The 72,089-nt window shown below is 37.8% G+C and overlaps 1 non-coding gene across 1 annotated transcript; it reads right to left on the bottom strand.

Moving 5' to 3' along the window:
- Nucleotides 1-32,773: 32,773 nt before the first annotated feature.
- On the bottom strand, nucleotides 32,774-32,856 carry TRNAL-CAG. Its single transcript has one exon. It is a non-coding gene; the product is annotated as a tRNA-Leu (tRNA).
- Between the last annotated feature and the right edge of the window lie 39,233 nt (nucleotides 32,857-72,089).

The following is a 72,089-nucleotide window of genomic DNA, read 5'->3' as shown; positions in this document are numbered from 1 at the left end:
CTCCTGTCAGTGGTGCAGGGGTACAGGGAATGGGGGTCATGGTTAGTTTATCACAAATTGTCTCTGGCGCACCTTCCTTCTCAGGAGGACTCCTCATATTCTTATTCTGTTCCAGCATGGGGTCTTTTCCATGGGAGATAGTCCTTCATGAACTTCTCCAGCATAAGCCCTTCCCACAGGCTGCAGCTTTTCATAGATGGCTCCAGCATGGGTCCCTTCCGTGGGGTGCTGTCCTTCAGGAACAGACTGCTCCAGTATGAGTTCCCCACAGGATCACAAACCCTGTCAGAAAACCTGCTCCAGTGTGGGCTCATCACTCCACAGGACCACAGGTCCTGTCAGGAGCCAGCTCCATTACTAGCTTCCCATAGGGCCACAAACTCCTTTGGGCATCCACCTGTTCAATGAGTTTCAGGTGGATCTCTGCTCTGGTACCTGTAACACCTTGTCCCCCTTCTTCTTCACTGACCTTGACACTTTGCAGAGCTGTTTCTCCCACATACTCTCACTCCTCTCTCTGACTTCTGTTGCAGAGGTTTTTTCCCCCACTTCTTAAATACACTAACCCCGAGGTGCTACTCACCATTTCTGATGGGTTTGATCTTGAGCTGACTGGCCTTGACTCTATTGGAATGGTGGAAGCTTCTGGCAGCCTCTAATAGAAGCCACCACTGTAGTCCTGCTACTAGCAAAACCCAGCCACGCAAACCCAATACAGGCATAGAATCTTGCAGGACCTTTAAGTAACAGAAAAAAGCATAAGAGCATAGCTGCACAGGTTGCAGTATAAAGACCTCAGTTAGATGTTTTCCTATAAGATTTGCTTCTAAATATTATAACAAACTGTAAAGTTTAGAAGATGTGTTTTTAATGCAAAGGTCTCCTAAAAGCAGAGAAGAATCCATGTGGAGAGGATACTACAGAATTACTTGGTGTCTTACTGGGGAAAGACACTGTTAGCTGTGTTTCTTCTGGGCCTGTATGGCTTGACTCAGTAGAAGTTTAATGGGCATAGAAATGCATCACACAGCAAGGTGTTAGAGCTGTTTCAGACATATGAAATGGCCTGACTAGGTTTTTGGGAACAGAAGCACTATGTTCTGTTCAAAAGGAAAAATGTGAACAAAGAGGTGAACAAAACAACGATGAACTGGCTTGCTTGGAATGATAGTTTTTCTTTTTTTTAAAAGCAACATATGGGAGGTTAGCAACAGAGGAAGGTTTGGAGGAAAAAAAAGTCACATTTGGTAAGGTGAAGGGATTTAGTCAATACTACGTGTGACTCACAGACTGTCTTATTCTAGAAAAACATTGCTTTAGGTATACTAAGTGAGTATAGGGAGGATGCAGTGCTATTTGTACTAAAGAAGCTTTAAGGTTTATTACTCAAGGCTTTTTTGCACCTTAATTCACTTCAACCCTTTAAAAACTCTCAGGGCATTTAACAGAATGCAACTAAAGTTGTAAGGTGCAGTTGCATAAACTGCCTCCTGGAAGTATTGACAAGCCTTCTGAAATCAAAATTCTTCATCAAATCTCATCTTCTTCCCAGTATTTCATGCTATAATCAGATAAAAGTATTGGAAATATTTAAGGGTTGAGACTTCTTGCTTTTTAAAAAAGTAATGTAAAATTAAGCATGAAAGGAATAGGAAGGGAGCCTGAGGACTGAAGAGAATTCCATGACTTAAGATAAGGAAAACCACTCAAAAATAATGCGTGCAGCTAGTGGCGCATTGCCTTTCAGTTATGGACATGTTATAGATTAGAAAAAAATATCTCAGTCTTACCAACACCAATATCTAGATCTCTGTTTTTCTCCCCTTCACAGATCCTCCTCAAGACCTTATTCTGGTATAGAGAAAACTCCTTGGACAAGAGTTTCAGAAAGGAGACAACTTCCACAGATCCTTAGTTGATATACCTTAGCTGGGCTGTATTTTGGACACAACCACTCACTCAACACTTTCTACAATTACAGTTCCCTTACCTATCTTAGTCTTGAAATTCTAGATTAATGTACTTCCAATTACTAGTCCATTTTAAAAAAACATTGTAAAAGCAGTGACAGGTGCTGTAAATAAAAATTTCCCTCCAAACTCCATGAAAAACCTCCTCAGAGATAAAGGCGCCAACTGGACTGAAATTTCAGAATTCTGTTTATATAGAGTGATTTGATGATGCAAAAATGTGTGTACACATCTGAAACCCTTTTGAAAGCTTTTGAATTAGTTTAATGGTATTTTCTGATTTTAACAGACTAACAATTTATCAATGTGCATGGCACTTGCACTATTTTATATAGAACTGATGTCTCAGTCCATTAATGTCATACATTTATATCTCATAGGTTTGCTACAACTTGTTCCAAACCTCAGGTTGTTACTCTTGAACCATTTTTGAATCTTCTTTCCCCAATGTTTTAATGACTTCATCTACTCATGTGAGGTCTTTCATCAGCTGTTGAAACTCTCCAAGTGTCTGATGTCTTGTCCTTATTCCTCCTTTTCCCCACCTGAATTCCCAATCTGTCAGAGTTAACAGTTTCAACTTAAAATGATAAACCAGAAGTGATTTCTAAACCCACAAAGAAGTGACAGACCAGGAAACACATCTCTACTGTACCTTCTTACTAGTAAGACTGAGGAGCTTAATGCCCTCTCCCCACTGTGCGCCTTTTTCCCCCTTCCTTCTGAACAACTGGCATATTCTTAATGTCCACTCCCCTGCACATGCCCCCAGATATTACCTTCTGTTTCATCACTGAACTGTTATATTCAGGCTTGTGCCTATCTTCCAGGAGCCACTACAGTGTACTGTCAAACAGTGTGTTTCCAGCTTTTTGGACTGAACTGGGTACTTTCTAAGGAAGTACCTTTCACCCACAGATGATATTTTGTCTCTGTCTGGGCTCCTAAAATGATCTCTCCATGCACTAAATCTTCATGCTTGCTCCTTTATATCCTAATTTTTTTATTGTTGCTCTTTTTGTTCTCTCATCCATCTACATTGCAAATTTCTTGCAACTTCGTATGTTTAAAAGCCAGCCAGATGAAAAGAGGCATATGTAAGAGCAAACACAGCACAGGCATGTGTGCTGATAAGATTAATTCCTTGTCATCCGCTATAATGTTAAATCTAATTTGAATTGCAGCCCTTGGGACCTGCAATTACAGTTGTCCATCTGTCAATGAACTGCCATTTTGAGTTGTACTGTAGTTAATTGCAGTTAATATACAAAGCCTTTCCCTTGTTGTTCTTCCATCCCCCCCACATCACCTCTGCTTTTATTTTCAAGGTATAATTAAAGCCAAGTAAAGAGGAACAACACCGAGTTAGTAAGTTATTTATTTAAGAAAAAGTTGAAGGGTCAAGACAGATATTATCTTCTCAAGTCTAGGAAAAAAACACCAAATCTCTTTAAATAGAGAAAAACCAAGGAATAGGTATAAATAAAACAAAACTATGGGAAACTAATAAACTAGAATGTGTAAGAGACAATGCTTTCCTAATACTTGCTCTTTGTTTCTAATGATTTACTATTGGTGCATGAAAATGTTCACTCTGAATATTCAGATTGGAATCTGTTCCTTGTTAGGATCTAGGATAATCTCTGACCCAGATAATGAGTTATGGATAGCCCCAGTGTCCATTTCAATTCCACCCAAAGGATGGTGTGAGCCTCATTTAAATCTGCTTTTCTTAGCTTAGCCATAGCTATGCTTGTACTGGTCTTATGCACTCTAAAAAGCCTTGTAAAAATTCTTAATTGTCTATGGAGGATGGAAAGAAATTCCAGTTTTTATTTTTGGGAACACTTGCTGCCTTCAAATTCCCCAAGTTTTTCTAGAAAATGTCTGGTGGATGCTAACACCTTGAAATAAGTTGGAAACTTAGAGATTTCTTGTGGCAGTGCCTGAAATACCAGATATAAGCACTGATATACGAGGGAGTCAGGCTACCATCCAGAGGAATCTCTACAGGTTGGAGAAATGTGCCAATGGGTATCATATCTGGGATGTTGCATTTCGAGTGCAAGATATGTGGACATAGTGGAGATGGTCTGCTGAGGTGATCACAGAAGGCTGAGAGAGCTGGGACTCTTTAACCTGGAAAAGAGAAGGCTCAGAGAGGATCTCGTCGATGTGTATAAATATTGATGGAGGGCAGTAAAGAACCCAAAGCTGTGCTCTTCTCAGTGGTATTCAGTGACAGAGGTAATGGATACTGTTTGAAATACAGCTAATTCCATTTAAACATGAAGAAGGACTTTTACTTTAAGGATGATCAAACACTGGAACAGGTTGTCAGAGAGGCTGTGGGCATCCTTAGAGAATCTGAAAACCTGACTGCACATGGTCTTAGGCAGCCTGTGGGGCGTTGGATTAGATGGTCTCCAGAGGTGACCTCCAGCCTCAACCGTTCTGTGGCTTTGCAATTGCCTTGGTGAACAAAATGTCCCCTTGGCAAAGGGCTTTCTGTTTGTTTTTTGAAATTGCCTTTTTGTTCTCTGTGGGCCCAGAAACTGATTCAAGGGATTTTGCTCTGGTGTCTTCCTAGTGACTGAGGTGAGGCTGAGCAGCCAACAGTTCACCTGGCTCTTTTTCCATGTTTTTCAATCATATGTATTTAGTTAGCTTTTTTCCAGCTGTCAGTGACTTCTCTGTCACCTAAAAAGGCCCCAAAACTACAGAGAGAAGCACTTTAATCACGGTGGTAATTATTTTCAGCCCCATGGTTGAATTCCATGCAGTCCCATTGATCTGAATTCACTCAGTTTATCTAAGATGCCTGTAAATAGTTGCTTACCGTAGTCTTACCCAACTAAACAGGTATGGTCAGAGGTCCAGAAACAGGCTTTGCTTGTGAAGTATGAAGTAAAAATATATTCCCGTATGGTCCTTTTTCTCTTTTACTTATAGAGAAGCTCCATAACAAAGCTAGGCTTTTGCCAAAGCTCCCACTTGTATTGTACAGTAAATTTCTGCTCCCCATCTCTTCTTCTTCGCAGTGGTAGTCCTAATTGAAAGACCTGAATATCTGGCCCTGGTGGTAGCTGTTCCTTCTACTCTGTGACTGAGGCTCTGACACTATTCCTTAGCAGAAGAACTGCAGCGAGAAGGAAGCCAGCTGCCCACAAACACCTGCTTTCAGCAGTCACCCCTCCTAGGGGATCTGCATCCTCACGATGTTCCTCCTCTACTTCCATAAACACTCCACACCACTGACATCGCTTGGTCGGAGCTTAGGCTTTTGTTTTGCAGAGGCTCTGTGATGGTCCTCACAACTCTGTTCACCCTCAGCCCTGGTGGAGCGAAGCTGTTTGCCCCTTCCTCTAGCTCCCATGCCTGATGCTGCAGGTTCCCCTCCAACTGCTGAGGCCATCCTCACCATTGCTGGCCCAGGAGCACCAGGAGCACACTGTGGTATGAGAACTCCATGGTGGTGTCCACTCTGAGGAGCTGCACGCGGACAACAGCGGCTGCCCTGCAGGGGATGGCTGCACCACCTGAGTGAGGTGTCATCTTCGGGGCTCCTTCTCTCCTCCAGAAGGAGAAGAAGGCTGGAGTCTTCTTTGTGGGCAGAAGGCTCCTGTGCACCAACTTACCCTGCAAAAACCAGCTCTGCCACGAGCTGCTGCTTTGCGTGGTGACCGACAGTCACTTCAGATCTGTATTAGATGAATGATGAAAAACTTTACTACTCCATGCTAAGTAGGTAATTTGAAGGGAGGTAAGGCGGGCCTGCATCTTCAATATTGTCAGACTAAAGTGGGATTTGAATGTGCAACAGAGCTCTTGAAAATCTGTTGTTGAAAATCTCACTAGAGAGCTTTCTTATACTCTAATATTGGTAGCAGGTTATTTTGAACAGGATGACTTAATTTAGACATCCATGTTTGAAAATCTCGTCCAGAGTTCATCTGCAGTTCAATGTTTTGTTATATTTATCGTGTCTTAAATTTTACTTACAAAAATGAATACATAGTATCATACAAGTGGTACTTTTCATTTATAAATTTCAATGCAAGCAAATTAAAATAAATGGAAATTCTGTTTAGTACAGTGATGAGTAAATATCCTGGTTATCTTTCCAGGATTGTCTTCAGGCAGACACTTAAATTAATGTATTCAAAATAACATTTCAGTCAGCATCTTAAATCACATAATTGTACAACTCTCTGAATTTACAGCAGCAAAGAGGCTTTAATTTTGAATTATTTTCAATTGCCTTAATTTGTTTTATTTCGGTTTATTTTGGAAGTGAGATAAGTTAGCTGTAACAAAGTAATTTTAATTCAGAATAAGAGTGTTCCTAGAGGGATTTAGTGCTGTTTAATGACTTGGTAATACCCTCCCTTTGTATTTTCATGTAGTTAAGCCTCAAGCACTAAACAAAATGTGCATAGCTTGTTAATTCTGAAGAAAAGTCAGAAGTGTTTTCAGGTTGAAGAGGTTCTTTTAAGATCAGTTGGATAATAATGCTGAGATGCTTTGCATAAATAGGTTAAACCATTCATTTTAAAAGGTTGACTACCCATTTTAATAGTTCTATGCACAGAAACATCTTAATGAATCATATTACGTAGCTGAATTTATTGTGAAATACCATATGGAAGATCCTTTTAACAGCTGTGAAAGATCCCAAATGTTCTAGCTTGACAAAAAAAATGAAGGCTCTTCTGAAATATCCGAAGGTGTATTTGAAACTGATGGGTTGTATAAACTTATCATATAAAACTTTATATGATTTTGCACACAAGCTTCGTTCTTCAACATTTACATAAAAATTCTCCTGCAATGAATTTTTTTTTTTTCACAGAAAAGAAGTATTTGATGCAGATTACATTAATGTTTTCCTTTCTGTATTTAAGAACCAATATCCAGGACAATTCTGTTTACCCTGGTGTTTGTCCTATCTTGCTTTAGTAGTGGTAACTGTATAGCAGCGGCGTTGGCAGCTGGAAACACCTCTGCCAAGGGTAAGCTGACTATGCACACTGGGTAAGAAGTGAATAAGGGTGAAGCCTAAGCTAACATGGCTTGGAAAAGGTTTGGAAGATTTGGCATGGTGGAGATATGTTATAACTGCGTAGTAATGACATCTACCTCAATTCCTGCCAAGTTTGAAATATAACAAAACATTTGTTTCTCAGATGGCTACGGCAGAGCGATGCATCTTCTCCATCACTGGTTGTCAAACAAGGTCTACAGGGTGGAGAGGGCCCAATGAAGAGGAGGAACTGGACTAACCTCAGGACAAGTAGAGGTGTGTCAGATCATGCTTTACTTCAGCTACTTGATTATCCTGAGACATACAGTTTATGGACATGGCATAACTATATTGTCACAGCAATATAGTTGTAATGACACTAAGTCCTAAGCCTGCTCCTGGCCTTGCACCTCAATGTGGCTGTAGCAGCCTACCCAGAGCTGGGGAGGGGGTGGATTCTCTTATTTGCTCAGGTGTGGATAATCTGGAAGAAAACACATGGGTGAGGAAGCTGACTAAGGGAACAAGAGGTTTCCATTTAAGGGCTGCTAAATAATCACAAAAGCCCTTGCAGTAAAAGATCTAAGAAATCGCTTACCTTCTCTTGCTTAGAGAGAGATTATATCAATCTCTGCTGAGGAATAGAAAAGTAAAAACAAAACTGATGATAAAGCCAAGAATACAAGTCTGACCTCTTCAGTTCCAGTGTCATACCATGAATACGGAAGTTCTTTAAATTAAAAAGCTATAGAGAAAGTGTTTGACCTCAAATAGACAGTGATAACAAAACAGACAACATTGGATTTTCCTTTGCTTTTTATGCATAGAATGTTTTGTGCTGCCACTGTAAAGAGTCAAAACTCCAGTTTCATACAAAAGCAAACACATTGTCAAATGTGCTTAGACAAGAAAACAATGGAGAGAAACAGTAGCTTGCAAGAAGGTCTGAAAGAGGGACTACTAAATTTTGATTTAAAATAACTTTACAGAAGAAATAAATGGTTTGATAAGCAGAAAAGAGTACAGGGAAAACAGTAACTATTGTTATGAAAAGCAAGGACTGAGCAAAAAAAAAAAATCAAAAGAAAGGGTCTTTTCAACCCATAGTTTTACCATTTCTGTACTAATATTGGACCTCTATAATACTAATATTTGTGTGTTTACTTCCACACCTCACTGTGTACCAGACCTGAGTGAAACGTGAGGACAAATCTGAGTGAAATGTGAAGACTTCCACCCTGTTTGTGAATGACTGACATGCAAATTTAGTTTGATCTGTTTATTGTTTGGCCTATTCTACATCAGCCTTTTCTTGAAGAACTTGGCTCTAGCTGCTTTGCTCTGTTGGGACTTTTATTATTTGATGAATTGTGTTCAATTGGAAAAGGGAAATATACAGTGCTTTTGAAACAGGGACATAGGCAAACCTTAAGACAATTCTGTTAGACCTTAGTAATTTAAGGAGAAATGTAATTGGTTAATTCAGCCTATTTTTCCAGTGTCTGTACGCAGAGATATAGTCCTGTTGAGTCAGTAATTTTCTTGCATATTCTCCCTTTTTCCATATACTGAATTGAAACTGCTTTTGTTAAATACAAATACTTGATACTCAAGCTCTTCTGTATAGGTTGAATTTTTGTATTGTAGACTAACTTGCATGATTAGCAATATGTTCACATGAAAAGAAAGAGTGATTTCACTGATACAAAGTGCAGTATGAATGCAAATTTACAGGAAAACTAAGCCCGAGAAGCTATAAAACTAAAGAGAAGGATGGGAGAAGATACAAAGAGATGGAAAGGTGATCAGAACAATACAAATTATAAGATTTAGCGTGGAATAGCTGAGCTCTTTCACACAGGTTCCTTAGTACTGTCTCTGCTATGACTAACAACCCCGGCAGCTGCAAATACCACAGCAACTGAATTTTGCATGAGAGCAGTTACAGGAGACTTTCATTAACTTTTGAGTCAGTGAGACTCAGCTGCTTAAATTGTCACTGCGAGCAAGTTCAAGAGGAAATGATCACTCAGCTCATGTAGCTGCCTGGGGATTTTTCCCATTGCCCAGAACCTTGTTAATATTTCTGTTGGCAAAGTTAGATCAGCCCCTCAGTCCCCACCCCAGATGCCAGTTTGGCAAACCAGAGTGTTTAATTCCTTGGAGAATGAAAATTTTTCTACCTCAGATCATGAAAATATCTGAACAGTGATCTTTTTTGTTTGGTTGTTTTTTGTTGTTTGGTGGTTTCTTTTTTTTTAATTGGGATGAATACATTCTTAAGGATCAATCATACCAAACTTAAAAAATACATCATGTAAAGAGAAACTTATTCAAACACAGAATGCATTGCACAGTGACAAAGAATCCTTTTCTTAATATTTGGTACTAATGCCTATGCATACTAATGTGTTTGTAACTGAGAATCAGACCTTGCAAGCTCATGTATATGCCATTAAAAGGATGAGAGCAGAGAGGAAGCAACAACTAGAAAGAAGGGTAATAAAGACGTTCCCTCAGTTGGCGGTATAAGAAGGCTAACTGTATTTTTTCTAAGGATTCTGATTATTTGAGAATGGTGCTTGAAAATGCAAGTTTTAAAAAGCTAAATTCTATCTTTTTATGTCTTTACATTTTTGTATATTATGTGTTCCAACCCCACTGGCTTAACTGGTATTTTCATTGCTGCAATCAATCATGCATCCTTCTGAAAGACTTAGCTATAGGTGCATGTGAAAGTCCAATGCATACGTGATGGAATTAACCACATGGCAGAAAAGAAAATCATGTTCTAGTGCACTTAGTGTAGGAGCCTTTTCATGTTGCCACCTTTCTGCTTTTCTGTTAGTATGGTTCTGCTTGCATTATAAATAAGAGCTCTGCTCCTGCTCTTACATTTTCCCTTCAGTGAGTAACTAAATACAGCATATTTTTACTTCAATTTATTCTTCATTTATCTGTTCCTGGACTTGGTGCACATTCCAGACGGCTCCCTGATGGCTGGGTGTGCTTGTGGTGAGACTGGACTGTCCCTACCATATTCTTAGAGTCCAACAGTTGAAGCTATTTCTGTGGTCCCTTCTTGCATGGGGAACGTTTTCACTAATTACTGCAGCTCTGATTCAGAAAAGACCTGGATTTCAACATTGGCTTCCACAAGGATAGAAGTCTTTAGAAATTTCCTGAAGCGAAACCTCTTTTCCTCCAAGCAAATAGCCAGGTGCAGAACACTGTGCTATAAAATTAAGTGACTTGAGAACTAATTTTTGCTTATGATTTGAAAATATCACAAAGGATGTGACTCAGAGGCTGAAATACATACTGGGACTAGATATTTGCTGTTTAAATAATGTAATAATAATATTTTGCTTTGCTGTTCAAAACTCATTAGCAGAGCATGACTACTAAGAAGAAGAAGAAATATGGGTGGATTTTTGAGCAGTCACTGTTATGTGGCTGTGCTTTACTGAGCCACCTGGAAGCTGCCTTGACTCATTTCAAAAGACAGAACATTCATTCCCCACCTCACTCCTCACATTTGAGACAGTGATGGTGTAAGCATAAACTCTTTGATAGAGCCCTTGTTGTACTGTAATAAGTGTTCTGGAGCTGTTCTTATGATAACTTCAGAATTTATATAGTCAGTTTTTAAAAATCAGGTTTTAAAACTGTGAAGGACTAAGTACGAAGATGCATTGTGAAAGAATTTAATCTCCGAAGCTGATTGAAGACTTCTGATTCCATAAACTTACTCATACAGAAAAAAAATTGAGCAGGACTGGAATGAGTTCCCAAACTCATAAATTTCTGAAAATAGAAAGGACTCCTAATTATTATCTAAAAAATTTATTATAAATTCAAATTTTACTTATTAATGTTAAAAACTGAATTGAACTCCATTTGTTTCAAGAACCACCTGTCCTAGAAATACCTTTGTGCTCATATATGAATTATGGAGCTATGACTTTTATGCTTTCAGATTCATTAGACGACTGGCACGTATTTTATTATTATGTTTTTGGTTAAGTTTCATGGAATGAAATCCTAATTTGAATTAGAATACAAAGATGGAATTGAAATATTCAGATCAACATGCAGAAGATCTTTTAAATCTGCTCTTCAAAAACCTACTCTCAGGATGAAGTATGTCACACGTAAAATTCAGACTGGGTTATTTTGCAGTTGTTTGAATAAATTTTTTCATTTAGAGTCTTAAAAATATCCACTGGAAGTGATTGCATTACTTACTCTTCAACAGAGTTAGCTGTTCAGTAACTAGAGTATAATTGATTTAGTGACTGTGACCTAGAAACCCTAGTTCATTGTGGTAATCAGTATCAGTAAACTCATCACCTGGATGGATTCTTTTGTAAGTTTTGGTCACTAAACTTCCATTATGTGCTAGTTCTAGGGCAATTTTACATCTCAGAGGAAAAATACTCTTGACCTGCCACTGCCCTGACCTCTTGTGAAATACAGAGGAGCCAAGAGCACTGCAGGATTGTGCTCTTACCCAGGCACCCCTCAGGTGTTGTGACACTGCAACCTCAACAGTTGGTGGAAAGCTTAAGGATAACAAAAGCTGGTAAAATAAATAATGAGTGAAAAGCCATCAACCTCAGAATCAAGATTGAAACATATAATTTCAGGATATATATGGCTGTTAATGTAGTATGTGAGTTTCTATAAGAATTTCAGAAATTTCAGAGATTAAATTCCATCCTCTCTGTGCCTTCTTCAGTTTGTGATGTTTTGCTGTTTTCCTCAGGTATATATTTGAAGTGTGTAACTGACATCAGTTAGGGGGTGCAAGACAAGGGAGATGTAATTCTACTTATTATTTATTTTTACTGTTTGATTGCTATGATTTTAGTGAAGTTAGCTGAATAAATACATGGAAGATCTGTTATGTAAAGCTGTTCACTCACCATAGCTTTGGAAAGAATATCACTGTGGTATAAATTAACTCATGTTAGAATTGCCTTAAGAGATGTTGGTAATGAAGTCTAATTGTTATCTTGAGAATGAGTAACCATTAATTAGATTAAGCTTCTTTAAATTCCAAAAGACACATATGGAAGGACAAATGTATGAAAGAGAAGAATAAAGAAAAGGAAAGTAAGTGACAAGATGGGAAAAAAACTAGGGAAAAGGTTGCCTGTGGCCAAAGTTAAGTTTCTTGAAAGGTCTCTGATGGCTGTTACAGAAGAAAGAGCCATTAAGCTCAGAGAATTCTTGAAACATCTATTTGGGAAAAAAAGATTTCTTAGCATTCATCTCGTACAGGACCATGTTGAAGAAGATGGCATGCTTTGGATGATACACAAATAGTTCAGTTTTGCCCAATGGGTTTAAAAATACAAGGTGCTTCTAAGGGGTGAATCATGCTACCTAATGTTAAAACACAATTGGGAGTCCTACTTTACATAAGACAACATGACTTATCAATTCTGTTTTCAGTGCTTTTGAATTCCTTAAAATTTTATTTTATTCTAACTTAACTGTTGTGATGGTTGGATGCAACACATCGTGGAAATTTTCACCATTTTCTCACTTGCATTACGGAGTTTCAATAATGTGCTGTCAGATCTCTAACAAGGGTCTGCCACAACAACTGTTTGAACCACAAGTAGGTGGTTAGAGATGAAGAGTGAAAGATTGTGAAAATGGACTGTTTGAATAAAAATAGCTTTCCTTTAGCTGTAATCAAGGATGAAAGAAGTGCTATTTGTCTAACATGCATAGTTGTTTGGGTTTATGTTTTGTTCTTCTCCTTGACAAAAAGGTAGGTGACAGTACTGACAGTCTGTGGTTTGATAATAGAGGCTGAAAGATGAAAAGCCTCTCCTAAGGTTTTCTTCCCAGTACTCTTGAAAGTACTGGCCATTTGGTGCAATCTTACCCATTTTTAAAGAAAAAAAATACAGTTCAGAAAAAAAAAAGAAGCAATGTCTAGTGAGGACAATTTAGAAGGGAAATTATCTCATTTCATCCTCTAACTTGAGATGGAATTTGAACAAAGAGCTCTTGAAGTGCTGTGATGCTTTCCAACCCCTCACCAAAAGAACATGTCTGTTAATTTAGCCAGTCCTTCTTGCATCCAAAGCAAGTTGGAAAGATATTCTTCTTTTCCCTTCAGTCTTTTGGCTGTTCTAATTGAGACCAGTGACCTACTTTGCTCTTCTTGTGGAAGACACTTTAAAAAATGGGTTCCAGCTTGTGCTTTTTAAAAGGCTATTCAACTTTAAATGCTCTTGTCACAAGATGGTGTCATTTTAGTTACTCCAACATATTCATCACTTAATGTGAGATCTTTAAACAAGGGAGAAGTCTTATATATTTTGTCTGACTAATAGATACCTCTGCCATGGAAAAGAATATGTGAGTCAGATATTTTAGTAGGCTTGATAGGCATATATATAAAAGACATTCTGAGGAAAAAACACCCCAAACCTTATTATTATTTAGTGTTTACAATGCAAAAGAGACCTCTGACCCTCATATCGCTCAAAGGATTACATCGAGAAAGAAAACCATGATAGATGCATTAGATTGTAGGAGACATTTCTTACCAAAACCAGATATCACTTAAGATTGAAGCTATACACATTTCTTGTAGGGTCAGGAAAGAACTTGTGTGAGTTTGCTCCTTTGACAAACACTGACAATCCTTTGCTAATTTGAGAGAGGAATGGAAAATAAAATGTCATACAGGCATCTATAATGCGCTTTGGAAAAGAAGGAAAGATGATTCAACTGACTGCAGTGAAATGTCAGAGATGTGACTGTCTTTGTGCTGTTTTCATACTAGTTCCAGCAGAAGACTTTGGGTGTACAGGTTAGGTGTTGCAAATAAAATTTGTGACTACTGACACAGAATTCAAAACCCAGTTTGGCAGTCTATCTGCTAAATGAGAAGAGCTAGGTGTCTGAGGAAAATGGTTAAAGAAATATTAAAAGGCAATCAAGGGAAAGACACTGAAAACAGGAGTGTGTCTGAAATCCTACTTCTATCTAGACTTAAGGCATCTGTCTTATCTATCCAAAGACCAGGGGTCTCTCTGACTATTTTTGGCATTGTTAACTATTAATTTTCTAACAGTTAGTAGTTTGTGCATTATAAACCACAAAGAATTTAATCATATCTTCCATGACTAACTTGAGCAAACTATGATGCAGAATACAGGCTCCCCAGGGAAGTGGTCACACTAAGCCTGACAGAGTCCAAGAAGTGTTTGGACAACACATTCGGGTACTTGGTGTGATCCTATGCAAGGCTAGGAGTTGGACTTAATGATCCTTGTGAGTCCCTTCCAACTCAGAATATTTATTCTGTTATATGGTGATTCTGTGAATTAAGGGTTTGGCTCTAGGATATACAAGAAAGTTAACATATAAATTGAAAGATTTCTTATTTCTGAAAAGTTCTTGATATTTTGGTATTTTTTGAAAGTTTTCCCACTGCTTATAAGCAGAAGGTACTTCTGTTTACTGGGCTAAAGGTTTGCAGTAGTAACTGAATGTCTAAAGACACAGAGCTGATTACACAGCTATTATTGACTACATTTTTATCACCTCAAATAAAGTAATAATAGAAAAGAGTTCATGATGTCCTTATCTCTGTACCCTCCAGGAAGTTTTGCCTGGTGACAAGTGCTAAGAAGTCATTCAACCCCAAACAAGCAGTGTAACTTCTCCTCGAGAGCACTAGTCACTTGGTATGGGTCCATGAGGGGACTGAGAACTGCCTCTATGGCTCCAGATGTGATAATTATTTTGCATGTATGTGTTTTGTTCAACAGGCATAACCTGAAGCCAAGCGAGGGCTGTATCACAGCATGATGGAGTAATAGGTGCTCTTATAACATTATATCTAGGCAGTGTTTCAGGGTCTGGGCTTCGAGGATGCAGGAGAGCAATGGCTCTCCTGCAAGGCTGTTAGAGGAGTGTGAGAACTTGAGGGAACCCAGCCTGGCCTGGACTTGTGTATTGGGAACCTTGTGGAAGACGTGTTTGAGGAATTAGTAGAATCTTGGGCAGACCATGTCTGCTCCACTGGGCCTCATACTTAGCAACGGAGAAGCCCATATGTTATTAATGTAGTCTGTAATTTATCTGTGCTCATCAGCTGGAATGAGCAAAAGGGAGAGCTTTTCTCCACAGACAGGATTTGCTCTGTGCAGTAGGTTACGTGAATCGAGAATGCCTGGCATCTGAGGGCAGGTAAGGTTTACTTACTGTCTATATGCCTTTTCTTATCCTGTCTCATTGAAGCAGTTATCTTATTAAGCTGTTTGCTGGGTCTTTCTTATTGCAATTCAGAAAAAACCCTTCACTCCCTCTCACTCCCAGGAAAGAACAAGTTTTCAATATGCAGCAGTCCTGGGATAAATTATCTCAAAGGCAGCTAGTTTGGCCCATTATGGCTAAAATCATATGAGGTGTAGATAATCAGGGGGTGGGATCTTGGAATTATTCATGGGGCTAAGTTATTTAACAGTATAAGTATACTCATTGTGTAATACATAGCCATAACCTATTTCAAAACAATTTTTAATTTATAGGAGGAAATTTGAGACCAAATTGCATTAGATGATTTTAGTGTAACATTTTCTCTGCTGCAGCAATGTATTTCACAGCATCAAACCCCCTTGTTTTCCTCCTACTATGTCTAGAAACTTTCATCTCATATGGGAGGATATTTTATAGACAAAATGTACAGAAATAAAAACAGAAAGCAATTTACCTCAGTTTACCTCATATTTAGACCTGAAGAAGTCATATAACCTTTTTATACAAGTCAGATTAGCACTGGTCAGGGTTATGTTTGATGTCTTTTTAAATGCATTGCTTCTGACATACAAATACTAATTCCCATGCAAGTTAAAATTCTCCAAAGATTTACAACATGGATTTAATGAAAAACAAAAATGATTTCCACTTCAGCAAACCCTCTGTTTAGTTCTGATTTTATGTGTCTTAAAAGAATTCTTCTAAAAAACCAATCTATTTGTCCACATGATAAAATTGCTCAATTGCACAGCTGAGACTGGGGCTTATCGCATGAATTACAGAGAGAAGGCAAGTCTCAACAGCATTGCTTATTGGAGTGTGGATGCTTAGAAACCCAGTCAAAGTGTTTGAAATATAGTAATTTCCATGGCTTGTTATTACAGATTCCAAAAGGGATGGTTCAAGTGTCTAAAAATTGGAAGTGTAAAATGAGAGGCTATTGATCATCACTAAATGTGAGCTAAGGAGAATTAGTTTACCTTGAGGGCTCCTCTGTAACATGGGTGTTGTAATTCTACAACTAATATGACAAATTTGCCCATTCACCCAGAAGATGCAGAGAAGGTCATTTTTCCTATCTGGTATTCAGAATTACACAGGTAGAGAATGAATTGTAAGTTAGATGTACAGTTATGAAAAATCCCAATTACCACACAACATCTGGTATCTTCTTTCCTCACAGATGCTGTTAATATTATCTCTTTGGAGTATTGTGTATATGAATGTGATAAGGAAATGCTGATCATTCTTAAGACCTATGACCTAGGAGATGTTTCTGACATTTTTCACTAAACTTTTCCACATCATGAACTTCTGATACTCTAATACAATTGGCCAACAGTAGCTATAACAAAAGTTAACCGTTGTTTTGTTGGTACAACAAATGACTCTTCCCTTTTTATTCAATGCATCATTGCATTTCAGAAAATGAAACAGGATTTTCAAAAAACCCAAAAATTTTTAGTCTTTATCAGAATGGAAGCTTTCCCCTATCTTATCACCCTACCAAAGAACATGTACTGCGTTACAGATTCATAAGTTTTTTGGCTGGCACAGCAGCATTTTGCTGGTACATCTTGTCTCAGAGAAAGACTGCATCTAACATAAGCACTCACCAGCTAACAGAAAGGATTGTTATGATTATACAAGGAGATCTCAAGCCAGCCAACATTAAGTGCTATTGTATTCTGACAAGCTGAAGAGGAGAGTAGTGTATTTGAGGGTGAAGGGAAGTAGTTTCCAGGAATTTAGAACTTGACAATTACTTTTGCAATTTCAGTTCCAAATATTAGTATACCTGTGATAATTAGGGTCAAAATTAGCCAGCCTGAACTTTCTTCTGCAGTCTGAGATCAATGACACAATGAAACAAATCAGAATTGTTAATACAAGGGAAAAATTTCCAAAGATTGCATGAAGCAAGAAGGCATAATTAACTTTTTCACACCTTACCATTTCATTAGGATTTTTTGTTAGAAGTGCCCAAAAAGAATAGAAATGTATTTTTAAAAACTTCTTGTAAAAGTAAGGCAGGACTGATAATAGATTTGTTTACTCTTCTTGCATCATTATTTTAGTATGAGCAGTCCTTCAAAGGCCGCAGTATGGATTGTATTTTCCGAAATGTGTTCACTGGCAAATGCTGTCCCCGGCCTGAAGAGTTTCAAGACCACAGCTTCAGTCTAGTGAATTCAACAAAATGTAGGGCAGGATACCTGAAAGTATTGCAGCCTTGGTTTAGATGCCAATGCATATTGAGGGCCCTGAGTCATTTGGAAGTATGTTGTTCTATTACAAATAAACAGTATCTGCTACCCCAGCTACTGTTTGTTTAGCCTGCTTTAAGTGGGTTTTATCACCTGTCAGCTCTTCTCAACAGCTATGATTTTATAATTCCCACTGTCCCTTTCTCTGCTTTCCTGTAAAGATAGGCTGACAGAGTAGGGGTTGTTCAGCCTGGAGAGGGGAAGGCTCTAGGGGACACCTTAGAGAAGCCTTCCAGTACCTAAAGGGAGCCTAAAAGAGAGCTGGAGAGGGAATTTTCACAAAAGCATGTAGGACCAGGAGTTAAACTGACAGAGTGTAGGTCCAGACTGGATATTAAAAAGAAATTCTTTACTGTGAGGGTCATGAGGCACTGGAACAGGAGAAGCTGTGGATGCCCCATCTCTGGAAGTTCAATGTCCTGTCCCAAAGCCACCTTTGAGCTTCGAGCCACCTCGTCTAGTGGAAGGTCTAGTGGAAGGTGTTCCTTGTCTATGGAAGGGGGTTGGAGCTAGGTTTTTTAAGGTTCTTTTCAAGTCAAACCATTTTATGATCCTTTGTCTGTACAGACAGGAGAATTTGGGTCTGACCGACTCCTAAGGACATTCTTTCCCAAATTTCCTTCCAGGGCTCCACAAACAGAACTGCTCTCATCCTTCCCATGCTATTTTTCCCTTTATTCCATGTTGCAGCTTTTTCATCAGTTTTACATACATCTTCTGGTAAAAGAACAAGTTTTTAATTTTTTTTGGTCAAAAATCAGTTTCACTAAATAGAATTTTATCATTATTAATATGTTTATTTTGAAAGCTCAGGAAGCAGACATCTAGCACTACATACATTTGAAACTTGCTCTATCCTTATATTCTCCAAATAAAAACTTTCACTGCACCTTTACTTCATTAACTGGGCCAAACTGACCACTTTGCTCTTGCATTCAGTGGGTAAAATTGACCTTTTCTTGTTCTGGTTTGAGTTTGTGTGGGTAAAATTTGCTTGACCCTGTCAAAGATGTTATTTACATGTCAAATGTGCCTCTCAGACCAGCAAAAGAAATTGCTGAAGCTATTCCAAACCCTTTATTTAAGATTTTGCCTTCTTGACTCCTCTATAACTTAGCAAATTACCCCTTCATGCATGCAAACTTCATCCAAAAGTCAATGCATGAGCTTCTCTCCCCATTTGCTCAGTCTTGGTCTGAAGCAAAATTATGCAACACCCGTATGACTAATCTGTTGTGAATAAAGCCCAGAGTTATAATTTCTGCCTGTTCTCTGAAAGTGGACTTTTGAGGATACTCCTTGAATACTTTATGCCAAACATGACTGTTTGGATATTCATGCAATTAAAAGAGGGGCCTCCAGTGCTTTTGGCAGCTCTGTTTATAAGTCCAGCTGCATTTGGCTTCATTAATGTTGCAACCTCATTTTTCCTCTGATTTCTTTTCCTCTTTCTTTTAAAACCTAATGAAATGACTGACTGAGACAATTTAAATGATCTATGCATTTGTCAGTAATTACACCTATCTCTCCAATTAATTTGCTTTTAAATCTCACATCAAGTAATGTCAATTTTGCCACTGACCTTAAACTCAACATTTTAAATTCACCACCACTGGTAAATAGTGCAAGGTAACTCTGCTTAATGGCATGATATTATCCTGTATTGACAAAAGAAAGCAATTTTAAAACACTCTGGCACATTCCAGCAATAAGTCAGTAAAACAAAGGGAAACAAAGGAACCGTTGTTTGTGTGTGAATTGTGAAGATCTCATATAAGGAATCTGGCTCTTGTTTCAGTGAGATTTTTTTGGTGTAAGGTTTTTTTGTGTCTCTTGCGTACATGATTTTACACGCATTCTGTTCCACAGCACTAGCATTAACAAGGCTGATTTATAATAGCTGTTTTCTTTAACCTAGACTTCACTAGAATGCACAGCCCCAGGCATGCTCACCTCTGCCCCAGGGGAGCAGCCGTGAGTTGCCTTTGCACATGTACTGCGGGGTCCCACTCCCTGGGAGCGTACAGCTTAGCCTTTCCACACACTTGATGTTCAGCAGTTCTTCCCTGGATCAGTCCCATGGCATGCTTGCAGGGAATCTGGAGCTTCCAGGAATTGCTGGACTTCCAAGGCTTGTGAAGTAGGTTTGGTTATGGGTAGTGGTTATGGGTATTGTTGGATGTTTGTTGTGCAACCTATGACAAACAAAATTCTCATGGAATACGATGATAGAAAGTGGGACATGGATTCACCCTAGAACAGTGCTGACAGCCTTATAGTATTGGATTTGTCTGTCTGCTGCTCTAGGATAAGCATTTGAGGTCCGTTTCACAAAGTTCTCCCCCAGTTCTCAATCTAGATTAAAATTCCAGGTCTTCCTGGAAGAAGGTCTTCCAGATTCACTTGATTCCCAGCATGCTACTTACTGTTGTATTTAACCCTACACACTACTGTGACATTTAGTCAGAAAACTGTACTATTCATACTGATACCCTCCTTTCCACCCTCTCCATCTTCATTTTAGATATGAAAAATGGATCTGCTTTCAGGTGTTTGGGTAGAACTCTTTTAAAATGGCCATGTGTCCGTCTGAGGATTATTGAAGGCCTTTTTTTTTTCTATCATAACACATAACAGTTCTTGTTCCCTGTCTCTGCTTGACGATTTCCCCCCTTTTTTTCCTGCCATTTAAATAGGGTAGGGACAGGGACAGCCTTACGTGCAAATTGACCTTCACTCTTCTTTACACTGCCAATATATTTATTTACTCTTCACTATTTTCTTTAACTGTCTGGAAAAGGGATGAATAATGAGTTTGCAAAGTTTGTGATGATAAGTCAGTCAGGGTAGACTGGGGCAGACTGTGGAATTACGGGTGTATTTTATAACAATGAACACCCGGGTAGGTAAAATGAAATTCACTGTGGCTAAATAATAAAGTGGCAAGATGGCAAACAAAATTTCAACTTCACTAATACAGTGATGTGTTCTGAGCTGACGGTTGTTACTGAGAATGCAACCTGAAAGATTTTTCTATCACAGTGTTGTCACTGGTCACTAGCAGTCAAAAAAGTATTTAAAGCTTTAGGAATGATTTGAAAGGTAATAGAAAACCAGCAAAAAAAATTATGCCAATGAATAAGTCTGCCATGTTTTTTCTAGTACATAATATAGAAAATACTTTGCTAAAGGGAGCAGGAGATAACATAGCAAACTAAAGAAAACACGGGAAAAAAAGAAGGAAGAAGGATGAACCTGCGTCACTCCTTTTTCATGAACACAAATATACATGTGGCAATGGTTCAAAGGTCCACTGGGAAAGTTTAGTCTGGACATTAGGAAGTAAGAGGGTAGTCAGACACTGGAACAAGTTTCCTATAGAGGTTGCCAATACCTCAAACCTGTCAATGTGTAGGAGGCTTTAGGACAATGCCCTTAATAATGTGCTTGAACTTTTGGCCAGCCCTGAAGTAGTCAGACAGCTGGACTAGGTGATCGCTGTAGGTCCCTTTAAACTGAAATAATCTATCCTATACACACATGCACACACACACAAAAGTTAGAGCAGGCACTGCGGTGTCAAAATTATGTCTATTTACTCCTAAAATTGATTGGTGATAATTAATATGAGCTTTAAAATATTAGGGCAGATGTCTTCCCCTTACTATCTTGCTTAAATGTTTTGCAGCTGCTTGGTTTACTTTCAGGCCATTATAATAACATTAGTGTAATGTGCCCTTAAAAATACAAGAAGAGCCTCAGGCACAGTTGCTTCTATTGTTTCTCTACTGAGACCTCTGCACAATCTGCTGGATTCCCACCTTCTCAGCCCAGCTCCATGTCCCTTAGTTACTGCTCCTCTCCTAATCACTTGGAAGTTTCAGAACAGCCTGAAAAACAAAGATATCTGTTTTTATGGACTATTCCTAATGCTGTGAATCTATTCCTAATGGACTAGTATGAAGATACAGATCTCCAAAGCCCCCTGCCTGGAAGTGAAGTGGCATGTTGCTGCCCTTTTGCTGTTTGTAGACATTCAGAGGACTTTTAGCCTTGCCTGAAGGGTTCACTGGTATTTTTATTCTGTAAAATTTCATGACAGACACGAAATGGTGCAGTCTGGTGGATAGGAAACGGGAGAAATAACACAGATAACTGCATTTCTAACCTTTGTCTTGATAACTTGGACAAGTTCATTTCAGTTTTTTTGTCTGGAGGAAACACTTGAATAAGGCTTTTACACAAATCACTGAGATGAAAATGGTGCATGAAATTTAGGATAATCTATCTTCTCTTTATAGACAAAACTTTCCACCAAATCATTTCAGCCAGCATGAGAAGGTAGATGAGCACTCTTTATCAGCTCCAGAGTGGAGTCAGCTGCTTTCCTCCTGTTACCCCCCCCCCGGGTGCTCTTGGAAGAATCTTTTACACCCTTAAACAAATCCCTTGAGTAATATCACAAAGTTTGTTCATATGGATGAACTGAGGGAGCAGTGGCCAGCAGTAGGGTGAGTGGGTATGGGGGAGGAGGGGGTGGAAGGGAGAGTCACAGACAATTCTGTAGCATTTTTCTATGTACCACTGCAAAGCAACTATTGTTTGTGAAACACTTGCAATAAAAACCATAAAAAACAGAGCACATAAACCTTAAGGGATTTGAATTTGCACTGTTCTTCATTATGATGGGCAACATGAATTTTCTTCGACTGCAGAAAAGGATTCACATTTTTAAAGGTATTTTTCTTTCATTAAAATATTTATCCCCTGTGCAATATAACATGGATGGAGACAACTAGTTCATGTCAGCTTCTAGATTCTGCTTTTAACTAATTTGACAGTTGTTCATAACAATACTTCTGGGAATCTGGGTATGTCGTATTTGGTTGCCATCAACAACTCACAAAGTCCTTACAAACAGAGGACCTTGGTCCAGTCACCTGTGTTGCCTTGCTGTCATTCTGCTGACATCAAGCAAATAATTCTCAGTTTACACCAATGTGAACAAAGTAGTCTCTACCCAAAAGCTGTGAATCCTCACTGTGATCACAAAGTACATAAAAAATTGACAGATTGGGAACTGAAGATTTGGGGTGTCCAATAAGAAAAATATATTCTTAAGCATTCTATAAAAATTACAATTTTTAAATACCTAATATCATATGAAAAGTCAGAAATTCAAATAATGTCACTAATAGGTCTGCCTTGAATCTCCCCTTCCAGCATACCTGTACTTTGCTCACGTCCCATTTTTCACCCAGTGGTGTCAATAAAAGACTGGAAGTTGACAACCTGGGTCAGATCACTCAGTTCTGCCTCTGGCAGTTGTCAGAAAGGAATATGTCACAGGGTCCCTCTAAAAACAATGTATTTCCATCTGTCAAATCAGCAGCTGCGACTGGGCCAAAAGGAGCCTTTCTACTCATTTGATTTCTGTGGCCCTGCATTTGCCAAGCATTCAACCACAGTACATGGCCTGGGCTTAGGGCATCTGGGAAATCTCATGGCCAAAAACTGTGTCCAGAACTGTTTAATTTTCAAGATCAGATGAATTCTGCTTGGCATTAAATGAACATGTGGACAATTTATTTACTGTTACAAATGAAGAAGAATAATATTTCTAACTCCGGTCAAGATGTGTCAATGCACTAAATACGATGTGCTTTTCCAGTGAGTTTTGATGTGTTGTGCTAGGAGTAGGTAAAAAATCTGCGGTCATGAAGTATCCTGCCTTTGTAAACATGACTCTGGAGGACCTTTTTGTCCTGCTGCCCTTCCTTCTTTGAATTAAATAGTCCCCACTTTCTCTATCAATTTACATATTATTTCACATCTAAACTTTTAACCTTGGTTTCATTTCTGGAATTCACCTTATATTAACTTCAGTGAAAAGGGAACACAGACTCGACAAGGGCACTTGGACAGCAATTCTTGTGTTTTATTAACGTGATATTACCTGTGTTAGAAGGATTAGGAAACAGAACAAGCTTCCCACCCTACTGGTAAAATGTGGCCCAGATTAGGAATGTCTGCTCAAAGGAATTTAGGAGTTCTATTATCGTTAAAATCCATAGAGACATAGGCTCAAATGGCTTCAGGATTAGGCCCTGCATGTAGTACATTGATGATAAGATGACAAGAAATTGTTGCAAGACTATGTTACTTTTATAAAATATTCAATATATATACTTTTAATTTACTTACTTTGAAACATTATCAAAGTATTACATACAAAAAAAAATTAAATTAAATATTTTCCTCATTACCGATTGATTTGTTGCTTAATTTTGTTAACAATTTAATATTTTGCTTTCCAAATCCTACCTTCCAGCTAATTTGTTTTGACATATACTGAAGCATGGATTGCCAGATGTTCATTGCCACTGACAATTTTACTATTTAGTATTATACATCAACCTTATATAAACTTCCTTTAGGAAGAACTCTCCTGAACTAAAAACCAATTACTTTCAATATTTTCTCTTGCCTATAAATCTTACTCCATTTCATTGTATTTATTTATTTTATTTCATATTGCCTTCATAAGATGTGAATTCTTCAAGCCTTTAAATTTGTCTTGAGTTCACAATCAAAAGATTGTTTTCTTGGCAGTTTGACTTTCTGCTTTATACTCTTTCTTACAAGTACCTAAATTTTTTTTGTTTGATCTGTAATCAGGCACATCAAAGTTGTTTCCCTCTAATTGTCAGAGCTGCTATTTGAGTTTTGTGATCAGATATTTGGATGCACTTAAGGTTAAATGAAATAAATTGCTAGGGGGAAGCAAGAGAGAAAACAAAAGCTATTATGGAATAAAAATACAGGAAATGAGAGATAGCAATATCAAGTAAGAGTACAAGGATGAATTGTACTCATGAGTTAAAAGAATTCAAACTATATACCTTTACTAAAGTGAATTTTGAATGAAAATTGATGTGGCTTTATAGGCAATGTGACTTTTAAAATGGAAATCATTAGAGTAGGAAATATGCTCCATATGTACTTCTACCCCTAAATATTTTGAACAAAACCCCAGCGAGCCTGATCATTTAAGATTACTGATACATAAGACAGCACTTATATCAAAAACAAATTATAGTTGCTCTGTGACAGGCAAGAAAACAAAAACAAGACCCAAGGTATAAGTCCCGTTTCCTCTTAAATTAAGTTAATAATTTTACCCCTGAACGGAAATAAATTTATACTTAAATTTACAAACTTAGAACAACATGTTTTGCACTTTCTAAGAGAAGGAGCAAGAAATACAACCTGTGGTTGATGAAGGCTAAGTTCACATCACATTTATATGGAAAGCAATTATTAAATGAGTTGTGCATAGAAAGAAATAAGCCTTGGTCAGGCTGTAATTCCAGTTCATGTTGGTTATTACAATAATGATTCTTTGTATTTGTAAGCCCACAGGCCCCTGCATTCAAGTTGCACTGAGAAAGACAGCTAACACTTTTAAATGCATTAGATGATCTTCCATTAGATTGAACTAATGTTGTCTTCTGCAAAAACACAGAGCATTGGCTTATTTGCATGCAATAAGGAGCTATATCTAATCACAGTAGCTGAACTGACTTGCAGATCGAGTCATGACATGTCAAGAGTTGTCACTGTTTCGTTCACGTCAAAAAAGAGCCAACTACTATCTTTAGGCTTTTGAGCCTTATTCAACTTTAAACAAAACCAAACCATTGAAGAGTATTAGGAATAATCAGGTCTAGAAAGAGGTTGAAAACCAGAAAAAAACCAAAAAAACCCAAAACCTCCTAAAAAACCACCAAAAAACAAGACAGACGAGTTAACAGAAGACTGTATAAACACTTCCTGGGAAGCAGGGTAGACTTAAATCAAGCAAATTTTTCCTATCTGTGCTATGTCTCTCACATTTTCCTTCTGGACCTGATGAAGCATCAGGCCTCTAGGTGTCACAGGCTCCCAAAAGGTGACCCAAAATGTCTGTGAGAGTAAATTCTGAGAAAAACATGCAGGTCCTCTTTATCAGGGTTCAGTCCTTGTTGCTGTCTGACTGTGTGGATGTGATCAGGGACTGGATCAGCTGGGCAAGGGAAAAACATGTTCTATGAAGCAAAGTGAACACCGAAAATTTCAGCTTTGGAGGATGCCTGAGGTGTCATGGAGGTCCACTAAGATGTTTGGGGGATGACTGAAGTACATGACATACAGGGAGAGGCTGAGAGAAATGTGTTTGTTCACCCTAAAGGAGAGAAGGTTAAGGACAGATATTATTACTGTCTGCAACTACATAGAAACGATGGAGCCAGACTCTTATTGGAGTGGCACAGTGATAGAATGAGATGGAACAGAGAGAGGAATTCATATTAATGAAAATTCCCACTACTCACTAAAAAATGTCACTGTGAAGATAGCCAAGACAAGAGGGCACGGTCTCAAGTTGTGCCAGGGGAGGTTTAGGTTAGATATTAGAAAGAATTTCTTTACAGAGAGGGTGGTCAGACATTGGAATGAGCTGCCCAGGGAAGTGGTGGATTCTCCATCCCTGGAGACTTTTTAAAAGAGACTGGATGTGGCACTTAGTGCCATGGTCTAGTAACCACAGCGGTAGTGGATCAAGGGTTGGACTTAATGATCTCAGAGGTCCCTTCCAACCCAGTTGATTCTATGATTCTAAGCACTAGAGAAGGTGACACAGTCGGTCTGTGAGAACTCCATCCCTGAAGGTACTCAAGACTTGGTTGTATGTGGCCCTGAACAACCAGATCTAACAGGCCCTGCTTTGAGCAGGAGGAGGGAGAAGGTGGCCTCCGGGGTCTCTTCCCACCTACATAATTCAATGAGTCTTCCTCTATCTGTTTCTGTGCCTGCACAAATGGCCACTACACTGTAACAAAAATACTAGCCCAGCTGCCATATTCCCCTTCCACTCCCTGTGAGATTGTGTTAATACCATGAGTGTCCACAGCGTTTTGAGAATACTGATAGTGCACAGGACACTACAGAATTACTCATGCCATCTGTTTTTCTATTGTTAAAGATTAAAAATAAAACTCTGAACATTTATTATGTTGGCAGACTAAAAAACACAAATTGGTATTTTGTATTGCCTCACTTAAGTAATTATCAAATGTCCAAAAAAAAAGTGGGAAAGGAGAAAAGGGGAGACAAAGCCTATCTTGCATTACACTAAATGGTAATTTAAAAGCTATTTCCACAGGGCTTATCTCATTCCCTGTTATTCTAACCAAATCCTGTAGTTTTCAACCCAACTTTGTCCCTTAAAAACTAGGAATTGGTCTTCTCAGTAATCCCCTGGAAAGATCACCATCTCTCCTGTCTTGGGGTAAAGAGTCTTTATCCTGCATTAGGTGCAGCTTTTCATGGAAATCCCAATCTTGGCAAATCTCTGGTAATCCTCACCGGATATCCAGGTCTTTGCTCTCTATACAGACGATGTATACAACCCAAATACCTTCAAGCCAAAGGCATATGTCAGAGCTCCCGTTCTTGGAGTATCCCTTTCCATCTCTTTTTACTTTTTGCCTGTGAGCAAGCTGTTGTTTACCACACTACTCCAGCCCTGCCTGATCCCGCTTCTTCATCATCCCAGTTCACTGACTAAGCAAGCTGACAACCTTATACCCTTTTCTAACTGGGAGCAACTGGCCCATGCATTACTTTGCTGTATCAAGTAGCTGGTTGGCCATCCAGCAGATGACATTACCTGCACCACAAATAAAAGGAACAAAAATAATTTCTGGATTAATAATGAATCCATCCGTCTGTAGTTGAAAAGCAGGTTATTCAAAATGGATGTTAGGAATTCAGGATTGTTTTCTGCCACTATAAAAATTAAGGATGTTGATTCACAGGAATGAGTTAAGAGCATGAAGATCTCTTGTGGCCAGGGAAGCTTGGACTTTGCTCTGAAACTGATTTGTAGTACTTCTCAATGGAATAAATCCCCTTGCCTCTCCTTGCCTTTACATATTATGTTGTGGTGTAAAATGGTTTGGAATGAGGTCTCATTTTCCGTCATTTATGTTTGCCGCACAAGTGCTTATTGCAGCAGGAATGTATCTATTAGAGGTATGGCCTTGTTTCAGGCATTTAGTTTGAGGCCACACAGAATCTAAAATAAAGGTAATGGATTTTTTTTGTGCTAGACTCTTTCCATTCAGTGTGGCATTAACAAGGCACCTTAGTGACTATACTCCGGACTTTTTTATTATTAAAATTTTATTATTATTATTCTTTATCTATCTCTTAAAGCCCACTGTTCAAAAAACAAGTGTATGTAGACAAGCTTTTATACAAAAAGAATAGCGTGAAGGGAAAGAAATTGTCTTTGACAAATTAATTAAAACGTACTAACTAATTATTAATAAAATGTACTTTAATGAGAGCTTAGACATTCCCTGTCTGGAAGTGTCATTTAAAAAAATGGAAATTCCAGTTAAATAAACCTTTTATGAACAATTAGCAATTACATTTTCTGTTTCCCTGAGCAGAATAATGTGTACCTGCAATATTCATGTGATTAGTCCAAGCATGGGCCATGTTGAGATGCTCACACATATCCTTCTTAGCACTATCAATGAAGATGTGACTGTAACTCTTTAGCATATTGGCACTTTGAATCTAAAAACTGGTATGGCCATAAAGCCTTTGAAAGGGGTTAGAACTAATAAGAAAATTCCGCACATTAATTCAAAGGTAAGATTAGGTTATATACCTGTCTAGGTATAAAAACACAGGGGACTTGAAGTAACATCATTGCTTGTCTTTTACCAAGATGAAGTTTTCCCAGCCCTCTCTTCAAAACAGAATAAGAATTTAAAAATTGAATTTGAAAAAAAAACCAAATACCAAACACTGTTATCCTTCCCTACTTTTTTTCTTGAACTTTCTTACATAACATGGTATACATATTCTTGATAGCAAATTGTGATGCTGTTTTATCTCACCAAGAGCTTTGAGGTCATGCTTTCAAATGTGGTTTGGTAGCATGAGTGTAGAAATTTACACTCATTTTTTTCACTCATCTACATTAAGAACAATACAATTTAAGACTTATAAAGAAAACTGAAAACGCAGAAGTATATTCATCTGATTTTGCTAAAAAAAAAAAACCCCTAAAGAAACCCTTCAGTAACCTTGAAAAGTATCAGTGTAAATACATTAGAATTGTTAAAGAGCTTGGAATTTATTCCATTAATACACTTGCATGTATTTTTCTCGTGATCATGGCCATCTGATTTCACAGAGGTCAGAAATGAAAACTCATTCGTTGCCTGCAGTAGGTTTTAGACTAAGCAATTGTATGCAGATTTGCAGTAATGACTATCTAGGAAAATCCAGGCATGTGTACAGGAGTACTAGGAAGTATCCCTGCCAGCATGGCTTCACAAGGTTTCGCTCTTTTTATATAGAGTCCATGTGAAAGAAATAAAGACACAGGAGTTGTGTTGGAGACCACTGTTACCGTGAGCTGAACCAGGTTGCATCTGTGGTAAGAGAAGGAGTATTCCTACATCTCAGAAGTCATCTCAGAGTCACTGTGACTTGTTCTTAGCTTAATATGGCTGGGACCACAGCTTTTATAGGCAGTAAATCATCAAAGAGTACACTATTGCTGAGAACTTCCAGCCTTGGAAAGGAAATACTCCGGTAATAGAAAATTCACCAAAGCTTCCAACTAGTTCACCCCTATCGATCATTATTGTCTTTCCTCTTAAGGTGAAGTATATAAGCCATCCCATCAGATTTTGATGTGAAAACTAAATTGAAGATGTACTTGTCTACTGAATCAAATACTTACATATTTCCCTAAAATATGCTTTCTCTATCCTTATTTATTCCTATATTCTTCTCCAGTGCTTTTCTTGAACTGGTGGTGGTTTTCAGCAGCAGTTACCACAGTAATAAATACAGAAATACAGAAGTTCCAACAATGTACTTCATTGTTTAAACACTGGAAGGCTGCATTAATTCTTTTATTCTAGCTGAGTATCAGTCATCACCTGTAGGTTCATTTCAGGATACATCTGCAGCTCAAGTTCTCTGTTGTGTAAGTGTGTTTATGTTATTTCCTTCTGCCTTTATGCCTCCAATCTTGTTCTACTGATCAAGACATCATTTTGTACCTATCAAAATGCCTTACAAAGTTCTAGGGATATTCCATCAGTTTTACTTGTATCTATTAAGCTTACAAAATACCTGTTTTCTGGATGTTTGTGTTATTTGTTCTATTCTTTCAGTTTTTTATTATCAGACGAACATTCTGTTTATGTGATTCAGATCAGTGTCAGATTGACAAGCCTGGAACAGACTGTGTTGTTCAATTTACTTGTTTTAAATTTCAAAACAATTTAATCTTCCAAATTTCTAAAAACCATTTCAAGTCAACAAAAATTACTTAGAGATTTCTTCAGCATTTTTAAAGCTCCTAAACACAATTTTTTTGTATTTACTTTTTAGAAATATCTGACATTTATTGTTTTGGGTTAAAATAATGTTTGTTTAGCATTATCATCAGAGAAAGAGAGGAGTTACTGGTCTATATTGCATCAAATAACAACTAGAAATGTTCAGCAAATACTTCTACTTATTCTGGATCACTATTGACAATTCTACCATACTCCAAATAATCAGATAAAAGCGTAGTAGGAAACCTTCCCATCATCAGTTCTTGTTCTACTAGATAATAGAAGTCTCTATTATCAGGTTTCTCTTCAGAAGGCTTTTCTGGCACAGTAATTAAACCATTACTCAAGACTTTCAAGGTAATAAAGGGAACTCTTTAAAAGTTTGAGTACACAATCCCAGTATAGCAGCTTTTATTCTGCAATCAGGCAGCAGAAGCCATACTTGCTTCTCACATTCAGCAAAAACACTGAGGTGTGGTTTAACCTAATTCTCCTTCAATTGCCTTCTGCACTAAGTGGAATTAGTTACTGTCGCTGATCTGATCTGCACTAACTGTTTTTGAACACCCCCAATCTCATTTAGGTCTCTTCCTCCACATTAATCCTTGACAGATATTTCAGCCAGAGGAAGACAGTCCTGTTGAAAGCTTGGGCTTTCTATATACAGCTATAGAAAAGCAAATGGCAAAATAGAGGAAGGAATGTGTACATGAGGAAAAATAGAAATACTTCAGAGAGTAGCTGGTGAGAAGAACCAGATAAATTGCATGATTCCCCTTTGAAGAGGGTGAAAGAAAAATAGCAGCAGAGCATGTTGCCCTGAAGTAAGAGAAAGAATGAAAAAAATGCTAAAAGAAATAACAGGTGATGAGAAAAAGAACAATACCTGATATTTCATAAAACAACTTCCAGCCTCTCCAGTTCTGATGAAGTAATTTTATATGAACATTGATTATTTTTGCATTTCATATAAAACTGCTCAAGAAAACAGGACTTTGAGGGTAATTAGTGCATAAATCCCAAGTAACAGCACAGATCAACCTAAGGTATCAAAGAACATATGATTAAACTTGGCTCTTAACTTCCTGGCTTCAAATCTCCCTAAAGTGTGAACTTTGAAGTCCAAATTACACAGGATACCAGGCTTCTTGAATTTTTACTCCATACAAATGTTACTTAAGAAATACCAAACCAAACCAAACCACCACCAACACCACCACAAACAACAAACAACAACAACAACAACAAAACAAAGAAAAAAACCTTAATTTCAGAAAAATTTTTGGTAGAGTACCTCTGCACTTCTATTGCATCTTAACTGTATATCACATAAGCATCAGGTGAACACATCAGCTAGAGGCAAACTGCTTGGGGTAAGCTCATTTTAACTCATGAAGATTGTCAAATAAATATGCAGGAATCACCTTCCTTGAACACCTTTTTCCCACAAAGAGAATGCATGAAAGAATAAAAAAGAAAAGTAGTCCTGGATTTTTTATTGGTACAGGTACATTTAAGACTTCCTTAAGTACTTCTAAATCAGTTAGGCATCGTGCAAAATGACTGCATCAATGAAAGGGATGTGCTACAGGTCTCTTACTTGGGTTGTGATGGTAGATGCAGGCATAGTTCAGGGGGTGGACATCAGGTTCATTATATGGATGGAAGTTTTTTGTTTGACAATACAATATAGTTCAGCCTGAGTGCCCAGACTCTCTCATCACACCAAGGTTCCTGCCTGCCTCCTTCTGCCCTCCCAAGCTCTGCACAAGTAAGAAGAAAAGGTCTCTTGATTACCATGTACTTCTAGTCCATAGAAACCAAACTGGAAAGCATCTGTAATGGAAGTAGGAGTATTGCAAAGGGCTTGCTCTAATGTAGTTTGATTTATGTTTGAACCTCAGCTCCAAAAATTGTCCCTGTATGGGGTAAGGTGAAGATACAGTGGGAGAACAATGAGCAAGGCTGCTGGTCTCAGATGTCTGGACTAGGTTTTTATCCTTCCCTTTATTAAGAGATACTAGTGGATAGTCATCATCATCATGGCTAGGCTTTGCAAACGAAGATTTGTGAAGGGCTCTACCCACGTTTGTTGCAAGCACGTTGATAGTATTGCACATAAAGCAGGTGGTGCCTATTACTTTGGTAGTGGGGTACCATGGCATGGATAGAGCAGACAAATGATGATGGACCGTGTGTTACATGTGCTGGAGCTATGGGTTAGGTGCCACGGTTGTGATCGGCAGCTCTGGGGACAGGAGATGGACCTAAAAGGCAGGTGAGGATGGACTCCTTCACCTTGAGTGCTATTGCAGGAATAGCATTCAGGAACCTACTGAGAGGGAGCGATTGTGCCGGACTGAAGAGAAACCCATAGGGCACCTTCCAGTCATAACCATAGTGCATGGCAATTTAATCTGCAGAAGTCTGCCCAAATTACGTTCCTCTTTGTCTGCAAGGTCTGAGCGATACCCAAGGTTTCTGCATCTTTATTGTTACAACGTTATGAGAAAGTCATGACTGCATGAAAAATTATTCAGCTTGCTTCTTTCAGGCTGAGGAAGAAATTAAATGTTCATCATTTGTCCTGTATAACATAATCTTGACTACAGAAGGTCTCTTCATTTCTATGCAATTGTAATGGGAAATTATACAGTTTCTACTGTCCTTCTGCAGTTTGCACGTGCTCTTTTTAAACCTCAGGGACTGCCACTGGCCCGCTTCTCTGGCGAGTCCAGGTCCTACTGGTTGGCATCCCATCCTTCCAGTCTGTCAACAGCACCACTCAGCTTGGTGTCATAAAGAAGTTGTCAGAAGTGGGATTCGAACCCACGCCTCCAGGGGAGACTGCGACCTGAACGCAGCGCCTTAGACCGCTCGGCCATCCTGACCTGCCTGGATAAATGGAAAATTCTGTTCCAAGGTTATATAGATCATTTGTAATGACTTACGAAAGTAAATTCAGGTATTAGCCTCCAATGTGCCACAATTGTTTCTGCAAGTAGTAAGAGGATAGCACAAATACTGGTTTGGTTTTCCTTTTTGGTGGTTTTTTTTTTTTATACAATCGATGTATATGATAGTATTATTTGAAACTCCTTATAAGAACAGTTGAGTCTCTCCTATTATTAAGATTAGTCTCGTAGATATTTGAAACCAACATTTGTAAGAACCGACATAAAAAATATATGTGACTCCAGGTACACATGTCAACATAGCAGCTTTTAAGACACTAGTAGATATTTTTTTCTTTATAATAGCATTGCTTGCCAGGCATATCAAAAAACCTAAAAATATTTTACCAATTGGTTTCTTGTGTATGACATGAATAGATGAAAAGTTAAATAAAATGGTAAGTACACATGATGTACTTTTTTCCTGGCTTCTCCAGGTTAAATTCTTCATTAGTTTGCTGTTTGGATGAGATTCTTGCTGTGAGTATGAAGAATAATGAAGAATTTGCGTTACTGTGTACTCATACTAAGTCTGACTTTCTGTATTTGTTTTTAAATAAGCAAGTGAAGTCACTGCTCAGGTTTATGAGGAACCAAACAGGTAAGTTAGTCCCACTGTTGCTGATACAACTGTAGTTGAGAGAATTTGACTGTCAGATGGTGTAAAAGCTACAATTTTTCTAATTTCCATCATCCCACTTTGCCATTCCTGGCACCACTTTCTTCCAATGTTGGCATAGCTTCCTTGCTCAACTTGCCTTGTGCAATGCAAATGAAATCAAATCATCCTTTGAGTCCAAGACAGGATTTTCATCTCTCCTGTTTTGCTCGTTGGTCCTCAGACAAGATGTAAAACGGGAGCCAGAAGAGACTCTTCCCCAAGCTCGTGTGGGGTTGTGAGAACTGATGGTCCCTTCCCATGTGACTTAGCAGTCACTGAATACAGACAAGATCCTGGAGCTGTCAAGGACCAAATGCAGGGCTGGGAAGGTGAGCAATAAATTATTCCCTGGTGTGTTTTGGGGACAGAAAAACTGTTCCTGGAGAGAAGAGGTGTGCTTTGGTGCCTGGAAACAACCCCAACAGCAAATTTGGTTATAAATACACTGCTAGGGACCTGGATGGAGGGTTAGTTCAGAAGCCAGTGTGCACAGCTGCAGGCTTCAATCCCAGGGCTGTCTCTTAGTTTAAGAGAAAAAAAAAAAAGAAAAATCCAATTGGGTCTGTTTAAAAGAGTGCAAATTCACCAATATTTTCAATCAACTGATGTTATTATATATTTATCCATTTAAAGCATGGCTTTTCCCTGCCTGTGGTAATCAATTTGTGTCTCAGAGAAAGCTGTGGCCTCAACTAAATGTTACATCCCAATTTCAAATGTTATTCCCAAGGAAAGACTTATGCAGATGCTTTCCTTTGGGTATAGAGCACTACTAGGGGACTGAAAATTTATGATTTGTCAGGTCTGATAAACAGGATGAAATAGGTACTTTTAATATAAGGATTAACTGTTAAATCATCACTGTATGACTGTACAGGGGCTCAAATGCCATTCCTAACAGAGATACTTTACTGAACTGGAGTCTATGACATATGTTTTAACTTCAAATAATGTTTAAGTGAAAAATGGCAGATGGGAGGGGTTTTTTTGACCTAAGACCTGTGCTACAGTTTTCATAGTTTTCCAGCTTTAGTTAAATATCAGCAGAAAGTTGCTCACTAACAGCCTAGTTTCAAACTTATTTTGCAGTTCTTGGGATAGGTTTGAAAATTGACGCACAAAAATTCATGACCTGTCAGATAATAAGAATAAACAATCAAAATTGATCCCTAGGTGGCTTTCAAGTCTCACTATTTAATTACTTGAAGAAGACCTTAATACATATTAACTATTAACATTTTCTTTGCTGCAGGCCAGTACCTTGTTTAGTTAGTTATTTTTATTTCATCAAAGTATTCTTTCTTGTTCAACTTAAATGAAAACCTATTTTAGGTAAGCTATAGAGGAAACTGTCTATAAAACTAGCAGAGGAATAATTATAGTGAAAAATGGGATTTAAAATTGCTGAGAATTTCAAATAATAAAATATTAACACAAATTCATAAGAACTTTCCAAAAGCAGTGCATACACAACACGTCCAGATGCAAATGCATAATGAGTGCTAGAGGGTGATGCTAAAATACAGCCAAAGGTCAGTAAAGAATATAAACAAAGAAAAACCTATGCCTAAAGTTTAGGGAATTTATGTAATTTACATTTCAATGTCTCTCATGCCAATGATGAAGCTTTATTATGAATTTATAGATGACAATTTCTTCATGGGCCTTGGCACAACTGAGTTCTCCTCCTGGTTATCACCAGGATATCGTGTGGAACCAGGATTTGTCAGGAAGCTGGTGTTCCACATACCAACAGGGTAAGAAACTTTGCCTCAGTCTAAACTATTCAGGCACTGAAATTGTATTTTCTTCTGGGCTGTTTTTCAGACTGAAACAAAACCTAATGTGTGAGTCTGGCATTGAGTGCACAAAATGGAAAGGTGAATTTCTCACCAAGCTCCCAAACCTCTGTGAGGCAAATCAAAATTCGAGAAAGACTGACAGTCAAAACTTTAAAGAATAGGAGAAAGTGCAAATCTTGAATTGGAAAAACACTTCCTAACATTTCTGTCAGATATTAATCATAAATCTTTTGTTTTCATCCCTCTTCTATCAGGTAAAAAAATCATATTAGGAAACCAAATTAAACAGTAATAAAATATGCAACAAGCCTACCATGGTACTGCTTTCCAGATATCAGAATAAAATTTAATCAACATCAGTTTTCATGCCTATTTCTCTGACCTGTTTCACATATTGTTATGTCAGTGATGGTTAGAATGTTTAGGCCACTCTAGAGAGAGAATAAAAAAATATTTAATGTATTCCCATCACTTGGAAAATTGTTTACCTACACTGAATAAAAACATCTTGATTCAATGTTAATCCTACTGTCATTTTCTTGCTCATAGGGAACACATTATATTTTTCATGATTTTATCTCAGGTTGCCAAGGTGACATTTACTTTTTCACCTCATCATCCCCCGATTGATTACCTTTCTGTCTGATAACACAGTCCTGATTCCTCCACAGTTCTGTTCCTTTTGGCTACTACTTTTTCCTATTTGGTATTACTGCCTGTTATGTTTCCATGGAGTCAGGAAGGCAAAAATCACTTTGTGGGAAGGGTATGAAATTCCACTGAAGTCTGTCTCACTCCCTTACTTACGTTTTCTCATCCATGAATAGACTTTTACTGGGGCAGCTCTGGGAAAGGGAGGTCAACACCAGCTCCTCTCCTTGCTTGAGTTTCTCTTCTATTCTTGCAGACATTAACAGTCACCTGCAGAGCACTAGTGCCCGGTAGTCCTCCTATAAGCATGAGGTGGGATGTTTTTGAATTAATATGCCTGTTCGTCTCAACAATTTCTTACATTTTGATAACTAATGTAGCAATGTGTCTTTGTTGTGGTTTAACTCCTGGCAGCCACCAATCCCCACACGGCTGCTCGCTCACTCCCCAACCAGTGAGATCGGGGAGAGAATCAGAAGGGTAAAAGCTGAAAACTCGGGGTTTGAGATAAAGACAGTTTGATAGGGAAAGGAAAAACCTTGCATACAGGCAAAGCCAAACAAGGAATTAATTCACTGCTTCCCTTAGGCAGGCAGGTGTTCAGCCATCTCTAGGAGAGCAGGTACTCATCACATGTAACGTTTACTTGGGAAGACAAACTTCCTCATTCCGAATGTCCCCGGTTTCTCCTTCTTCCCCCCACTTTATATACAGAGCATGATGTCATATGGTCTGGAATATCCCTTTGGTCAGCTGGGGGCAGCTGTCCCAGCTGTGCCTCTTCCCAACCTCTCATGCACCCCCAGCCTCCTCACCAGCACGGCAGTATGAAAAGCAGAAAAGGCCTTGGCTCTGTGTAAGCACTGCTCAGCAATAACAAAAACATCTCTACGTTATCATCACTGAGTTCAGCACAATTCCAAAACATAGCCATGTACTAGCCACTATGAAGAAAATTAACTCTACCCCAGCCAAAACCCACACAGTTTTTTTACTCATATTTTGGGAAAAACTGTCTCAGCAGTAGCAAAACTGGAGTTACTAAAGTTGTTTTCCAGTTTTGGAAGCTCTGCTAGTACTTCTTGTGCACCTCACTAACCACTATGCAACTCCCAGACACTATCCAGCTTCTGTTCAGCATGAAAGACAGGTTTACCTGCTAACAAGAATGTGTTTGTTTTTTTTTTTATTTCTATATAATACTCTCTACAAATTTCTGTAAATCTTTGTAGATCAATCTATATATCTTCTAAAGCAGCTATTAATACTGCTATTAATATCACTGCTTTCAAGCAGGTTCAAGAAGGGGATAAATTGCTTTTGAGCATTCCACAAAATTTAAAAATAAAGCGAGAGAATAATAAAGTATTTCCCAAGGTAGGGAAGGTGGGAGGCAATAAGAAAGGGAAATCATGTGTTCTGCTGTAAAATGTAGTATCCTGTGTCCATTATCGGGTATATAGAAGGATTGCTCCCTAAGACCACAATATTCAAGCTTTATTAATTGATGAGGAAGACTATCTATTAGTCTCAGACTGTTCATCTGATAACCCTTTTTGAGGCTATTAGATTAATGTTGGTTACTAATCCTCATATCTGGGGATTTAGTTCCTTAGTAAACAGCATAATACTGTGATTCATCCTAGTATGGTTTTGCCAAAATAATTGCAACTTGTATACCCTTTAGTTTAGGTGACCTCTATCTGTGGACTGTCAAAGTATTTAAAAATTTGAGGTGGTACAACTTCAGTCCTTTGGCTTATTAACAGACATGTTTCGTGACCAAACATCTGTCTTTCATTTGATATAGCTGCTCTGCTAGAAGGAAACAGATTCAGGAAGATCTTCGTGAACCAAAGCAGCAAAAAAGTTTAACTATTGATATTTAGCCTACCATATTCAGAAAAATCTTGTGAATTTTGAAAACTTCACAGATTTCAGTTTTCATATTTATTCATTGGAAAATTTTCAGTGAAAATTCATTATTCCCTAGTCCTTGGTTTTAAAATTGCAACTATACTATTTGTAGAGGAAAAACAATGGTGTGGGACCTAGCAGATGTTTGAAAAATGAATAGTTGAAGCAAATGGTACACAAACAGCCCAAACCACTATTCAAACACATTGGCAAGTAGTTGCTATTAAAAAAGACATTTGTAAAATACTGTTTGATTTTGCCATTTGGTTTGATCTCCTGATAATAGCACAAACTAAGAATAAGAAGCAAATAGATTACACAAATGTAAAATTTTATGGCTTCTTGGGCAGCATTCCAATATACATTGGCTAAATGCTAAGACGCGCAGTAGCATTGTACTCTTCATTATGCATTTGTTCGCTGAAGTTTTCAGATTACGGGCATGGGAAATGCAAAAGTATAGTGATAAAGGTGGCACAAAATGGGAATCTGCTCATGGCTATATCCATGGTTTTTGTTCTTGGCTTTACAGAGGTAGTTTCTCAGGCTAGGAATTTTGCCAGTCTCGTCCTTCTTTCCTTTTTCTGAAGCAATAAGTGGTTGTAAACTATGGTGTACTATCATCCTTTCTGGTTGAGAACAGGGATCAGTAGTTTGGCTTTAAATAAACCACTGAGGAGAAAATACAATTAATTGGGAAACCTGATGTGGACTTGCAAAAGTAAGCTAGAGCTGAAACATTCCTGAGGCACCTGATCCATTGAGTTTACTCTATATATACTAGCATGAAATTAACCTTTACCCTATGGAGTTCAAAATCACATATTTCAACAAAGATCTGAGGCAAGATTGCCCAACAGTAAAGTCAGATATTTTCTTTTTCCTGTGCAGCTAAAACGTTGATGTTATATCATTCATCAGATATAGTCAACAAGGCACACGACAAACCCCTTTTTGTGAAACCTGCCCTCTCTTTCTATCACACACCTTATGTTTTGTTATGTGTGTTGCATAATCACATGCTTCAAACAGTGGTTTTCAGGATCCTGTCTGTTACATCACATAGAGAACAATCTTCTCTTCGGTGGGGTTTTAGTGTTTTAGCAAAGGATGGCGGTGTTAAGAATGAAAAAGGGATTCTGCAATCATAAATCTAGTTTTGAATTTTAGCTGTTCATCTTTTTTTTATTATTATTGAGATCAGACAGAAGCTTTTAAAAACAGAAAAATTGTTGGGTGCTTTCTGATCCATAATTTGGAGAGCCTGTAGAAGTGTGAAATTTTCAAAAAAAGAGTTTTAAGAGGAAAAAGGAGAATTTTTGATTAGGAAGTTACCCACAATATACATTCCAAAAGATGAACAGAGAAAAGTTGTTTATCTTTGAGGAGAAACAGTATTCCTTGGCCAATGTTACCTTGCTAGTTTTTCATTCTTGAAAAGAGAAGAAAAATTCTTCTAAGCGTATCTGTCTTCTGTTCTCTAAATGAGAAAAATCTGTTTTTCTACTGCAGTTCAGAAGAACAAATTAAAGTTAGTAAACACAATAGCTAGAGGTGACCCATTTGGCTTCTCCGGGAATGTAATTTTTCAATAGTCCATACGTTAAGGGAAACTATGGCAATGAGTAAATTTTCAGGAAATGGCTAGGATTATTAAGTCATCCTTTCATTAGATTTATGAACAAGTACAAAGTTTGTATTTCCTTGTGGTCCACCTAGCATTTTTGTAACCAAATATTAGGTAGAACAAAACTCATTAACTTGAACCACAGGACAATATAGAAATAAAAGGTGAAAAAATGATAGAAAATAAGGTTTGTGGGTTTAATTTTTGTGGGGGTTCAATTTGCTTTTTTCCCTTCAAATATGGCTTAGGGTTGTTGTTGTATATTATCTAACATTTTATTAGGCTAAAGACTATATTCAGGTCTGTATTTGTCTTGTCTCTGTACTGCAGTTCACTGGAGCAGTACTTGCTCTTGGCACATGATAATAATTTAAACCCAGAATTAATGCAGTGGTACTACTATGCTGAAAGAAAAATTATGTTCAAGTGGCAGATGCTTATGACTCTACTATGATATTAGTTTTTCCTTCTTCATTGCTCTATATTTTATACAAAATTAATTATCCAGAAGAGTCTACAGCTATGTGGTTTTGCTCACCAGCTGCTTCTTCTGTTAATTTTACAGCAGGATCCGTATTTGTGCTGCTTTCCCACTGCACATGCACGCACACACACACACATATCATATTATCCTACAATTGCTCTGGCATCTGGACATGGCCTACTGTGTAAGAGACCTGAGGCCTCAACCAAACCCATTTAAATAACTGGGGAGACTTCTGCTCACTTGTATAACTTTTGGATCAGTCCTGCAAGCTCCTAGCCATACTACAGTGTCCTGAAACCCATGTCTGAAATGCAAAGTGTGAGACTTAAACCTTTGAGTAACCCTGATTCCTTCAGCAATGCCTCCTAGTCATGTAACGTGTTTTACTCATTTTACCCTGAATTTGTTTCTTTGTAACATAATTTCTGTGCATATCCATTCATATACATTCAAAACAGAGCATTAATCTTTTCCTCTTACGAAAAAATGCGTAACTGGTTCCTCATATTGTGTATGCAGTGCTTGCAACTTTTCCCTGTTGCCCTCTGTTTGCTGCTCTTTTATTTCAACACTGCTTTTTGAGGATGTCTGCAGGGATGGACTGTATGGCTCTTTTCCCTCTTAAACTTCTTTCTGAAGGAAAACAGCACATGCTGCAATGCTTACTGCTCCAGCTAGTCAATATATTTTGCAGCTTAATCTGACTTTGTTCTACTACTTGTAGGCTTTAGCCAGCCAGCAGCCTGTATATACACTGGAGAATATTAATACCAAATATTCTGCTCCCACTCTGGATCTGAAGCCCTGATAGCATGAGAACACTGATTTAGCTGTTCCCAACCAAAATCCTAACCTGTTTCAGTTGCATTTAAATGGTCATAGGCAAAATGTATGTGAAGGTTCAGCTAAATTTGTACTGAACTGAAATATATGGATCTATTAGTCCTAAACTATACTTACATAGATGGTGGGATGATGGAGTTTTTCCAAATTATTTTGGATTCTTTTCAGAATTCAAACTATCCAGCCAGTCCTGTCCTTACAATTCTGTGGGCTGATGTTCTGCCTGAAACATTCTTATATTACAGCCCTGCACTAGATCACCTTTCCCTTGCTCTCCTTGGATTTACCACCACTCCTCACGCTGTCCATGAAATCATCTCCTGGATAAATTTGGGCCTATTAAGACTGTTTTTGTTGCTGTGGCCCATTACCTGATAATGAAGGAATCCAAGAAGTTGAAATACCTTAATTATTATGAATCAAGATCCCAGAATTCAGTCCCCAAAAAGCAGGAATGAAAATACTTCAACCAATTCACTTTTTAATCTACATTTAATATTTTTAGTCAGCAAAAATTATTTGCTAGCTACAGCATGATGCAATTTTGGTGCTTTTTCAACTAAAGGAGATTAATTTTACCTTACTTTAACCTGCAGCCCTCAAAAAATAATAATTATAACTTGGTTGATACGCGAATTTGTTTTTCAAAGTAGAGAATTGTTTAGAAACAGCAAATTATTTTCAGGAGCTTAAAAGAAAATGTGTGTAAAACAAATTAAAAAGAGTAAGGGAGGACCTGATGGTCAAGAAAAGGAAAGGAAAGTAAAGTTGGAAACCTTGATTTACCAAAACCAGCCTTAGTCAGTCCATCTTAACAAATATTCTTTAAAAATTACTCTACTATATGTGTTCCTGACCCTAAATGTCTCAAATTGCTCTGAGTCTCAGTTCTTTAGGTAATCATCATCTCTATCACCTTCAGTAGTGAAGAACTCATTGAATTGAATACCCTGTGGTTTTTTAACTGTCTGCAACATGGGCACCATTTTTTTGCATACCGCCCTATGGGAAAGTATATTCTGAAATTTAGAAAAAAATAATCCTACAATTTTATGTAATCTCCCAGGTAATCCTGGGAGACCAAAAACATCTAACTTGACTCCTACAGTCTGTATAGCCCACGTAAAATCTACAATAATATATATGGCAATGAAACTTATTTTTCTAAGATATTCAATTTTGTGTAATTTGTTTTTTAAACTCCAGCATCTTTCATTTATCATGTCAAAGAAACTATTTTCTATGCAAATTTTATTGTAAAAATGTAAATGGTTCAACTTTGTATTGTCTGGCCTCTTTGTTCTTACTTTGTTCTTTTGTGTTCCCCTCTTATCAGATACTGTCTGCCTCTCCTTTTTATAAATTTGTCTGAAGCGATCTAATTTTTAACAGAACAGATTGTAGTGATGTATAAAAGCTATCCAGGAGTAACAAGCCCATTAACTTCTATGGTTTTGCTATTCTGCTCAAGAGCTTCCTACAGTTCTTGCACACATAAATTTGAAATTTTAAAAACTGATCCCTTTTAATAATACATATTCAGTTTCCAACAACAATACTAAAGCCATAAAATTTAGCAAATGCTGCCTAAGGATTTGTGGTGTGTACAAAAGATTGCTTGTGCCTTCCTCCCTTCAACTATATTTACACAACTCACAGAATTTGCATTATATTTCCAACATAAAGTTTCAACTTAATTGCAGTTCTTATGTTTCTGAAATGATCATTTCTCTTAATACAGTATGAAAAATTGTCTTTGTTTCTTCCTTTTTTGCTTATGGGAAGTAAGAGATATAATGGAAGCTATAAAATACAGTACTGGATCTTAAAAGGAGGAAAAGATAGAGAAGACTTCCTACTGACTGGATTTCTGTAGAAGGGGAAAAAAGTCAGAGAATATCACAGAAAATTTTCTGCAATGTAAAAAAAAGTTTTCTCATAAAAAGTTATTTCTCAGAAATTCCAAGAAAGCAATGGTTTTGTGACTTTGTCACAAAATTGATAAATTTTTCTCTCTCAAATCTCCAAATAATTTTCATAATACTATTCTGATCAGCCTGACATTTTTTGAAAAGAATTAGAAAGTTTATGGGGTCATTCATGATCATTGACAATCGAGAACCAATTGCAAGCAATCAAGTTACTCACAATATAAATGGATAATGACTATAAATAACAAAAGCATTTGTAATATCTGATAGACTTTTAAAATTTTCCTTCTAATAAGCGTTGCTATTTTAATCTAAAGTAACCTAAATGTTTCAGTAAATTATGTCTTTCAAATCTGGGTCAAAGATCACTGGTAGATTTATCATAAATTGTATATATCTGTTTTGTCAGTGAAGACTGAAGAAATATATTCTCAAAAATGATTCTCTCCTGTTCAAAAGAAAATATCATAGAAAGTAGCTTAATCAGTCATATTGTTTACAGAAAGAGTATGTGCAAGCAATTGTGACTGCATTAATTTGAATTAATATTTTGGGTCCATTATATAGTTCTACCATACAAGAAGACTGCAAGTAATTGTCTTCACCAGTGGTATTAAAAAAAAAATCCCTTCAACACAACAATGAATCAGTCATATCCAGGTTTTATTTTTTAGCACAAGAATTGAATTAAATAACTGTCAAGGGATTATGAAGTATTAACTATGAGAAAGTTAAGCAATGCCTAAGTTATTTCAGGACCAGAGCTGACCTCTTCTAATACTGTATTTCTGTTAGAGTCTTCACCAGGAAAACCAAGTTTTTTTTAATCAAAATAAAATCCTTGTTAGGCTATGTCAGTATTTAACCAATCTCTTAGGAAACCAAAAGCCATTAATGATACACTTCCACATTTCAGGGAGTATCTAATCAGGACTACTTCAAAACAGCTTAATTTGAAGTGAACTTCCAATGTCCAGATACTTTAGGAAGATGCAAGCACACTGACACTGGGGAACAGCCAATGTTCAAGCTTTGACAGCTGTGCTTGAAACCTTAACTGTGCTTAACTGTGCCTGCAGCATGGTTCTGTTTAATCACCTCTGAGGAAATGTGTTTTATTTGTTTCAGTCCTGTTCTTCTTACCACATGCTTTAGTGAGCTGTTTTTACTGTCAAGTGGAAGCTGTTACCCTTTTTCTCTTATACACGTGATTGTTTTTCTGGTTCCTTTCTTCTTTTCTTTAGACAATATCAATGGTGACATTATGGGGAACAACATCTACCAGGAAGCTGAAAAAAGCCAAAAAACACAACAAAACTCTGTATTCCAACACAGAACTAGCAGGTTCATATCCTCTGTTGAGGCTGTCCCTATCAAGGACTCTGAACAAGCTGTTAGTGCTGTCATTTGAAAGAGAACACAGGCCTCTTCAAACACTGCTGTGCCGTCCCACGCAAAGGGCAAGCAAGCCACATCTCCTTTCTTTTGATACAGCTGCAGCATTATATGTAGAGAAAGACCCTTCTTGTACAATGCTTGAGTAAGCAAACTCTGTGTGGACATTGCTGTGAGAGAATAAATATCGCTATTACAAGCTTCTCTCTTCTGTCATATCAGTTTGTAGAACTGAAAGAGAAACAAAGGTTAATTTGAGGAGGGTTCTGCAGAACCTGTTCTAAGGGGACAGACATGAAGTAGATATGTAGAAATTGTCTTTCCCCGGCCTCCTCTCCAAGCAATTCCATAGCCTGGCCCATGGATTGATTGTGCTGTCATTGACACAACAGGGAGAGGCACTGACTCTTCAGGCAGTGGCTCTCCTTGTGGTGGCAGACCCTGCATTTTCTGCTGACTGTAAACTAAAGTAAACCAGAGTAAAAGAAGAAAATAATAACACTGATAAAGCAGCCATGTGAACTCACCACACCCTTGTCCCAATTCACTACATTCTCCACTTGATGCATCAGTTTTTAATGCCTAGTAGAGTTATGGGATGGGGAGCTGTAGCCACTACAGAGCAATTGATCGTGTGGTTGTCTTCTTCCTCCCTGACCTGGCATATCTATTGGATCTACAGGGACTGGGGGTGTTTGGCTCCATTTATCTCCTAGTGCACACCAGGAGCAGAGATAGGCAGCTAGTGTTGCCAGTTGGAGACTTGAACCACGCAGAGTCACAAGATTTGCTGCAGGCCAGTCCCTCTGCAGCCCCTGTGTCCCCATTCCCATGAGTGGCTATGGTGTTGGGTGTGCTGATGAGATTCCACTTTGACTAGGGTCATCTGAGAATAACTGGTTCATGTGCTCCAAGGTATTCTGGGGGTCAGCCATAGTGGGTCATTGAGGAGATTCACTTATCCTCAGAAAAAAACAGTGTTAGTAGAGACTGCTCATTTCTGTCCAGTTGACCCACTCCTCCTAGGCCCTGTTGGTGTAATGTATAGATAGCTCTAGGGCCTTTGTGAGTCACTAAAGAGCTAGTGCTGAATCCTGTAGACTAAAGATTATTCTTATCAAACCTTTATGTTGCATTACTTTTGTGCCCAAACACATATTATTCAATGTTCTCTCCTGAAGAGTTTCCTGCTAGTGAGGATGGAGTAACGGGTCTTCAGCAACAGCAAGGAATATTTCCTCTCTCCCAGTATCAAAACAATAATATCTAGACAGATTTTTTTTTTTTATGGAAGTGGTGGGCAATATGAACTATTGTTGAAAAATCCCATTTAGTTTGGATCTAAGCATTGGCTACCTCAAAATCTTGTGATGTGCTCCACAGTTTGGGTAGAAGTCGATGTCTCTGTTTCCTTGAGTTATAACCAGTGAGTAGATATACTCTCCAGGATGTTAAAACAGCATTTATCAGAATGAACTCAGTTCTGGTTTTCATTTCAGAGCTGATCAAATCATCAGAGAATGGTGGCTTGTAGGTTGTTGAGCAAAGGGTCTCCTCATTATACTGAGAGTCCTGGAATACAGTGCTAAGAAGTTCTAATCAAATATCTCCACTTTTTTAAGCACTCTGGTAGTGCTCATCATGTCCAGAAGTATATTTTCAACAGAATCAGCTGTAGAGAGGTTCACAAGAGTTTTAGCATTGTTTTTCCACTCATGGAGATGAAGAAATGCTACTTATCTTTTCATTTGCTTAATAACAGCAGTTTATGGTTTATGTCGTATTTTATGTGTTGTTTACGTCTTATGTAGAGTAGGTTAGCAGCAACAGGAAAGTTCAATTAAAGGGTAGTAACTAGTCTACTGTTTTCAGATTGCATGCTCATTTACAGCATTCTGAAATCAGCCTGGAAACTGTTTACTCATCATTTCTGTTTTAACAGTGTGGGAAGAAACAAAATTCTACCAAGTAAAGAAAAAAGACAGCTTTCTGTCATGCCAATCATCTTGATCACAGCATATCCTGTGGAGCCACCAGTGAGACAGTCACAAGAAGCCACCTAAGTTTCCTGGAAAAAGAGCACCAGGAAAAGTCTTCCCAGACACGTCAGATATATTTGAATTCCTGAACAAAACAACTGGGTAACAAAGTTGTCAAACAAACTCTGTCTTTAATCCAAACTGATTTCTTGATTACTCAAGTGGAAAATTAGTGGAGAGAGGAGGAAAAATATAATCATTGTAAGTAACTGCATAAGACCATGTCAAGTTTGCAATCAATAATGTGACAATTTTCCTTCTAGTTGCTTTGACAGAGGTTTTAGAGAAATCTAATGTATTTTGTTTTTAAAGAGGAGTTGCATGCACATCAGTGAGCAAACAGTTTGTTGACTGTGAGACACAGATGTGCAGCTGTGCCAAATGGGCAGGACAGATGACTGCTTCCTTTTATCACAGAGCATTCTCCTGTGCACTAGGCTTACTGCTCCTCCTTTAATCATCTATAGTTTCATGGTAGATTCTAAAAGCATTTCAACTGATAATGAGAGAAAGTCTTTCTAAGTAGAAAAATTGATAGTTTATAAATCTATTGAAAGCGGTATGTTATAATGAAAATACCAATTTTCTCTGCTCTTTGGACATCTTGAAAATGAACACAGTTCCTCAAGCTATAAAGAACATGCTCAAATGTATCACATTTTCTTTACCTCCAATTTTTCACCCTCCCCCTGTTCTGTCTTTTTCAGCAAATTTTCACCTCTCCAAGGTCGTTCAAGTGTTTTCTTCAGCCTCCAGCATCTCACTGTTATATTGCTCATCACCAATAGCTCAGATGTGCTAATTCTCCAACTCTTTTTATTTTTTTCTTTCCACTTTTTCTCCTTACCTTCATGATCTGTGTTCAGTCCCACACAGAGAGACCACCACTGCACTGAGGCTTCTCCACAAGTCACATGTAGCCAGCATGGGTGTCCTTTCTGTGTGCATCTGGTGCCCCACTCGCCTCACTCGTCCCTTGGGCAGCTTGCCTGGCTTCTTAAGTTTTGTACAGCATAGCTTTTTCCTAAACCTCTGTCCACACTTGATGCAGGTCAGGTCTCTCTTCCACCTTCACCTTCTCCTCCTCCTCACCAGCCTGTCATCTGGCAGTTCCCTTCCTTCAGCCTTTGCAAAGCCCTGTGCAGTTTCAACCATCTTTTCCAAACTGAGTTCTTTATTTTTCTGTTTTATGGATCCTCGTCCTCCAAGCTGACAGCATGCTTCTGTCCTTTCCTTCCTCTCAATTATGATATTCTTTTTAAGAAATTTTGGTGAATTTTCCTTTAACTTCCAGATTAAGTCCTAATATCTGGCTAGTTAAATATGAAAAAGCAGAAATGTAATTTTTTTGAATCTAACCTTAAGCAATTTGATGGAATTCAGCTATGAAGTGAATTCAGCTGTATAGGTTAGATCAAATAGGTATGCAATTGATTGCAGAGCTTCTGTGTGAAGGGAGAAGAGGAAATAACTAACTTATGCATGCACAGAAATGATATAGGCAGTGGTCAGAACTAATTAACTCCTCAATATATACTATCCCTATATCATATTTTCTAACTGAAGGCTGAGGGCTGGTAAACTCTGAGGGAAAAAGGTCTATTCTAATTACTTAGTAGTCACTTTCTTAAGGACATGAGGTTTGTGTGATGTCTTTTTATCTGCTAACCTGCTGTTCAGGGTCACCTGGACCTGTTGCTCAGCTTTAGTCAAATGAGGCAGGGCAGCTGCTGCCTCAGGGAGATACAGCTACTCCAGGTTTTATGGAAGTGGGTTGCTGGGTAAGAGAAAAATAACCTCTCAAAAGCAAAAGAGAGAGAGATGCTTTCAACGCCTCTGAAGAGGGAAAGACTACTGTGCAAACACAGTGCTTATAGTAATGTTCTCCCAAATGGATGAGAGAGTGTCTGACTTGCAACTGTTCATGCTCTATAAGAACCAGACAATTCAGCCAGAGGAAACTTGTCTACCTTCCACAGATTTATTTAGCTGCTAATTATAGGACTTCTCAAAGCACTCAGGTGTTCAAGCATCAACTGTGTCCTGTCTCTTCTCTTTTAAAGCTGTGTGCTTGGAGTCCTTGTGTGTGTTTTGCTGATACTTAAAAAGTCTTTTTAGCTCTGAATATCAACTTCCTCTATTTGCTGATTCTGTGTTTCAGATTAAGGCCACCATGTATGTGCTATGTTCTTGGAAAAATGGAAAAGGAAAGTGCGTTCCTGCTTATTTGATAACTGCACTATCTGCCAAAGCTAAAGTAGGCAAAGGTGATGTAATGTCCTTCCTCCTATATATGACTTTCTAAAATAACACATTTATGTCTTGTATACACTTAAAAGTTTTTTTCTGCTTCCTCCTACTGAGAAGATTTTATACTTCAGTACTTCAGTCAATCCAGACACCAGTGCTGAAATTCTCACCTACAGTGACTTGCAATAACAGGTATTTGTCTCAAAATTGGCAAATTTTACAGGCAAAGAGAAACCCTTAGGCACAAGAAGAGACTAGCGACATTAACTGTTTTTCCAGCACTCTGACAGGGAAAACAAAGTGAGATAATGTGACTTATTATGCTGTTCAAAATCAGGACATTTGGGCCTTTTATTGTCTGTGACAATTATTCTGGGTACTGCAATACATCAATTCTGTGCATTTAAGTGTCGCAGGGAGTTGGAATGTGGTTGTATAATTGAAATGTCCAGCTGAAGTGTGTCAACTCTTCTGCTGCTTTGCTCTTCAGATTGGGCAGTGTATAGGATGACTTATCTTGGAGTTGATGTGAGAGAGTTAAATTTAAAGTCCTGTATCTCTTGAATATAAAGGTAATGCTGAGAAGCAGGCCTTGGACAATCTTCATGTATTCTGAAAGAGTTTAAAAATATTTACCTAACGTCTCTTCTTCCAGCATCCTTGGAGATTCGGTTCTTTGTAAGGTTGATTCCTCCATGTAATTAAACAGATAAATAACGAAACTGAGTTTCAGGTATTAAGTATTGCTATTGAATGTGACTGAGTAGCTCAGTGTTTGAACAATAACAGCTCTTGCCTCTCCCAATCCCTGAAAACTCAAGAAAATTAATGCTTCGATCAGCATATATGAGACACATGTGGATAGCTTAATGTTCACTCTAAATTGTTTGTTCAAACGAAAATAATATAATGGAAGTCAATGTATGTGCAGGGAGGGGAGAAAGGAAAGTCAGGAAAAAACCTCCCAGAGAAATTGGCTTGCCTGATATTCGAAAGTCACTGCTCTTTTTTTCTCCTTTTTGATCACTTAAATTCACGAAATGATATGGATCTTCACATTCATGCCAAATTACTTCAATTGCACAAAAAATGATAGCTTATTCCACTGCTTTCACCTCTCCCGGCATGATCAGTCACTGTCTTAGGCTTGGGAACCACCGACCTCTCTGTGGGTGCTAATGAAAGCAGAGGTCAGGTAGTTAATGCACAGCAATGCGTGTGATCAGCTGTGCAGTGACAGCCAGAGGGCAGATGATGCCGTCTGCTCAGGTTTCTGTAGAAGACACGTTTGAAAAAGAGGAGACAGGGTATGAAAATACGTGACTCTTCGGTTTTTTTTACTCTGTACTGCCAGAGTCCAGTTAACGAGGATGAACATTAACGAGATTGTATAATGGCTCTTGTATCTAATTTAGACATTCATTTTTCTCCCTACAGAATGTGCTCAATATGGGGTTCAATCCAGGGTTAAACCCTTGCTGCTCTGTATTGTTTATGCTATTAATGCCTGCAAATAAAAATGACTGGAGAAACTTGTCTCCATAGAAACTAGCATCTAACTAAATCTAAGAAGAAATTTCCTTGCTTCTTTTTCTTTGACCAGACCAGAGCAGGAGGAACATGATGTCCTTGTAGAATGAAAAGACTTCTTAATTTAAGTATGTAACCTTCCATGCCTTCCCCCACAATTTATTTCTTCTAACAATGTCCCAGTTGCTCTCACCATATTCTCAAAGAATTAATATCTCTTTATTTGCAAAAGAATAGGGAAATTTTGATAAAAAATGCACTAGTATTGTGTGAGGATCATGCATCCTGTTCTTAGAGAGAAAAAAGGAAAATTAAGAGAAGTCACATGGAAAATTACTTTCAAAATTATTGTATCTATTTCCTCCAGAAACTGGAAGTTGCACAAATGCCCTTTTTCAAACCATGTGGTGCTATTTTTTCTTTTGTATTGAACATATAAGCCTGAGTTCTTCCAGACTTATGGAAACTAAAAGTCAAATCGTGGCAGAGAAGTACAGTAACACAAGCAGAGCATAGCGTGTCAAGCTTTATGTCTAGGGTTTGCTTGTCTTTCTTCAGATGTCCTGTTTCCTTTTCTAGAAATTTTTTCTATTAGAATTTGAGGTCTCCACCCATTTGTCTGGGGTTTCCAGATTTCTAGCACCCTGGTCAAAGTGGTAGTTTTGTACAGACATATGAAAGTATGCATGTGTCAAATATGGATTTCCCTCAGGTCTCTAAGAACCCAGTTGAACTGCATTGGATTGCTGATGTTAGCTCTGTCATGCAAGTAAAGTATATCTGAGAGGCACTGAGATGATTCAGCACATGGTGCACAAGTAGCTTAAGACACATCAAAGTTTCTGTATGTGTGCAGAATATAGCTCATATGAGGTATGTTCCAGCACTCAAGACACATATTTCTGTATGGGACTTCTGAACCAAGATATATGTATGTGACCTACAGGACTGCATTCTCTGGCTACTTTCTTTGTCCTTTATGTCTAAGCTTCAGGCAAAATGCACTCAAATATCTGTACTACTCTAGGACATAAAACTCAGTTTAAATAAGAGATGCCAAACTCCTTACCTTGCTGTCTGGGTATTTTTTTTCATGTTATGCATAATTCTGAGTTAAAGGTGCCCTTATGATCCATGTCTGATATCAGTGGGTATTAGAACCTGGTGTCATATGTGTGGGTTTTTAAATGGCTTTACATCACTTTAAAGGAAACGAAGAACCATGTAATTATACCCCACAGTAAGTAAAAAACTAAAAATTGCTGAAGAATCTGTAATTCCCATGTCTGAGCCATAATTAAAACATTATGTGTGGACATTTCTTTTTGGAGCATTTGATATGCAAAGACAAGAATCTGCAAAGCAGAATTCTGGAGGACAGTAGGCATGAGATTTCCCAGCTGTTCCCTTGCCTTCTCCTCAGTTCTACATGCTGCTGTCATATCATCTGAAGATTCATGCAGATGTTAATTAAAAGTATAAAATGTTTAATTGTCATCCTGCATATTTTAGATAGGTCTGTGCTAGATAAAGACAGAAAGTGTCACATACTTCAGGCAGTTTGAGAAGCAGTGACCTATCGGAAAACACTGTAGATCCTCTGAATAGTGACAACAGTTTATATTTTGTGGTCTGACAACTTCCTGTGGTTCAGCCAAATTCCCAGTACTTCCATGGGCAGCTGAAATGTAGCTTGCCATGAAGACACTGACATGGAAGTAAAGCTGGTCCTCGGTAGGACTGGGGCAGTGAGTTTGCCCACCTCTGGCCAGAGCTTTCTGGAGGCCTTGCCCTTTGGTAAACCACAGGCTGCAGTGGGTGCTGGTGCAAATGCGGCCTTCAGAGACCTGGTGGGTGGTGCAGGGCAGGGGCATGAGCTGGGTCACTGAGATATTCCTTACAGAGGGGAGCTGGAAACAAAGCAGGTTCTGAAATGTGCTAGGGCTTGTGGAATTGTGGTTGTTCCTGAAGGCACTCACCATAGATGGCAGTTTGGGCTTTCCTGGGGTAGTCTCTAAGGGTGTCCCACCTTATGGTCTGGACTTGGACTTGGTTTGTAGTTGGTAGGGTATTCCTTGCGAAAGTACTGGTCTAGAAATATAGAACAAAACTTACCGAGAGAGAAGAGCAGGAAATCAAAGGGATTTTTTTTTTTTAAATTAACTCACACAGAAAGAAACTTTTCACGTAGGAAGACAAAATATTACTGCCTTCACCTTCTCCCTTTAAACTTATCTCTGCATTTTCAACCACTTTTGTGGATTGGTTTTATTATGTTTAACACCGTACGGTATTCAAATTTTCAACTTCTGGTTATTTCAAATAGAGCACAAAGCCTGCCTATCAATACCACCTGAGTCTCAGACCTGAGACAATACTGAAGCATGGAGCTGTATCTAACTTACCATACAGTTGGTATTATGGATTGACAAAAAAACTGTTGTAGAAGTATTTAGTCTTTGAATTTTGAAATTTAGTCACTTGAGGGGAAAAAAACACAAGTATATAATCACATTTAATCACCACCAGTGCAATGCAGATGACCAATGAAGGGGAGTGGAATTGTATTGAATTTTGAGCATGTGGGGAAGAAAAATCTATGGCTGTCACAAATGAGTGTTTCTTACAAACAGGTAATTACTCCTGATGAGTAGCATAAAGATTTCTCTCATTTTCTTTGGTAAGTTGCATCAAGACATCAACGATGACAGATTACAGACAAAATCACAAGCAAAGAGCACAATGGAAAACTCACCCTGTTCAGCAGGGGGGTGTTCGAGCTGTACTGTAGCAGCATCTTCTGGGCTTTGCAGTTCAATAGGCAGACTCTTGACTTCACTTTCAAAATAAATTTATTTTCTCACTGAGCTGTAATTTCTGGACAGGATTAATTTTAAGTTTAAATTGTAAATTTTTACTCTTTGCACAAGAATCTTGAAGGCTAAGGGCAAAAACTGTTCTACTATGGACAGAAAATTATAAACACTCAACCAAATTGAAGGAGTGTATTATCATATGTTATAAAGATGAATGGAGTCTGGGACTCATGTCTCTAACAGTGGCTCTAAGTTGTCATCTGTTTATTCTTTTGTATTTTTTTCATGTGAGAAATTGCCCAACCTGTTAGCTTTGATCTCGTGTGAGCTCATAAACAATAAATATAGGATTAGTTATCATATTGCAATACAAAGGGGGTAGTTTGGAGGGAATTGAAGAACATTTCAAATAAAATTGCTGCATTATAACTCATTAAAAAATTCACATGTCCTATATTGTACTTCCATCTCAAGAAGGAGCTAACCATCTTTGAAGGATTGCAGGTGTTTACTGAAGCAGCCAAATTTGAAGGCTCCAAGACTTAAATGGACTGAGTCTTTTGTGGGAAATCATGGTAAACAGAAAGTGAACCAGAACTGATGTTGGTAAAGTAAATGTAAATCCTGGGAGAAAATCCTTTTCTGTATTAAATTAAAAAAATGTGTGAAGAATTTTAAATATTTACCCAATCCAATCAAGTAATTCTGTATTCAGCAGTTAGGTTGTTAATACATTTGATAACCAATTGTATCAATGTTTTGAAATGAACCTTGAGGAATTTGCTTGCATGTGAAGAGTTGGTTTTCTTAATTTTGACTAATCGAAAACATAACAATATTCATTTAATTGCATGCATTATTTTTGAGGAGAACAACAGTTCCACACTAAAGATTTCCTTCTGAACTGCACAATAACTACAACATTATTTAGATGTAAAAGTAAACAGAAAATGGCTAAAGCTGAAATATGTGGTATTGTATAGTAAAAGTGAAGCTTAAATCTTTAGTATTGTAAATAAAAGGCAAAGTTAAAAATTAAAAATGAGGACAAGGAACAACATAGTTTAATTATCCTGGTTTCTGTGTCCTTAGCTACCATCTTTATCAACCATAGAGATAACATATAAAAGCTTGGAAAAGGAGAGGCAGCTTTTCTTTTCCTTCATCCCATTCATTTTGCTGGGATAAAACAGCAGAGTCCACTGAAAAACTAGTGCAAGATACTAAGGATTTGACAGCAAACCATCACTGAGATTTTAGAGGTTTTGAGAGGCAAAAAGCAGACAAGTGTTGAAAGTAGAAACCTAAGGACCTATGTACAATTTGCAACCAACTTCTTACTACCAAAACTTGCAATGAATCCAGAGGCTTCTTTTAGCATAACTGAAAAATAATCAAACTTTCAATATCTGTGAATTTTTGAGGCCCTGCAACCACTCAAAGATTGTGCTACACGTAAGGCAATTGTCTGCTCTCCTGAGGTAGGTTCAGGTCTATTCCCTAAAGAATGAGACGTGGAAGTTTATCCTTTGGGGCATTAACGTGGCTGTTTAATAGTACCAATCCAAACATCTGCTTATGCAGTTTCTTTTCTTGATCCACCATCAGGCAGCTAACAGTGGCTACTGTTAGTCGTGTTGTTTTGAAGTTGATAATGCAGAGCAAGTATCACTGATGTATTGGGGGAATTTTATACCACGAATGTTTCAAAATCTTTCCCATGAGCTTCACAGCCAAAAGAAGTTAATCAGTCAGGGTCACTAGATTTATCTGTACTATATGATCCTGTGTCATGATAATATGAGAGGATTCAAGGAACTGACAGTACTTCAAAGACATGGCAGCCTCCTTCGGCAAGTGACTTTAGAAGTTTGTTCTGCAGTGAGAAATAAAATATTGGCAATTAATTGAGTTACAGAGTTATTTATATGTAAAAGTACTTCAGCATCAGAATCAGTAACTTCTGCTTCCTAAAGACTGTGTCTCAAGGCTGTGCATGAACATGGACTCTTTGATGTCTGAAAAGGATTGAATTAATGCTGTGGCTGAAGGGTTTCTCTTCTCTACCTGATCACCTTTTTTCGTTTTGGAAACTGGCTTGACTGGAAACATGCCGAATTTTTTTAAAATTGACCCATAAGCTAGAAGTTATTGAGGAGAATAAAGAAAGCAAGCTAGACAGACATGTCTCATTTTCTCTGGAATCCATGTAAGAAACTGCTGGGACTTTCAAAAACTGCGTTTGCAATTTAGACCTAAACACTAGATTTTCTGGCTAGAGGTGGAAGACGAGGAAGACAATAACCATTGAGTCTCTGGAACAATCTACTGAAACAGGCTTATACAACATGTATTATATGGTTTGCAAGGCTAGAGCAGCTGGAGTTTTCACTTGGAAAAGCAATGCAATAAAATGAGCAGCTGTGAAAAGCACATGGAATGGGAATTAAAATGAATGTAAAATAAATCTATGCTTGAACTTTATTTTTGCATTTGAATATGGCACTGAATTCAAAGAGGAATCACTACAAACTGTTCAAGATAGAACAGAACACACAGAAAGGAAAAAGTCTGTTATAAACATTCACAGTTTTTCTGGATTTGTGACAATAGCCTAAGAAAAAGAAATGAAGAGCAGTATTGTATTCAAATATAGTGTGCAAAATTCACCCAGGAGTTTCTAGAAAAGCATTTTAGATGCACTACATTATGTAAGTCTCCTATATAATATTTTTCAAATACAATTTCCTGAGTCGGTTGCTATATCCCTAGGTAAAAAGACAATAAAAGTTCCTAAAGTCTGTATTGGTTCTTTCCTTTCTCAGGTTGGTGACTGCATATGATTAGGAATTCATGATTTTGCTTTTACGGGGTCAGTTTCTTACACTCATTAAGGTTGGACTTTGAGGGTATGTTAATTCATAAGAAGAATTATGAACCTGTCAGATTAATTGTGAACTTCAATGCTTGTTTCAAAAAGAACCGAACTGAGACAGATTTTATAAGGGAATCCTGGAACAAGTAGGTGAAGTAACCTAAAAATGGAAATTTTCCTTATGAAAATGGACCCATAGCTGAGAAAAAGAGTTTGAGATGTGATCTCAGAAAATGGAGCAAGTTTAGATGGAGTCTGAGATGTGATCGCAGAAAATGGAGCAAGATTAACTGGTGGATGCAATCTCTTGACAAGCTGTTCAATAAATTACCTGTATGCGGTTGTGGTCAGAGAAGTCCTTTTGTCTTCAAAAGCAAGAACTGCACCTTCTCTGTCCATCAAATGGTTCCTTCTTGTAGCAGCTTAAATTACATCTGTTAAACATGTAATGAAGAATGGATCACTGAGCAACTGTCACTGAGAAATTGCAGACAGCATAGCTCTTTGCTCTTTCAATACTATAGACTAAGACCCATTTTTCTGACATATGGCATGGCCTTTTACTTGGAAAAATATCACTATTTTGGGGAGGCTGACACTTATGAAAAATACTTCTTCTGAAGATACTGGTTCAAATTTAAATGAGCCAGAGCATGGGAAATATAAGCAATTTGGATGACAGAATACCACATCATTGACATGTCCTTTAGTGTTTTCCTGATTCAGTTCATCTCAAATGGCTGTCAGAAACAGAAGGGGAATCAAGAATAAAGTTCATTGCTCTTCACAGATTACATAGCCAACTACCCAGAGTGATGGTCCCACCTGTTCATAGATTCCCCTACCAAATTTCTCCTTACAGGGAGGAAAAGAAGTCAGAAAACACAATGCTTCTTTTTGTTTGCCTTGAAGATTTCAGAATTTCTTGTGTTGTAAAAGGGCTTTGCAATCTTCTGCTATCCCTTTAACCTGCCTTTCCCCAGCTTTCCTTAGCCAAGCTTCTCATTTTACACTACCACATTCTTCTATTTTGTATAGCTTGATGAAGATCTGATGTCTGTGACTAATTACATTAAAGAGGTTTATGTGTCTTGTTCTCTTTGAATGACAGCTGTCAGTTTTAACCTTCCAAGCAGCTGTGAAAATCTTCATTGGTATGGTCAAGGGCAACTTCCTCCTTCTTGTGGTCCCTTCGAAAAACTTTCCCCAAAGCCCTCACTATTGCTTGATGCACCTATCTGATGCATTAAACGTATTAAAATTACTTCTAGCAGGGTGACCAGTGCCCTTCTTCTACATACTTTTCCTGCTGACACTGTCTTCAAAGGTTCTTTTGTTTTATTTATTATTTATTTGTTTATTTGTTTTGTCTTGTTTTGTTTTCAAAGTCTTCAAGATTTTGTGACTGGGAAGTCCCCTGACAATATGGATATCTCATCTGGGATACTCCAAGGATCATGCAGCTAAATAAGGAGCATTCATAAATCCTCTCTGTGACTTTTCTAGTGGGGGGGAAAAGCACATAGAGATGTGAAAGAGAGAACTCTATTGACAAAGGCAATTTGCTTCTGGTGTATCAGTGCCCTTCCTGGTAAAAAAGGAGTTCATGCATAGTGTTTTCTACATTCAGTGGGAAATTAAAGAGGTTCAGTCAATTAAGACACATTTGGTAGTGTAAGAATTTATCGGAGTTTACAATATTTACAAAGTTGTCAAAATTGTAATCCCAGCACCTATTTCTACGCTTCTTTTGAACACTAGGATACAGTGCCCAGCATAGGTTTAAGTGTTGCCTTGGAACCCGAGTTTGAGTCTTAACTGCTTTGTAACAGCAGAAGTTTCAGTGCTACCTTGTTTTAAACCTGGTCAAATAGGTTGGTCTGATAATCCCTGATTTTTCAGAAAGAAAATATGAACAGAAAGTGCAAAACAGATGCTCTCTGTTTTTTACATGCAATTCATTATAATGGGATTCACAGAAACTGTTGAGAAACTCTTATGCAGAATTTGATAGTCCTCAATTGTGTTTTAATTATTGTATAATTATGTAGAGAATAAATAAAAGATCTTTTCCATGTTAAGAGGGGTCGCGCAATATAGTGCACTTCTCATGCAATGACGATAATTAGGGAGAACAGGATGTTGTACTGCAATAATGCAGTCTCTATGAAGAACACCAAAATTCATATTCTCTTTGATGCAGCTGAAGCCAATTTCTTCATTTTGCATTTTCCGTCTGGTGCAGTGCTGTCTTTATCAGCAAGCCTGGGTCTTGTGAAAGTGAACTTTGATTGCAGTACACAAGAAGAAACATGGACAAATCCTATTAAAAAGAATGATGTGGTTAATGTATTTAGCTCCCTATGCATTATTTGTAAAAGGCTGTTCTTCATGCACAAAAAACCTCCTATATTAGAACATAATTATCTCTGTATTTGTTAATACCTTTGTTTCCTTACAAAGAAAAAATTGCACCTTTCTTTTTATTCTAAAAATCTTCTTCGACAAAACCTCATCTTTTGCAGGAATCAATCTAACTGGTTTTCCTTTGATGATTCACTGAAATAATAGCAAAGATCCATGTATAATCATTGTAAGACCCTGAAAGTGTAGTTATGGTAAGCAGTTTAACTTCAAACGCAAAACACCTAAGACAAAGTAAAAGTATATATTGTAGCCCACTAATAAATTTTCTTGGGAATTTCTTGTTCTCTTAATTCAGAAATAACCATTCTAGTAGTTCCACTATATGTGAAATTCAACTATAATGCATTGAAAAATAATCTTTTTTAAGTCATCTTTCCTATTAAAGCTTATTGTGGAAATTCTCATAACCTATATGAAGACAAAAACTTGTTATTGCCTCTTAATTACTTAAGTAAAATAATATTTGCACAGTTTCTGTTGGATTCAGAAGTGTTGAGGAAAATCAAACCAGCAAATTAACTGAACAGCAGATACCAGAATTTTCTGTTCTAACAGAGCACCTTTTTATACACATGGTGATGATGTTGAATAAGTCCTTCTTAATTCTTGTTTCCATAGTTAGACCAGTTAATTAGCTACTCAATTAAAACTTTAAAATTATAATTGCAATTTTGAAAGAAAATCTTCCTGTCTAGACATAGAAATTGAGTATAATTTTCCCCTTTGACCATTACTAAGCAGGGAGGTTGGAGCAGAAATATCCATGGTAGCTACAAAGGGAGAAAAGCAATGCCATCCACATGAGGGTGACCTCCCATCCCACCCCATCGTGTATACGGTAATGGAAGACTTTTGAAACCTGTGAAGAATTTATGGAGAAAAATAATCAATCGCTTTAAAGTGCCATAACTCCCATTTAAGGAAAAATGGGAACTCCAAGAGCATAAGAGCAGCAACAGCTTCAGTAGGAAAGGAAGGCTGTGAAGGTGAACGTATCTGTCTCCCTCTGAAACTGCTGGCCTTCTGTGACGCTAGAGGTAGGTGGTCATGGAACAACCTGAACAATTAAACAACCTTCCAAATACATACAATGGACTTGTTCTTGTGAAGTCAGCCTGTATAATAAATTTTTAATACCTTTCCAAACTTTTTTGGATCACCACAGTTGCTCACTTGGTTGTCCCCCACCCTGCAGCTTATGCTGGCTCCCTGACTCTAGACCTGCTGGTTGGCAGAGATAATCTGTATCTTTTACAGTCTAATTTCCTCTCTACCAAACCAAAGCTCATGAGCTCTGCTCATTGATTTCTGGAGGTCACTGTGAGTTATAAGGAGGTCTAATCCAGGTGGATTATGGCACAGATGACTGTGAGCAAGAAGGCAAATAACAGTAATTTTTGCTTTGAAATCATGCCATGTAGATCTTCTTCTCTGCATTTCCCAAGGCTCCCACATGTTCTGTCACATGCAGTCATGATTTAACTGAAGACACATACAGGAAAGGGCCTGACCACTAAAACTCTGAATATTCAATTTTTGATAAATGCAGGTTTTGTATATTTTTTTTCTTTGAATTAAACTAGTGATTTGTGGATGTTACAGTGGGCAAGTACTTAGGACAACTGAGAAAGCAAAGTTAGGGTCTATACACATAAAGACAAATAATTCTTTAGGTAATTGCAGGAAGATCTATGATCACAAATGTTTTCCTTCCTAAGCAGATTTGGACTACTTAGTCCATTTGGATGAACTCACTTCCCAAACTCAATGGGACTAATTATCCACTCTGATGTGTTTTTATGACCTACAGTTTTGATTGTGGTTGAGAAAATATGACTCCTATTGACAGCTGTGGAATCACTTCTAATAAGATATAATGAAAGTGCAATTATGTATACACCTGCAAAGGTTGTGCAATACCACAGTCTGGCTTGGCTGCTTCTGCAATTTTGTTTCATCATCCAAATGTTTGAGCAGGGCTTTGTTGCTGTGCTTTAGGAAAAAGTACCAATATTTCTCAAGCCCCCAAACCAAAGTGAAAGTGCTGGAGGCACATAACCGTGTCTGTGTTTTTTATATATATTTGTTTTTAATCCGTGCCTAAAGCATCTGGCACCAGCTGTCAGAATTTCTAGAACCTTTAATACTGTGGTAACAGCACATTGTCCTGTTCCTTCATCTCTCCTCATTCCTGATCTTTGCCTCTGGGAGCTGCCACCCTCCTCATTGGTGCTGTCAACAAGATGAGTCAACCATCCCTGTGCAGTGACTTCATGCACCCAGGTAATCTGGGTGATGCACAATTGATGGTAGATTTGCCCACTCTGAGTGTAATAGCAGCATCCATTGTAAGCCTCTGCTTGTCATATGAAAAGTATTAAAGAAGCCCACACTTCATTAGCACCTATAATATTAATCACAAATGCTGTAACATCAAAAAGATTAACTGTTGTGTAAAGATAATTCGATACTCCCTAAAGGCTGTAATTTGCTCATTAAATGCATACCATCTTTCTTTTTTTGTCTTCCAGTAGTTATTTGAGCTCTGGTAATAACTCCATATGAACAAGCACTTGCAGCTTGTGCTTTGTGGAATTACTTGTAATTTGAGTACTTTTTTTTTGTGTGGAGCAAATAAGCTTGTCTCCCATATACATTTCTGAGAGGGACAGAAGAAACAACTTTTCAGAAGAAGGCTTTCTAATCAGTGCTACAGTGAAAATGGAAGCCATGTTGCAAAGGAAAGAAAAAATCTCTGTAGGGTGGTGAGACATTCATTTTATCTCTAGCAGGGCAGATCAAACACTGAGATTATTCGTAAAGTTTTTTTCTTTTTCTTTTTCTTTTTTGGCATGGTGAGGGAGGGCACAGGGAGAGTCAAACATCTTATGTGTCTTTTTCTTTGCTTCAATCCAAAAGGATTTTTTTTTTCTGTCAAAATAAAAGCTCTGAAGCCTCCCTGTATTTGCACATCTTCTAATTCTGCAGGTGAATTCAATGGAATGAAGTTAAAAACATTTTGAATTTCTTCCTTATGAGCCACTGTGAAGCATATAGCTCACAGAATCACAGAATCATAAGTTGTTTAGGTTGGAAAAGACATGTTTGATTGTCAAGTCCAACCATTAACCTAACACTGTCAAGTCCTCCACTAAACCATGTCCCTAATTATCATATCTATATATCTTTAAAATATCTTCAGGGATGGTAACTCCAGCACTTCCCTGGGCAGCCTGTTTCAATGTTTGACCATCTTTTCGGGGAAAAAATTTTTCCTAATATCTGATCTGAACCTCCACTGATGCAACTTGAGGCCATTTCCTCTTGTCCTATTGCTTATTATCTAGGAAAAGAAACTGATACCCACCTTGCTACAACCTACTTTCAGTGCTGGTCTGAAAAATAAAAGCTAGACATGATTCCCGTATGGGGGAACTGGAATAGTTTATTGAACACGAGAACATTATTTTAAAGGTATCTGGGGCTGGACATGTTAACAAAGAGGACGAGCTATGTTAATTAGGGAATTACACAGGTTTTTACTACTGTTGCCCAATGGGTTAAATATTTCCCTTAACCAAAATTACATAGGGGGAAAGGGATTAAAGGGGTTTAGACATGGTCTGATACAATCATCTCAAGAGTCCTTTCTGATTTCTGCTGGAGCCAGGCTTAATCCATAAGGTAGAACTTTAACAGGTCTTGTGAGAAGGGTCCAGTTCCTTCAGATCACAAGGGTTTTGTCAGCCCTTGTTTTCCTTTGCTGAAAGCTGGGTTTGGGCTCCCACAACTTTCAGGTAGTTGTAGAGAGTGATAAGGTTCTCCCTGAGTCTCCTTTTCTTCCAGTCTCCTTTCTCTCCAGCTGAGACAACCCCAGTTGTCTCAGCTGCTCATTGTGAGATTTGTGCTCCAAACCCTTTTCCAGTTCCATTACCCTTCTTTGGACATGCTCCAGCACCTCTGTGTATTTCCTGTAGTGAGGGGCCCAAAGCTGAACACAGGATTTGAGGTGCAACCTCACCAGTGCCAAGTACAAGGGGACAATCACTGCCCCAATCCTGCTGGCCACACTATTTCTGATACAGGCCAGAATGCCATTGGTCTTCTTGGCCACCTGGGCACACTGCTGGCTCATGTTCAGCCAGCTGTTGACCAGCACCCCTAGATCCTCCCTGCTGGTAAGTTTTCCAATCACTCTTCAATCATGTAGTGCTGGCATGGTTGTGATCCAAGTGCAGGACCCAGCACTTCACCTTGTTGAATCTCATACAGTTGGCCTCGGCTCAGTGGTCGGCCTGCCCAGATCCTTCTGTAGAGCCTTCACGCATTCTAACAGTGTCACACACTCCCATCCAGCTTTATATTTATAGTTCAATTACAAGTGATGATTGGAAAGTATTATAGGAGCTATTTGAAAAGTAGATTTCAGTAGAAAAAAAAATCCTCCACTCAGAATAAAAGTACTTTCTAATGAAAGTAATGAAGGCGGTGAGCACATACTGTTGTTTGATCAGAACTCCAATGCCATCATATCTATCATCCCCAGATGTATTTCCCTGCCCTTGACAAACATGTCAGTTGTCCTGATATGGCCTGTTTAGAAGTCAGAAACAGAGGAGTGAGGAAGAGCTGAAGGCGTGTCAAGTGTTTTGTTGAAGAATATTCAGGAAACTTGTTCCTATTTCCTCTAGAACATCCAATGCCACTGCAGCTCAGCACTAGAATGGTCTGCTTGATAGTACTGGGATCCCTTGAGAGACCTAAGCTCTCAGATTTGGATATGTTTTTGTTGTGTTTGTTTGGTGCAAAGTGACAGAAGGGCAAACCTGGAAAACATGGGTGGTAGAGGCAGAGGAAAGGGGGTGGTAGGGACTGGAGAGATAGTTAGGAACCTTGTTAATGTTGCACCGCAGAACCTTTAGAAGGAAAGACATCAAGGATCAGATATAGAGTTTGCTGGAGGTCTTTTCTGATAGCTGTTCTGAATTTCTGTCTCGGATTGAATAAGCAGGACGTGCTGTACAGCACCTTTAAACACTATATACCTGCAACTGCTAATTAATCTGATTCCCAGAGTAGCATAAGCATAGCCAGGAGAAGATAGTCACCAACCTTATCATTACCGTTCTTTTCTCAAAGCGATACTCAGAAAAAGGAAAGAGCTTCCATTAGATCTGTGAGTGCATTGAGATTAATACAACTAATTCTTGTATATGTTCATGAGAATTGATCCTTGCATGAGCATCAATGGTGTTCTTTCTCTGTACACTGTTGAGGGATGGTTGTGGAGTGGAAGGTCCCTGCAAAGTTATTGCATGTCACCAAGCAAACCTACAGGGAAGACCGAAAAATACAAAAACTAGTAAAAAAGTTTTTGGTGAAAAAGAATTTCATGGAGAAAATTTAGCATGGCATTAGAGGGAGGAAAGGATCCTAGGTCATAATATCACAGATTCAAGTCAAAACAGAATTTTAAGTATTTGCAGATGGGTTGCTGATCCCATAAAAATTTATGCACATAATCAACTCAAGGACAACTAGAGAAGGGAGTCATGCAATCACTGGTATTTGGTATAATTACAGTTCCTGGGAAAATATCTGTTCCTTCACTTATGCTGATGAGTTAGTAATAGGTTAAAGGAAAAAGGTAATACAATACCTGGAGACAGGCTATGTGGTAGAAGCTATTAGAGAATACATTTTAATTGTATTTTTTTTTAATCCCAGTTTAATCAGCAATGGAGACAATTATTTTTTTTCTCATTTACTAAATAAGGTTTGTGCAAGGCTCTAATTTTAGCACACTATCATCAGTGCAAAAACTATCATTATGCTTATATTTGACTATTTTCTTACACTATTTAAAAGGTGGTTATTGCTCTAGAGGTTAAAAATTAGCTACAATCATATGTTGTAAAATTATGTAGTATTTACTACGCAACATAGTTTTAGCTTACTTTTCTGACTAGGACTTTATTAGGACTACAGGGGGAACTTAAACAAGTAAGATTAATTCCAGATTATTGTTGATTTGACACCTACTAACCAATATTCAGAAGAAAAGGTGACAGAAACTAATATCTGAAAGCTCATCAAATCACTGCTGTACCTAGGTACTAATGTGACATTCTTAACACTGTCCCTGATTTCATCTTCAAGATCAGTAATCACCGTGATCCAAACCACATCTGAAATATTCCAATATTTGACCATGCCAGAATCAACATAAAAATGGTAACAACTTTTGCAAAAATCCAAAACCCACTGAATCTTATTCTTTAAATCTCTTTAAATCCCATTCATAGCACACCTAAAAGTTGTGAAACAATCAAGTCCTAAATAAAATCTTATGAGGACAAAGGAGCTTCCTCTACAATGTTGACCTTATCAATTAAAAAATAACTGTAATCAAATGAAGATAGTCCTCTACCAAAATAGATTAAATCTCTAAAGGTGCCATGAGGAATTGGCCTTTAGCTTATCCAACACAAAAAATAACTTCTCAGTAACGTTAAACTGTATTTTAGGATATGCCACCTTATACACCACAGACACTAAAACCTTATAGGAAGTAATTTAACAATTACTAGCTGCTTTGAAATAAATTTAGACTGTGCAAAATGTTTTTCTATTTGAAGTTTCAATCAGAAATGGAAACTTTTCAAACAAGCCACAGGAAGCAACATATTGAATTATAGCCACAGAATATTTTGAGTTGGAAAGGACTTTTGAGATCATCTAGTTCTGTGAGCAGGGACACCTTCCACTAGACCAGGTGGCTCAAAGTCCCATCCAACCTGGCCTTGAATATTTTCAGGGATGAGGAATCCACAATTTCCACTACGTGTCCTTGTTAAAATTCCCTCTCCAGTATATGCCAAATAGACCAGGCCTGGAACTTACAAAAAAACCTCTTCAAAACAGCAAACCAATAAAAATCAGTGCATCTTTGTGTTGAAAATCTACTGACAAAATTCCTGGGTGTGTATAGGACTAAGAAGACAATTGGGCTGTGGAAGCGGAACCTTTAGGCTCTAGGAATCACCTACAGATTTTATGAACAAGGCCGTAGAAGGCCTGGGAAATGAGCTCTGGGTTAATAATGACAATGTTAGAAAACAGCTCAGGCTTTATAGAGGTGCTTAAACACAGAGACTCAGTGCAGATAATGGTTTAACAACATACAAACACTTTCACCGAGTCTTACCTCAAGTAACCTTTGCCTGAAATGACAATTTAGTGTTATAAACAATAATTCTTTGTCAACTTTTCTCCAGAAGAATTGGATAAGTTACTACTTCTCCTTGATAACAGAGAGCAAAGAAGGACTTGCTAACAGGACTAACTGTGCATTTTACCTAATTTTTAAAAGTAATTAGGCTAAATATAATTAAATTAAAGTCAGAAGTAATTAGGTAAAGATAATTAAATTAAAGTCAGAGCAAGTGTTTCCAAACACTAATTATTTTAAAGTTTGTTAATTTTGGTTCAGACCTAAAAAGAGGTACTGAGATACTTTCATCTTATTGATTCTCTAGGTTTTCTACAAAGATATAGTATTCTCTGAATACATGGTCTCTCACACATCCTTTGATACGTAGGTTATCAAGTCTTCCTCAACACGAGAATAAAAATAATGACATGCCTGGTTGAATCAGCATAGCCAGGAGGAAGACTGCATTCTACTATGTTATCCAGGAAAGAAAATGGAAAAATTGCAATGAATTAATAAATGGAGCATGTTTAAGGTACTAACAACACAGGGAAACAGAAAAAAATAGTCATAGCTGAAAGTGATATAGAAAGCCTTTAAAAAATGCTGTTTATTTCTAGTATCATTTGCTCTGGCTTTATATTGCTATAGTTCATTGATTTGATCCACTTTATAGGCTATATCACTGGGAATAGGATTAGAATGGCATGCACAGGATTAAACATCATTAAGTTTGCAATGTCTTCAAAGACTGCAGTAAGGAAAAAACCTGATTCCACTGGAGGCATCAACTGCACGTCTCAAAGCCAGGCTGTTTTCACTGATTCTTTATAGTTTTAACATTTTAATTTGAGCAATAAGATAGGTAAATTTAGCCTATAAGTGATCCTGGAATGCAGCAAGCAAACACAAAAACTATTCTGTTGAATAGTAATTATGGTGTTACGTTATACACAATGAACTCAGAGGACAATAAAAATACAGCAAAAAAAAAGTTTAGAAAAATATTAAATGGAGCTCAATAAAGGAAATAAAAGATAAAAATCTGGGGGCTGTATTTGTCAAAGTCATCTAGTCAGAGGGACCTTTTCACCAGCCTGCAGCCTTCAGTTCACAACAGCTACTACAGCATCTTCTATTCTTCAATTATTTTTGTAGTATAAAACCAGCATGAGAAAAAACGAGGCTTCTCCTTTTTAGTTAAGAACAAAACCAAGCATACTGAAAGAATTTTACTGAAAAGTTTCTACACAGCCCATAAAATCTGACAGGAAGATACCAAATTATATCTTGCCTACTTTTCACAGCACAAAAAACTTTTCTGAACAAAGCCAAATGCACATTATCCACATGTAAACTTGAAAGCGTACCACATTATCTACATGTATTCTTGAAATTATGCCTAGCATTCATACATAAACAAACATACACACACTTATACATATTCATCCTTACCTACAGGGTTTGACAAAAAACTGAAGACTCTCGTGAGCGCATGTCAGGGACATGCACTTCATAGACCTGAGTTATCATCTTTTATAGGGCTTGGTTAGTCCCACATGATAGAAGGAAGAAGACAGATTTCACAGTGTAATCTGGGCTGGACACTGCTCATGAGGACTCCATTGCAGAGGCAAACAAATATTGTAGCTTTAAAGGTTTTCATGTCATATTTGTGAGGTTGCAGGAGTCCCACAGGAAATCAGTCAGCCCTGCCCTTGTAAGTCATTTACATGATTTTGAAAAATTGAAGCTTTCTACTGAGTCTAATACAAGTGTATTTCTTGCTGAGCATTTGGTGATTTTAGTAATGATATATGAGCGGCTCAGATTTTAAAGAAATGCAGAAGAGGCCAAGGGAAAATAATTGAAGACTAGAGATAAATAAAGCCAACCTCTGCTTCAGAGAGTTTGGCAATGCCTGTTTTCTGACTTACCTTGTGTCTGTCACAGAAATTAGTAACAGACCTGAGGACATGTCTCCCCTCTCCCACACAGAGGGAAGTTGGAGCTATTCAGAGCTGGTTATATGTGCTGGGAGGTATGCTGCATCCTGGAAGTGGCTGGTGGTCAGAATAAACAGAGAAAGTTGATAATCCCTCTGGATTTACAAAGCCACCTCTTCATTATGTACTTTTTTTTGGTTTTTTTATTTTTTTGGGTTTTTTTTTGGTTTTTTGTTTTGTTTTTTTTTAACAGAGAAAAAAAATACCTGTGGGCAGAGTGGGAAAAATGGGATATACTGGGGAAAATTTTGGTTAAGGAAGGGGCTAGGGTTTGGTGGCAAAGGTGGTAGAAGCCCTCTCTATGATTTTGTCTTTTTTCATTCTGCCTTTCAGAGGGTAAGACTGAGAATATCACAGTACAAAGCACTTTTTATAGAGTTATTTGTTCCTCACTACTCTGGTTTTCACACTTTCCTTCTTCCAGCATTCAAATTTAGCTCCAGACTCATCCTATTTTCCACTGACACTTATCACCTCATTCTTTTCTGTGACATTTCCTGTTCCTTTTGTTCAGAGACACTTATGTCTCTCAGCTCCAGCCTCCAGCCCATCACCCTCCTCTCTGTCCTCCATGGCTTCCTCCAATGGATTTAGAACAGCTCCAAGCTATCTGTTTGGTTCAAAACGTCCTTAATGCAGAAATGCCTCATTTCTGTGCCTCTAAACCAAGACTCTACATTCCTGGTTGCCTCTCCTACTTGTCAGCTAATGAAGGGAGTAATTTTAAAAATTATTATTGTTTTAACCAGCAGACTGCTTTGTCTTCCACCAAAATGCCTAATAGGGTATGAGTGAGAGAAAGTATGTTTATGAGCTTCAAAGAGAGTCCAAGGGGACTCACTATTATTCAGTGTAAGCTGGACTAATATATCATCCTTTTAATATGAAAAGATAAACAAGTAATAGGGTACTGAGAAAACATAGATTCATTGTCCAGAATGGGCCTTCCATCCAAGAACACTACTCAACAGAAATGGCTTAATTCATTAAATGAGGAAAATTTGCAGATAAGACAATACATTTAAAATTAGTCTATTGAAAATATCTGAACCTGAAAAGTTAAACCTGTGGAAAATTTCAATTAATGAGCAGGTTGTGGCTGAAGAAGTTAAAAACTGGGGAATGACATTTAAACTCTTTTAACCACTTAGTAATGGTGGAAAACTTACTACCGTTGACTTTACTGGGTGCTCTCAGTCAAGAAAGTCTCTTATCAAAACTGATGTAAGGGCTGCTCTTAACAAAGAGTATGTTGCCACTTTGCTTTTGATGCCTCCATATTCCTAGTGGAATCATAAACAAAACAGAAAGTTTCCAGATTATCTCCTGAGCTGGATCCCAAGTCCATTGCAGGTATGTATTTTATATCTTTCTAATGCTGCCACCCCAAGACACCTCCAGTGTCTGCCAGTGACTGTAGCAGAGGTTGTAGCATCAGTTGTGCAGTGGACATGCACACACATTTGATAATAACTCAATCAAACTGTTATATATTACCTATCACTACTGAGGAGACAGAATAAGTGCAGTTCCTCTTTGTTGCTGATGCTTTTCAAGTCTGCTTCAGTATAAAATACAGCTAAGTTTAAAAGTAGCAAGACGAATAGTGTAGCACGTTGTCAGTGAAAACTAACTATTAAGGCAAATGAAAAGAGCGACAGAAAATCTCCTTTCCTGTTTAAGTGAGTATGACTACACTTCTATTACACATGAGGTCAGCAGTACTTGGTTTATGAATTATTCAGCAGGCTCTATCTAGTAACAGGAGGTACACAGCTGTAGGCTGAGTAATTTCTATATCCACTATACCACAGAAATGGTTTGGCAGGAGTGGTTACTGGTTGCTGAATAGCTATTCAAAGCAACAAAACCAGGACTTAAATATATCCAGTACTGTTTGGTTTTGTTGGGTTTTGTTGGGTTGTGGTTTTTTGTTTTTTTTTTTTTTCTTTAAGATTGTCAATAATAGACAAAAATAGATGGGGGAAGAAAGCAATGGAGGATAATACTACTATGAAAATTAATAGATGCAGAACATATCTCTGCCTACTGCTACGGTAACTTATAAGAGCTAATTGTTTTCAAACAGTGGGAATAAGAGATTCACAGAAATCACCTTTTGCTTTTTTTTGTTTTGTTTCTCCAGCTGTTCTAACTGTCCTTTTCTTTGTCCTGGTAGATATTAAAAATTAAAAGCAGGTTCATGACTATAATAATGCCCCATGCCTGGAAGAGTTCAAGGCCAGGCTGGACTGGGCTGAAAGCAACCCTGTCTAGTGGAAGGTATCCCTGCCCATGACAACAGAATTGGAACTAGATGATGTTTAAGGTCCCTTTCAGCCCAAACCATTTTATAGTTATATGACTCTACAGAATTATAAAATATCAATGTTCAGCTGTGCAAGATAAAAGTGTTTGAGATCTGCATTTGTTCTTTGCATATTTACTATCTGCCATTAAGAAAATATGTTTACGGAACCAGGTACTGCAATCCTTTGAGTAGTTTATTTTCTGCAAAACCCCCTCAAGAATAAAAAAGATACCTTTAATTCAAAATAAGCATCTGCTCAGTTTATTTGCATTTCTTAACTCACAGCCTAGCAGATTTGAAACTTTCTTTGAGAAAGGACACAAACCAAAATTTTAATTGCTATTTTCTTCTCTGCTTTGCACCTCTGGAGTGAAGGGAATGTCAAAAACCCACTTTTACCATAGTTTACAAATCATAGGTACAAATCCAGCAGATATTCTGGTGTAGGGACCCAAAACTTTCCATCACAAAATAAGAAGAAAAAATTAAAAAGTATAAAAGACCAATTTTTCTAAATAAAAAATCTCCTCGAACCTTCACAAATTGGGAGTCAGATGTTCCAGATGGGCCCTTAATAATTCTCACTTGTAGTGAAGAAATGCAAATACTAACAATCAGTCATGGCAATTTGAGCCAGTCAGAAATTTTCGTTGGGAAAAAAGAAACTTTTTCAGATTTGGCATGTTCCTCAGGTAAGTCTGTATCAACGACATTTTCTGTGTACATTTCTCTGTTCAGATGTTCCCTGCCAGCTTGGTCCCCATGACTCACATATCTTCCCATTTGCTGCTTAACCTGTCAGCTGAAGAGGAAAAATTTCAGAATATTCTGAAAGTTTAGTCTCATAAACATCAAGCCCTCCTCTATTGCTAATCAGAGGTAATCAGAAGACAAAGTTAGAATCTATTGCTCTTTTGTCCTCATATCTGTCACTATTTATTTAAGCTTTTAACTTACCCACAACTGTACATTCTGCTTCCTTGTGCTTGCTTTTTTTTCCCTTTTGCAGGCCCCAAAGTCATATGTACAGGACAGAGCAGTGTTGATGTTGCTGCCAGATAGCTTGGGATTGAAGCACTTTCTAGTGAGATAGCCAGGTGAATAAAATGCTGACTTGAGACGCGTTGCTTGCGTATGTGGCAGTAATTTAGACTGGGATTTGGAACACATGAAGGTCTATCTGCAATAGTCTTTGCCATGGTTCACAATTCTATAGTATCAAATGAGAATGCCATCACTTGCATCTTAGATATAATCATGATGTTTTCTTTTGGTTTGATAGGAAAAAGGAGGTGTCAGCATTTGCAAGTTGAATGATTCACTAAGCATTATAATTTCATTTATCTTTTCTTTGCCGGTGCTCTAGTATTTATTGAAATAATGCTGGGCTGTCAATCTACTGTCAATTTAGTGTGAAGCTGAGATCTTCAGAGTTCAGAGTAATCAGTGTGTTGGATATTAGACAAATAAATTTTTCTAAGTTTCTGAATTTTTTTCTTGTAATTCTCAATGTTCATAGTGGAGCAGAAGTAACAAAACACAAAGTGTGAGGTCAAACGATTTTGCAGATACATCCATCTAATGTTTCTAATTTTGGAATTAGCATTCATTTAACCTCTGTCAGAGGCTGAGGGACCACATGAGAGGAGCACTTAATCTGTAGCAGGTCAGTAAGCTGATTTCTATCAGTAAAAATGCTTCCCCTACAATTTAGAATTACTTTCTCTTATATCTTTTGTTCTTGCAAATGCAGTAACAGCTTATGGTGTTTGCAGAGGTAGCAAACCAACTGGAATCCAGCACATATTAGACCTGAAGTGGTATATCAGACCTCAAAACCTACATGTTGCTGAAGCATCTTAAGCAAAGAATATTTACCCCTGAAAGTCTCTACTGTGCTGAAAGATATTTTTGAACATGTGCACACTGCTTTCTACTTTGATCACTAAACATTCAGGAATTGATTGAGAAATAGCACTATTTCAGTGCTTTTCAGGCAATCAGAATTATAAAAAAAGGCTTCTTTGTCTAAATGCAAACTGACAAAATATTTAAATACAAAGCAACAGATATACAAATATTTTTCTTAATATATGCAAAAATGAAATCCTACATACAGCTGGAGAGACTGCATCTTCCTAACCAGAGACTAATCAAGGAAAAGAAAACCTATAAAGTGGCAATTAGTGTGGCAGATTGATGTTCACCACTGCTAGCAAAGTTTTGACCAGGATACTATCTGATGTGTTCATAAAAGTGCTATTAAACTTACCTGATCTCTTGAAAAATTACTACAATACCGACTGTATGTTACAGAAGTTTCCCTGCAGTTAGGTTCTAAAACAAGTCTAAGTGATGCCATTCACGTGCTATGTTACTGCTACAGTTA

The sequence above is a fragment of the Manacus vitellinus genome, unplaced genomic scaffold (genome assembly GCF_001715985.3).
Source record: "Manacus vitellinus isolate BGI_N305 unplaced genomic scaffold, ASM171598v3 scaffold_1_pilon, whole genome shotgun sequence".
Classification (NCBI taxonomy): domain Eukaryota; kingdom Metazoa; phylum Chordata; class Aves; order Passeriformes; family Pipridae; genus Manacus; species Manacus vitellinus.
Note: the sequence above shows the minus strand (reverse complement) of the source record. Positions and strands in the feature narration are given on the sequence as shown.